We start from the raw sequence: 72,089 nt of genomic DNA on the forward strand, positions 1-72,089 counted from the left end.
ACGATCATCATAGAAATAACAAAGGTATCACTTCCTAACTACGAAAACAAATTTGTCATCTACAGATTTAAGTATTATAACTTTCCAAACTATCATAGATAAAACTGAGCATGGGTGTTTAGTAAACACTTAAGTGGTGACTATCAACGTCGAGAACATATTGAATTTTGAAACCATCCTACAAGAGCCATAAGACGGAGCAAAGCCTGCATCATCGAAAGCGTAACGTGGTGGAGGCAATGGACAGTAATTTTCACGACAGTTTGAGTCCTAATTCCCGGTTTCAGTTTCAAACTTCACGTATAAAATGGTTTGCTTTGGCCGCAGAAACAACTTAATTAGGTGTTTCCCAACAATGGCCCAGGGCGAAAAATTCCGATCGCTAATGCTTAAATTATCGTGCAGTGATGGGCCAGGACGCTGTTGCTGTGTGTACGCCACGAGATTATAGGGTTGTCCGACGACTGCCCGCGGCATTACATTTCTCTTCCTGCGAGCTTCGCGGTGGTCATCTAGACGTGCGAAGATGAGCTGCCGCCCCACCTGACGCAGGCTACGACACATCCCGAGCGCAGGCTACGACACATCCCGAGCGCAGGCTACGACACATCCCGAGCGCAGGCTAAGACACAGCCCGAGCGCTGGCTACGACACAGCCCGAGCGCTGGCTACGACACAGCCCAGCGCAGGCTACGACACAGCCCGAGCGCTGGCTATGACACAGCCCGAGCGCTGGCTACGACACAGCCCAGCGCAGGCTACGACACAGCCCGAGCGCTGGCTATGACACAGCCCGAGCGCTGGCTACGACACAGCCCAGCGCTGGCTACGACACAGCCCGAGCGCTGGCTACGACACAGCCCAGCGCAGGCTACGACACAGCCCGAGCGCTGGCTATGACACAGCCCAGCGCAGGCTAAGACACAGCCCGAGCGCTGGCTACGACACAGCCCGAGCGCTGTCTACGACACAGCCCAGCGCAGGCTAAGACACAGCCCGAGCGCTGGCTACGACATGGCTAAGGCACAGGCTACGACACAGCCCAGGCGCAGGCTACGACACATCCTGAGCGCAGGCTACGACACAGGCGTTGCAGGTGCCGTTTCCGAGTCGTCATGGTTACTCGATGTATAACTCCAAACTACCTGTCAATTAGTATTATTTCTTAATAGCCTCTGGGGAAAAGAGAAACTGGAGCGCGTGTGTGTATATATATATATATATATATATATATATATATATATATATATATACTGTTACGAACGTGTGTGGCCAGGGCGCGACGCACCAGGCGCCTGGCGGCCCCGCACGGCCACTGACGTCACGCGTGCATTCCTTCGGGGATTATAGCGGCCCGGTCAGGCGGCTCCTCCCTCCCGTTGCCATAGCAACCTTCTTCCTCGGCGCTGCTATGCATCCCATGGTGGCCTGGGAATTCCGCGTGGAGTGGCGTGAACAATCGACGTTATTCTGGATGCTTCGAGCGTCGAGTCGGTCCTAGATGACGCGATACGTCACAACCACTCATGTCAGTTTCCGAATGACTGCCAAGGGTAAAAAAAAAAAAAAAGCTGCGTCCCGACCTCCGCGAGAGTTTCGAGAGTTCCGAGAATGGAGTGAAGTGAAGTGCGAGTTCGGCTAGGACTAAAGAAACACCCCCCCCCCCCCCCAACACCATTTAGCGAGTGGCGCGACGCGGAACGACGGGACCGTGCGTTTTGACCGAGTGGCGCGAGGCTGTGTGTATATGGACAGGCGCGAGTTGAGGGGCGAACCACTGTTGAGCCTAGCTCCAGCGAGGAGTGCGAACTGTGGACTGGACAGATACTTAGTGATATGGAACATACATTAAGTTTGGTGATTTAGTTAGTAATGTAAATATTAGTAGTAAATAAAACTGTATAAAAATTAATTGGGCTATCCTTACGAACCCGTTTCCCCCACTCGTAACAATCCGTTATATTTGTTAAATTAATTAACAAGAATTTAATTCCTCATTAATTTTGGGATCAATAGAAATTGTTGAATTCATTAAATACCTTATTTAATAAATTTCTACGACATTTTACTACGCGTAAAATGTATAGGTTGAATACAAGACATTATTCGGACTTTTATCATTTTCACCAAATAAACGTGAAATTATTATTGTGTGCCTTTATCGACCTATGTACATTATTTTGACGATAGATGGAATGGAAACTTTTTGTATTGTCTCTTTCTGTTAGTGCACTGACTCTACTACAGACATTTCTAACCATTCGTCACGGTTGTATGCGTTTGATCGTCTCTCTCCTGCGCTTGTCACCCGCGAAGCAGGTTATCCCGCGGCGTCGGGCACCAGGTGAGCGAGTAACGGCCCGAGCCGACCTGGCCTGGTTTTCGGGAGTGGGCTCGGTTTCCGAAAGAGTAGGTCGAAAGTTTTCTCTTGACGGGTGAGCTCTGGTGAGGTTTTTGTAAGGGCCTCTAAGGACTCAGCTACAGTGGGCGGGTTAGCTAGCGACTCGTCAGCGGATACACGGACGTGTTGTCACTGGCTCGGCGGTTTTTCTTCGCTCACGGCGAGCAAAACTCTTTAATTAGCTCTCAAGAGGTTTTTAGATCATTTTATTTGATTTTATTGTTTTTTTTTTTACAATTAATTGAAACAACACTACGTTCGTTATCTAACATATTATTTCTTTGACAGTTCATTTATAGAGTTTGTCATCCAATCGAAGCACAGCAGTCTTCGTTTGATTTATTTTATTCGCCGGTGAGTTGCAAGGAATCTTGCTCAATTATAGTGTGAAGCTAAGGCGACGGCAGTGGCAGGCTTGGATGGATTTTTTTCATTCACTGCTCACTTTTAGAGATGTCTTATAACTGGAATGTTCATAATTCCATAGCTATTTGGTTGAATTTCTTTTTTTTCATTTTTGAGAGTCCTCCACATGAACTGTTGACCAATTGCGCCAGAATTTCATAAATTTATTTTCTTTTTCTTTTTGCTTTCTTTGGGTTCAGACCACTTGGCCTGAAGACAGACCTTCAGTAATTCCTCTACCTCGAGAATGGTTGCAATATGGCGAGTCGAAACGTTGAGCATGAGCGAGTACTGCCTTGTCGATGTCTCGCTTGCAACGCCACCTTCGCAGAATCGCGAGCGTAAAGCGTTTTGTGTTCTGCAGTTTGCTAAGAGTGAATCTGTAGTTTCGGTTCAGCGTGCGTTTCGTTTAAAGTTTAATTGTCGAAGTCCCTGACCGTTGGATTGGTAGTAATGGTCGAAAAGACAGAGCTTTTTTTTAAAGCCCCGCGATTATTTTTTTTTTTTTCCTCCTTTGGGACTTCATAAATGATCGTGTCTACGTTCCGCCGCTACATAATTCTTTGCCAGAGTTGAGTCACAGAATTGAATTACTCCGGACGTGTTGTCCAGAGTGTGGGAAGAATCGGACTTTAGGTTGGAAGTGTTGCGTGTAACTAAAGGCGCACACATTAAAATTTTGTAAAAAAAATTGGTTGTCTGTAAAGTCGGTTTACGGACGATAGTTTAACGTGACAACGTCATACCAAAACATTGTTTAAATGATTGCATACTTTTATGAATAAAATTGAATCATTTTTATTTTAATAATAAAATAATAAATAGGTACTTGAAATTATACTAGTAATCAGATTTTTAAAATGCAAGAATAATTAACCTCTTTAGCCGAAATTGTTGTTGTAATAAGCAATGAAAACCACATTAACTTTTCACTTCACTTTATAACCAGTCGACGAAACAGTTCACGTGTAGATGTAAGTTGTGTGCTGCCGCTGTCTTTCTTCTGCTCGGACGCATAGGCCAATCGAGTGGAAGAGAGATAGATGCGGCGCAAGCGTACAATGAGCGTAACGGGACACAGCGTAACGGAACAATGTGCGTAACGGGACACTTTTTCGTGCGTGCAGCCGGCGTTCACCGATTTATAAGACGTTGTCAGGTCAAAAAATATATAAATAAAAAAAACTAGGTTGGTTTACCTTCAGTTTTGTGTATTATTTGTTGTAAATAGTGTAAATAATTAATAAAACTGGTGGATTCTTCCACGGACAGCCCGTGTCGCAGTTGACGTGGGCAAGTCGTGAGCCAGGCCCGGTGCGCATGCGCCGCGAGTCCGAGGCCCGGCGAGGGGAAGCCTTCTTTTCACAGACGAGAGAGCCAAAACCCGAAGTTCCCCGAAGTTCATGCTTTTTTTCCCCGTATCTTTAATGTAGCTATCCTAACCAAATCAACCGTCCACAATGTTTTAAAGAATTTATAATGTAGCTAACCTAACCTAATTGACCGTTACCGTTAGTATTCTTATATCAACACCGCCATATTTATTTACAATGAAAAAAAAAATAGGTTGTCTGTAAAGTCGGTTTACGGACGATAGTTTAATGTGACAACGTCATAACAAAACATTGATGAAATGATTGCATACTTTTATGAATAAAACTGAATCATTTTTATTGAATTATCACTATTTTGTATGGATACAAAGAAGGAGTGAAATGAAATGTACAATTTAATTGATAAATTTACTTTTATTTGCACTCATTAATTCAAATATGTTTATTACTTTAACGAACAGATTATTTTAACTATACCTTTCATACATGTTTGCTATTTAACTTCTTCCAACCTGTGTTATTCTGTTAAGGATAGGACGATGATAGGAAAAAGTATGAAACGAATGGGAGTGTTTCAAGTTTAACGTGCCTCGAAAAAGTCAAATCGATGGTTGTTCCAATCGAGTGGAAGAGAGATAGATGCGGCGCAAGCGTACGATGAGCGTAACGGGACGCAGCGTGACGGGACAATGTGCGTAACGGGACACTTTTTCGTGCGTGCAGCCGGCGTTCGTCGATTTATTAGACGTTGTCACGTCAAAAAACCGAAGATGCACGATCGGGCGTTTGGCTCTCTGGTCTGTGGAAAGAAGGCTTCCGCCCGGGCGAGCGGCGCGGACACGCCCCGCCGCGGTCTGCCGCCAGCTGATGAAGTGTCCTCCTCGTCCCGGCGAGGCCTGCGGTGCGCCGCAGCCCAGCGTCGACCCGCGCCCGGGCGTTCTCACGTCGCGGCTCTTCCCGGAAACTAATAATAACAACCCGCAAATACTTTTTGACGTGACAACGTCTAATAAATCGACGAACGCCGGCTGCACGCACGAAAAAGTGTCCCGTTACGCACATTGTCCCGTCACGCACATTGTCCCGTCACGCACATTGTCCCGTCACGCACATTGTCCCGTCACGCTCATTGTACGCTTGCGCCGCATCTATCTCTCTTCCACTCGGTTGGAACAACCATCGATTTGACTTGTTCGAGGCACATTAAACTTGAAACACTCCCATTCGTTTCCTACCTTTCCTATCATCGTCCTGTCCTTAACAGAATAACACAGATTGGAAGAAGTTAAATAGCAAACATGTATGAAAGGTATAGTTAAAATAATCTGTTCGTTAAAGTAATAAACATATTTGAAGTACCTAATGAGTGCAAATAAAAGTAAATTTATCAATTAAATTCTATATTTCATTTCACTCCTTCTTTGTATCCATACAAAATAGTAATAATTCAATAAAAATGATTCAATTTTATTCATAAAAGTATGCAATCATTTCATCAATGTTTTTTTATGACATCAGGCTAAACTATCGTCCGTAAACCGACTTTACAGACAGCCAATTTTTTTTTATAATATCAAAGGCACTTATTTATTTACCTCGTAAACAGCGTTTCTAAATTCCCACTGGTTTCTGAGAAATTACTGTTTGTAGGGTCACATTATATATAGCCTATGCAGTGAAGCGGCCCGTCACCATGCTGTGCTTTAATCGCGTTGCCGATCCCGTGCATAGTTTTTATTTGGATATTTTGACTTAATAGAACGCAAATAATATTTTAAAGCAAATTTACGTGATTCCTACTGTGCATACAAACCCAAGCATCGACCTTCAAGGCGCGAAGCGCCGACTTGTTACGTGCGATAACACGTAACCTGACTTGCAAAAAGGAATTATTACATTTGATACACGAAAATATAAAATATACATGCAGAATGTTCATTTTAATTTAATAATTTTAATTATTTATTAACGTAATAATTTTAATGCAAATAAATTATACATGCCTTCACTTATATAAATACACTTGAAAAAGTTTATAAATAGAATTTTTACCACCAATATTCATAATAAATAAATGGTCTTAATGTCTCCAAAGAAGTGAAGTGAAGAGGGCGAGTGACCCCTTGGTGAGCGATAGTGGGCGACGAGCGACGGGCTTCGTGTGCGGAAACTGGTGCATCGGGGAGCGAAGCATCCGTCGAGGCACTGTGTTGAGACAGAAGTGCGAGGTAAGAGTCAACCAGTTGGGAGATCTACTGTCGAGCCGAGCTCCATTTTCAAGCTAATCTTATTTTTTTCTAGCATCCTTAATATCAATTAGGGGTGATATCTAAGAGGGGTGCCCTCTGACATCCGAGGCTGCTACTAGGCGGGCTCAGGAAACCAACTAAGCTCGAAGAGGGCAGTACGGTGACGCGTAAAACCTTCCCCTTCTCTCTCTCTCTCTCTCTCGCTCTCTCTCTTTTCTCTCAAATTCACTCAGGTGTACTCGTTCTACGCTAGGGACTGACCCTGGCTGGAGTGCTTGCCTGGGTCGTCGTCCGTGACGTCACTCGCCATCGTCCAGGTTTCACGGTCGACTGTGCGCGGCTCCTCGACGTGGAGGTCGCAGCCTGGCCCACCCCACCCGGGTGGTGTCTCCTCTGGCTCGGTCTTCACGGGACCCTCGGCGTTTCCTGCGTCGCCCGTGAGGTTGAGACTCGATACCGGCGAGGGGTGGCGTCATAGGGTCTGGACTCCTGTCGGACCTCATCTGGGGCATCCTCCGACAGAACAGTCGGCGAAATGGCCCGCACATGTCTGTGGCAGGCGTTCACATTGTGTTGGCGTCGGTCCCTGAGGAGATTCTTAGCCCTCCGGCCACGCACACGTCCCAGTGGGGGCCGCCCCTCCGTGGTCCCAGACTGGCGCGGTAGTGGGTGGCTCCATGTTCCCTAGCTTCGGCCTGGGGGGATGATCGTCTGGGCTTTTGACGTTGGCACTGCTTCCAAATTAATTGTCACCAGTTTTCTGTGTGTAAAATCTTGGAAAGTAGCCTTAATTACTTGTAATACTTATTGCCTGATATTGGTAGGTCAAACAAGTCTTCAGGATTAGTTTAAAAAATTATTATTATTTTAATTTTCGATACACCCGTGCCCAACTTTTACCTCCTCTGGTGTTTATTTTCGTAAATATGTTTTCGGAAAACTACAACAATATAATTTTACTTTTTTTATTCTTCTTGTGGATGGTGGGCGCGGATCGCCTCCAACTTGCCGGTTCACCTCTGGTCTAGTGTCTCCCACTCTCGTGGCAGAGGCAAGTTGCGGCCCTGAAGGACCACGGCAGTCATTACGCCGTCGTGAATTGGGGGCGTGTGTCGGGTGCTGGTCCTCCCCCAGCCGAAGTTGGAGATGAACCTTCAGTTCTTGGTTCCTCCACTCGGCGGGGTTGGTACAAATATGCGATCATGCAGATGCTAGACGTGTCTTTGATAAATCCAGGCCATCTAGGTTGCGACCAAGAAGCTGTCTCACGTTGTGCGTCAGTACCGTGTGCGGGTAGACCCAACTCGAAAACAACTCCCAGGATAACAACGCTAATGTTAGGTTAGCCGTGATGCAGCCGTGGAGCAAGAATTTGGGTTTTTTTTTCTTGCATTGTTCGTAGAGATCGCTAGTGTGACTCCTCGTGTGTATTAAATAAACTAGCTACAAGAATAACATATTTTCTGTTTTGTCTGTTCCTGGTGACAATCAGTCGGCGTGCGTACATGCGTGCGTATACACGATCGACGTAGCTGCTCCGGCAGCGAATTCTAGTGGCGCGTGCGAAAACTACGTGTAATTCGCGTCCGCGAACGAAAGTTCACAAAGAGAAGGGGAAACTTAATATTATTAACTGTTCAATGAATTTTAACAAGTAATGCAGTATTTTTATTTTGTGCCGTAAATGAGGTATAAATCCGGGGTTTAGTATTTTTTTGAAGGGTTTTTTTTTTTTTTTTTTTTCGTTTTAATTGGAACCGTTTCAATGCCTTCCTTCACCATCCATGAACATTTGAATCCAAGCGTCGTGCAGAGCTCCGGGTGTTAATAACGCCATCAACAGATCGTTCGAGAGTTGTGGAAGGTGTCTCATAACGAATAGAATTCAAGCCATTGCACTTTCCCACTGTACTTCCTTTTCGTTTTAAAGATGTGTAATATTTGGACAGCAAAAAAAAAAAAAAAACTTAAACGACAGGTTTTTCCGCCGTACTTAAGTAGGATATGCACGTTATTGAACCATAAAAGCAAAGGGTCGCCGCTTGAATTCCCATAGAAGCGCTTTACCGACGCGAAGACTGCGCGTCAGTTCCGTGCCTGGCGCATAGAGGCGAAGGGGCGCGTGCTGCGTCAGCCAGCGTCGCCCTTGGCGACTGGCCGTGGGGGAATGTCTTCGCGAGCCCCACGAGGCGTCGACGGCCGCCGCCCCTGTCGGGAGTCGTTCACCTCCGGCGTCCTTGCCAAGGTCACTCTCCCGAGCTGGTCGCGTCCGCAGCGGCGCGCGTGGGGGGTTAGCTGGCGGATGGAGGGGAGGGGTGGGGCTACGACGGCGAAGAAGGAAGGGGCTGCGACCAGAAGGAAAGGAAGGAGTGGCTGCAGAAGAAGAACCGTAACCAAATTACAGGTTGGAAATGGAGCCGGCGAGGATCGCAGCCGCTGACAACGCGCGGAGAGGGGAGGAACAGTCGCCCGAGGGAAGGATTAGGGATCACGTGGTCTCCGCCAGTGGACGGAACACGAGGGCTGCGGAACGTCGTCCACCGAGCGTGTCTTGAAGGGACTCGTGTTATTTGTCCGAACGCTCACTTTTCCGCAAGTCGCTCGTATTCTTTTGGATGTTTGCATGCCGTCACATTTTTTTGGCTCTTAGTTAAGTTAATTTATGTCCGGGAGGTGGCGCGGTTTGATTAACTGGTATTATGCCTCACCGTCTTGCAATTTCAACTATTTTGATCCCTCTTGCAATAAAAAAAAAGCTTCCGTGTTAAAAGTTTTGGCACGACATGGCATAGTACTTAGCTTTGGCTACTTGTTGAAGTTCAAACTTGTGAACTGGTGTGATTATCATGATAGTTGTAGCCGCCCGTGTGAAATGATCAATTATTTCCTCGCGGCGCTCACAGAGTAGAGCCTGTTGGTGAATATGAGGTCGCAGGTCTGGGGGATATGATTTATGCCTTGACATGCCAAAAATCAAATTGGGATAAATAGTTAAAATTAGAGTTATAGCCAAAAAATGAAATAAAAAAGGATTGCGGGGCCTAATCTCCCTTGACGTATCTCTTGCTTTAAAAGTTGAAACTGCTGTGTGTGTGTTGTTACCAAAGCGGGGTGGAGGGGAGGAGGAAGCAAATGTGAGACACGGTACACCCTTCAATATTCGTAGAGATAGTCGCTCGGACAAATGGCCGTTCGGACAAAAGGCCACTCGGACAAATGGCTGCTCGTGAAATGGTCGCTCGAACAAAAAGCTCTCGGATAAATGGTATCTCGTACTTACGTATATTTGGACAAATGGTGTACACGCATCTCGCAGTGCTACTTGAATTCTCCTTCCAGCACGCTATGCAGCTTTCTTCAGTTTCAGCTCAGAATTCAAAGGCTTATCTCACAATATTGTTCGGTGAAGTGAGGATGTGTACATCTGGAATCCAGAGTGAGTTTTCACCGACTTGGGTGCTTAGTTGGTAGCTCTGGAAACTGAATTCGTGCACAGATGTTTGTAACTAATATAACACATTGCATGGTAATGGCCTTAGCATGGGAACCATACCAGACTTCCATTACATAATTTCATGGAATCAGGATGGCTTGTCACTATGCCGAGACTTGAAACCACGTCGATTTACGATGACGGTGCGTTGCTTTGTTCATGATTGGTAACACATTGCTGATTGGAAAAGTAAATTAATTCTAATTCATCAGTGTTCTGTTCTGATTAATAATTAACAGTACTTTCTGCTGATTTTCAGCGTAAAGTATCCGCTTGAAATAGCTGAATATATCATAATATCAATAGTTTGTTTTTAACTGTACTCTGATATTTATACCGCTTACAACATAATTTAACGCGATAGTGCCATTTCTACTAAAGAACTGTTAAGTGCTGTGTAATATTACACATTACTTTAAATATTTTAAGGAAAATACATGTAGTCACATTTTTTTTAAGGCTTGGTAAAAGCTTCCAGGCCAATTACTGGCCAGAACTAGAGAATATAGAAGGTTTAATTTAAAGCAATGCGCCACAACTTTCCTGGAAATGGATATGAAAACCACTTAGAGGAGATTGGAGAGGAAAATCACTCCTATTACAACCTACCAGGATTGAACCCATGTCCCAACCACCCCTCACTCTCTTCTACTCTCGCGCTGCTGCAGGACTGCTCTCTAGTGTATACGCCTTAAACGTAACTTTTAATGAGCAGAAATATTTTTTTTTTTATCTTTGCGTGGTTCCAAAGAACCTTATTATTTCTCGGCCTAAGAGAAGAAGGGATTTTCAAGAACGGCTGTAGTTGGAAACCATCCCTAATGGGACGTGCAACCAAGGAGGCTACTTCTTCTTTTTTTCGAGTTACAGTTTATGAAGTGCTCATAAATGGCCAGCGTAATAGCAGACGGGGGAACACAGAAGAGTTGAATTACTTCCCGCTTGGAGCGCCACTTCTCACAGGATAATTAAGCAATTCAGACCGTTACAACTTTAGTGATTCTGAACTTCCGGCATTTACATCCAAGATAAATTGGTGACGGTAATTTTGCAGATTTTATTTGAAGTGAATGTTAAATAATAATCTTACTCATCAATAATAGTTAGGATTATGAATTAATTTTGCTATAATCATCCAGGTAGGCTTATTTCATCCTGCGAACAATTATAAGTAGGCCTATAAGACCCAAAATACTAATGTAATAACTAGGAAAGTTATAGCATTTATATACTGCATTTTACGATTATATTGTAAATAAAACTTAAACATGCACTTATTTTTGTTCTACAATTTTTATTGAATGTGCGAAGAAACACCGAACTAGTATTCAGTGAAAAATACCTGTATGCACTTGTAATAATTTTCAAACTTACCATATATACTTCCTTTAGGCCTCTCAGTCATATCAATACGAGTAACGGTTTAGCTGCATCTCGGCAAAATAAATAAATAAACATTCAAGTGAATATTTTATTTCCCGGTGCAAAGGCTTGTTTGTACGGTACTTGACACATCCAGCCTCGGGAACTAAATAACTGAATCCAGGCACTTGAATTTCCGCGGTGGCCATTTGTATTCTGCTTTCAGGAAGCCGAGAGTGCGATACTTATCGGGGGGGCAGCGAATATGTTGCACGTCTCACGCGGGAAATACATTTTTTTCCCCCCTTCAGTTTGCGTCGGTCGTTTGTTTTTCCTCCTGACAGTAGGGACAGGATGATCGGGACACGCGGGGTCACAGACGGGAACACAAACGAACTCGTAAAGAAGACTGGACGATGAACGACCACGCACGTTTCCTTCTTATTTCCTCTCCCACCCCCTCTCGTCATCGCTCCAGTGCTGCAGGGAGACTGCAGGGTCTCCGTGCAGCTGCGGAGTTCTCGCGCGCGGGCGTTCCGTTCCACCGAACCATTTTTTTATTTAATTTTTTTTTAAGTGGCGACAGGCAGCGACTTCCACTACTACTACAAATACCATTTTCCTAAAAGTATGAAATTTTTTATTGCGTATGTCAAAAGTTTCGATATTAATATTTTCAAAATCAAATATATATTTGTTTGGTTATGGTACATTTTCGCACCACAAACACGTCTAACTGATTACTCCATTAAAATATGTCACGTTAAAACGTAATTTGATACGTTCACGCTCCCTCATCTCGTATCCAGTTTATGTACATCAAAGCTTTTTAATGTATATCTTCAAAACCAGAGTATATATTTTGGAAGTTGTACAGCTTCATAACACAAACACATTAAACTCCTTACTTTTATTTTAATATTTTAATTTTAAAATACAACTGTATACGCAATAACGAACAATTACCTCACCCTGCTGAGAACGACTAGGGTATACTTGGTTAAGCAGGACTCGCGATCCGCCCGTCTGTCACGTGACATAAAGCCAATCTGAAGGCCCGAAAAATTCCATCCGTCAGTCCGTCAAAGGTTTCCCAAGCTTCAACTTTCGACGGAAGAACGGATGAAATTATAACCTCCAAAATATTACCGAGGTATTACCGGCCACCTTTACTATCTTAACGGTTTTTAAGCTTATTTGTTTAGCTGCTTCTATTAAATGTTTTTAAAAAAATTTAATCATTTATTTTTTGGTTTCATGTTTGATTAAAAATTGACATAGACATATATGTATGTGTAATTAATTATGTATGTTTTAAACTGAAATCGTGTGAGCTGTAAGGAACCTTTTTTCTTGTTTTTTTATTCGAATAGAATTATTACAATTCAATATTGTTCCCCTCAAAATAACTTCCTTGGGAAGCCACACATCGCTGGACACGGTTATTCCAATCCTCATAGCAATGCTAGAACTCTGATATCGAAATATTCATCAGCTGATCAGTGACGGTTCGTATATTTTCTAGTCTCCCAAAATGATTTCCCTTGAGATGAGTTTTCAATCTCAGGTCAGGCGAAAAGGAGGCTGAAGAGTCTCAAGAATATTTTTACTGACATAAAAAAAAAACGGCATGTCCAAATCTGAAGCAAAACCTAATAGCACACCATAGTTCGAAATTTATGTCACTCATTTTTAGAACGCACTATAAAAAATATTTTAACCCAGGAGGAGGGAGGGGGATAGCTAAGGAACAACCAAACGACTCGAGCGAGTTCAAACTTGCACTGAAGGCGTAACTCACGTTAACCTGCCTCCCCTCCAGGTACCACGTCCCAAGTGTTTTCATATCGAACGCTAATTGCCAGTCTCATTACTTTATTTGCACGACTGGTATTTATAAATATTAGAGCGAAAAAAAATTAGTTTAATGATTTACTAGTGCTTAAATTACACTATCTTTAATATAACCTTCATACAGAACAGAAATTTTCACCACTTTTTAAGTCAGTTATAAAAATATTGGACGGACATGTGGATGATTGTGAATCGCTCGGCTTGCTGACAGACGGACGGACGGATGAACGCGATGGATCATTGAGAGTCCATCTTCATTCAGGCATGGTATTATAGTGGGGATATTATAGTGTGGATGTGGCTGTTTTTCCAACATACCCGCACTTATGGTGAACTCATTGGATGTGAACGTGTAACTTTGCGTGCATAATTATCATAATGTACTAGTCACGAACTATTAAGTATTTTTGACGTGACGTCTAATACATCGATGAACGCCGGCTGCACGCACGAAAAAGTGCCCCGTTACGCACATTGTTCCGTTACGCTGTGTCCCGTTACGCTGTGTTCCGTTACGCTCATTGTTCCGTTACGCTGTGTTCCGTTAAGCTGTGTTCCGTTACGCTGTTGGCGAGTGCAGTAATAATAGGTTATGTTACAATTGACTAAAAAATTATGGTTATTCATATAATTGATTATAGATATTTGATTACAGTTTATTTATATGAAAACTTCTTCATAATTATATTTAAACTTTATAGCTATACGCCAGTTATTTAAATTAATTACAAGTCATCTACACGTTAACTGTTTCGTCGACTGTTTATAAAGTGAAGTGAAAAGTTAATGTGGTTTTCATTTCTTAATTATTACAACAACAATTTCGGCAATAAAGGTTAATTATTCTTGCATTTTAAAACATCTGATTACTAGTATAATTTCAAGTATTTATTCTTTTATTATTAAAATAAAAATGATTCAATTTTATTCATAAAAGTATCAATATTTTGTTATGACGTCACGTTAAACTATCGTCCGTAAACCGACTTTACAGACAACCAATTTTTTTTTTTCACACACACTCGGTCACGCAAAGTGCTTCGATATCCCCCCAACAACGCGCCAATAGCGTGTGCCATGACGAATGTTTTCGACAGTTTATTTGTTACTGGAAGCCCGCGCGCGCTCAGGGTGTCTACAAATATCTGAAGAACCAATTTCAGGACTTTGTTTTAAAGAACCTTTAGACTAAAATAAATTTTGTTGCAACTGTTTTATGTATCAGCAGGTCTGTATTATTAGCAGAGTTGTTGCGCGTGGGTTTTAAACGACACAATTCATCTCTGGATGGGTGCTTCTGTATTGTATACTGCCCATATGTCGGCCTATATGCATGCAATACGCAGAAAACAGTAAAATATACAGAAAGTTTTCCATAAAACACAGCTTTGAAGTTTACGTTTATCAACCACGTTTCACAGTGACGCTTTGCAAGCGAGGGGTTGCTTAATTCCAGGCGCCCCCCCCCCCCCCCCCCCCAGGGCTCTACGCCCATGTGTATCAGGATGTACATAAAAGCAATATTAAACATGCGTTAATATAAAAAGAAGTCGATTTACTATTCGCAGGAACGTACCAATGTTTTAGTTACAGATAGCTAAAACTTTTACAGAGAAAATTTTCCTTGTGATTTTCAAGCGCGCTGTATCAAATTATTTAAATTTAACTGTGCGACCACGAAAATTAAGTTTTAAAAAAAAGTTGGCAAAGACCTTTACTGTTTATGTCGGGAGCTACTCCCCGTGAGCAGTGGCGCAACAACTAAATTTCCAAAAGGAGGGGGGGGGGAATTTACCTTTTTATAAAGAATCATCGATCCCCCCTTTTAAAGTGGGGGGTCCGGGGGTCCTCCCCCGGAAAAATTTGTATTTCAATGTGGAAAATGGTGATATTTAAGCAGTTCTATTATCTAAAAATTTATTACACAGCACTTTCTTTGCCCCCACTGCAAGGTTTCAGAAAGGGGGGGGGGGGGGGGCAAAATACCCTTCCCCCCCCCCCCTGTTGTTGCGCCCCTGTCCGTGAGCCTCGGACACCCCGGCGACTGCGCGGCACGCCCCTCCCCTTCCACCGAGGCCGCGGGCAGGTGGTTGCACGGTCGACGGCGCGGCCTTGAACTCGGCCTTGCGCGGCTGCAGCGAGGCCGACACCCGGGTGAGGTATGGCGTGATCCTCGTCTCAAGGCCGTGCGAACCCCGGCTCCGCTCGGTCCGCCGGCCTCACGGCGGGGGCCCTCTTCGCCCGGGGCCAGGGCTCGCGCTCCCGTTACTCCACGTGTCACCTTTCCAAACCACACGATAAAAAAATATATATATGAGCGAGTCTTTCAGCACTCGTGTGTGAACATCTAACCCCGGTAACGGGCAGATTCGTGTCTTCTCGTGGTGCAAATAAACTTACAATGCGATACTCGGGCACGAAATACAACATATAATTATTTTAATGATGCCGAACATGATTGATATATAAACGCAAATTGTGTTACCAACTAAATTTCTGGACGCGAATAATATGTAGTTTCCGGACCCGCCGCTAAAAAAAAAAAAAAAAAAAAAATCTCTCCCGGAGCAACCATGCGTCGACTATCGAATCATTCGATTTGCAGACCGAAATTTTTTTAACTATATATAACCAAGCGGCTCCGATAAAAGCGGACTTGAAGAAAATACCAATCCCCGGCTTTGGACATAATATTCGACAAGAAGTTTATTAAAATACTGCCAATCTTGTTCAAATTCACTAAACTGTTAAAACTATAAAGTTTCCCTTTGTTCTTGTTAACTTTGGTTCGCGCCATTCTCCACAGATGACAGCACGATGGTTGTTAAATACAAATTTACTTTCCAATTACTTCCGTCGCATTCTAGGAAATTACTCCCACCAAACGCTGTGTACCGAGAGCTAAGATGTTACACATCAAAATTATCTCAAAACTAAAAGTTACTGTGGCCAAAACTAAAAGCGATTGGAAAATATTTTTTCATAATTTGTACTGTTTACAAACACTTTTTTTTTTGGCAAAAGAATTGTAATTTATGTCGAACAAAAGCATAAAAACATTGGTTGTCTGTAAAGTCGGTTTACGGACGATAGTTTAACGTGGCGTCATAACAAAACATTGATGAAATGATTGCATACTTTTATGAATAAAATTGAATCATTTTTATTTTAATAATAAAATAATAAATACTTGGAATTATACTAGTAATCAGATTTTTAAAATGCAAGAATAATTAACCTTTATTGCCGAAATTGTTGTTGTAATAAGCAATGAAAACCACATTAACTTTTCACTTCACTTTATAAACAGTCGACGAAACAGTTCACGCGTAGATGACTTGTAATTAATTTTAAAAACTGGCGTTTAGCTATAAAGTTTAAATATAATTATGAACAAGTTTTCATATACATAAACTGTCATCAAATATATGTCATCAATTATATGAATTACCATAATTTTTTAGTCAATTGTAACATAACCTATTATTACTGCACTCGCCGACAGCGTAACGGAACAATGAGCGTAACGGGACACAGCGTAACGGAATAATGTGCGTGACGGGACACTTTTTCGTGCGTGCAGCCGGCGTTCATCGATTTATTAGACGTCACTTCAAAAAGATTTTGGAAAACAACCAGGCCCTCTTTCTCAGCGGCCCTGCTGGCTAACATAATAACCGCGTCAACTCAAAGTCGTCCACGCGGAATGCTTGCTGCGTCAACGAGCCACGGGCATGACGTCAGCGAGCCACGGGCGTGACGTCAGCGAGCCACGGCCCCCGAGGACTCGACAGCCTCGGGACACAGGGAGACACGCGCGCTGTCTTCTCTCGGTCGGCGACAGTGCTACGAACCAAGTTACCTTCCAGGTCTCGGTCATCTGTGGTTTACCGGAGTCCAGGCGAATTGAGGGACAGTCCTCGCCACAGACCACACGTCCGCTCCTTCTCCAGTACCCCTGTGCCACGTGCACTGCTATTCGTGTCTGGTGAAGCCGTATTCGAACCAACTGAGAAGTGTTGGTGAGTATAATCATATAACAACACCATAATTGAGGAAAAAAAATCAATTATTCTGCAATTTAACAAATACTAAAATTTATCATGAATGCCAAGAATAAGTTTTGGTAAATATGTAGTGTACGGATTATCGTCAAAAAAAATTAAAAATCTGAAATAACTTTTATTATATGTTCTTTTACGTCCTCTTTTCATTACAGCCTGCGGAGATAATAAATTCCAATTACTTTTGGAGATATCGCCGTTCTTATTTTGCAATAGAAGACCTATGTAATCATTCGACCGCCACGATATTTACCTAAGTGTTTTAACTAAATGTAAATGACCTTCATATTTACTACATACACACAAAATAATTTATTGAAACCTTAAATTAAAAATAAACCTTATTTCTTGTTTTATAAACATTTATTTGTTACCTCTATGTATCACTTTGTTTTAACATAATAAAGGGCTATGGCATTAAGAAGTTCCAGATTTCTAGCCCTGGAATCACGTGGGTCCGAGTTCAACCGTAAGGCAACAGATTTTTCCATCCACCAAGTCTCCCAGCATCGACGTCAGGGTATGTGTGTTGGTGAGACGGGATGATAAGGTCGGCGCTCGCTGGTGCTTCTAGCGCGTTTCGTCATCCATAGGACACCATAAGATTCAAAGGCATAGAAATGAAGATAAAGGTGTAGTGGAAGTCCTTTGAGTGCTTTCAAAAGTCTCTACTGGAAAATTCATGTCTAAAAAAATGTCTGAACTGAATTTAAGAACCAACTCGGGAACGCAACTACTCGTACGACCTCAGCGAGTATTCCGGATTTTTTTTGACGTGACGTCTAATAAATCGATGAACGCCGGCTGCACGCACGAAAAAGTGTCCCACTACGGATGTGCCACTACGGATGTGTCCTATTTGCTCATTGTACGCATGCGTGGCATCTCTCTTCATGCTCATTGTACGCATGCGTGGCATCTCTCTTCATGCTCATTGTACGCATGCGTGGCATCTCTCTTCATGCTCATTGTCGGGCCTACGCATGCGTGGCATCTCTCTTCCACTCGATTGGAACGACCATCGATTTGACTTTTCAATCATATTTTCGTCGTTTGAATTATTAATATTATGTAATTTAACGATTGTCCACCGATTTTCAGCACAATCGGTACGGTTATTTAAAAGTAATGTTGAATATTCAAATATGTTTTGAACCAACAATGGTGTTTTACAGTTACACATAATAATTCAAATTACAACCGGGATCTTTTGCACAATGTTTTAAAAAATATTGTAACACATTATAAATAAGTTTGGTGTATTTGGGATGCGTATTTATTATAAAATCGAGTAATAAAAACGAAATAATATTATTCCCCTACCGTGAACAAAATTTTTATAAATTATACATATATAACATCTGAAACTATTTAATTATTGAATATGGTCTCTTGGGTGAGCAATCAGCGGCGCTATCTTCTAATAGTAAGAAAGTCGGTTCGAATCCCGGCAGGTGCGAAATTGTTTTTGTACCTGTAATAATAAATACGGCGCACGTAACATTTCAAAAGTAATAAATATATTTGAATAATGAATGCAAATAAAAGTAAATTTATTAATTACATTGTACATTTCATTTCACTCCTTTGTATCCATACAAAATAGTGATAATTCAATAAAAATGATTCAATTTTATTCATAAAAGTATGCAGAGGTAGATTTTATCATGCAAAAGATAGAAAAATTTTAAAAAAACAATTCTTCCTCAAAGAATATAATATTTTTAATGCCTAAATGGTTTGGTTGCAAAAACCTATTACGGCTCAGTCTCAGGCCGAATATATTTCCTTTTCTTCTGGATCAATCATTTCATCAATGTTTTGTTATGACGTTGTCACGTTAAACTATCGTCCGTAAACCGACTTTACAGACAACCATTTTTTTTTTTTTTTTTTTTTTTTCGTGACCACTCCGCTCGGATATCTCGAGCAGTTTTTGAGTTGCGTGTTTTCTTCTGGAGCTCTGAAAAACCGTATACGTGGTCTGGTAGGCGGAACCCCTAACGCTGTAATCCTCCAGTGGACTGCCATGTCTCGGCGAAGCACAGGTGCGTGAAGGCAGAGAGCTGGGTGGGAAGCACTCCGAGATAAGCCCAGTCTGATGCGGAACCACTGGCCGGTTCAGCGCCACGAGCTCACTCGAGTTATTTTTAAGTGCCTCGGAAAAGCAAGCCAGGCGCAGTTATTCTCGACTCCTTATAGTCCTTTCATGCGCTCGTTACAGAACGATAATCGACAAAGAGGCACTCGACCGTGGACCGAAGACCGTTTCGATTGTATCGTTAAAAAGTCCCCGATGGCCATAACGCGTTTATGCGGCTCGGTGATGTACGCGCACTGCTTTCAGTTTGGTTTTCTAACACGTTCCCTCCCACTGCGCGCAATGATATTCTCGTATCGGAAAGACAGCAATCGATCGTAACTCAGAACGAACGGAATGGGCTGTGATTTTTATACCGCTTGGTTCGTAAAAACCTATAGCGTGCAATTAACCTGCAGGCAAGTTGCAGAATTATCCTTTACCGGGAGTAAATTAATGTTTTGGTAAACGATTTCTTTATTTAATTTGTGAAGGCTACAAAAGAATAGAAGCGCCCAATATAATTTGAAAAACTGGCTTGGCACGTCTCTTCTGTGAAGCATCAGCTTTTAACGATCTTAGATCATGCGCTAGTGTCATGATAATGGGATTGGAGACTATTAAGAGCGATTCTGAAACTGAATAATTCGCGGAAATGTCATTTTCATATTTAAGGAAGTTAACTTCATCGCATTTCGACGGTGGGGCTAACTGAGGAAGTATTGAGTCTTTTTTTTTCCCCAGTTTTTTTTGTCACGATCTTTATTTGTTAGGCACAGTTTTGTTTTCTTTCCTTTCTAATTTATTAAAAATATAATATCCTAATCTAGGTTTATATGAATATTTTTATTCCTGTTTTTTTTCCTGCTAGTTTTTACCATTCTCTAGTGTATTTGGTATGTTGTCCTGTCATTCGTTATTTTATCATCACTCAGGAACGGAAAACGTTGTGTTTTTTTTTTAATTTAACTGTTACTAATGCACTGTCATTACCATTAAACTTAAAACATAAAAATCTTGCAATTAAGTAGCCTTATGACAAATATGGAGAAGGGGAGCGGGGCTTGTTTTTCAGCCATACTAAACTGTTGTCCAGGCAGCAAGAATGCGACTGCTTTTTTTGACCACGGGGATTTGATGTTCTGAAACGATGTCATGATTGTAAAATAAAATAAAATAAAATACAAAAGCTACAGTTTTATCGTGTCACGAAGCGAGGCCGGTAGCGGGATTTATCATTCTTTATTTTTTTTGTGGCGAGCCTGAGTGGGCACAGCTACGGTACCCAGATCGTAGCGACCAGCTCGAGCCTGAACTACTCTTTCTTGTTCGTCTCATTTTATTGGCTGCGTGCGAGGCCTCGTCCATGGTCATTATGTATTATTGTTTAACGGCCGGCTCGCGTGGAGCAATGAAATGATTTCAGGTGACGGAGGGGTTTTCCTGCCGACGTCCCGACGCCAGCTATCTGCGGTCACTCCCCAACTCCGGTGAGGGGGGAAAAACAAGGTCGGGTCTTCGTTCCCGGAAACGCGGACGACTTAACCTCAATCACGCCGGGAGTGATTGTGCGGTCACGTCATTTCCAACCCGTCCACGCCTCCGAGACTGGTCTCCTCTGGCGATGGCGTCGGCGATTGCGAAGAAACACGCTCTGCACCGCGGAAGGTGTAACAAAAAATAAACGGTGTAGAAGAAAGGGGAGGGGAGTTCATCGACCTGCCACGACACACACACACAAGACGACGACCTTGGCGAACGGCCTTGACGCTAGGTCGTTGGGATTCCGACGCGCTGGTTGGAGGGGGGTGACAGAAGGAGGGGTGGGGGGTTAGAAGGAAGCAACAGCGGTGTTACGGCCGCCGCGGCAAGAACTCATCTCGGCGGCCCGTTTTTATCCCAAAACAACCAAACCAAAACCTTTCCCGACAACACCTCTTATCTCCACCACCACATATTAAGTCCACTACTCCAAATATTATAATCAACTTAGATGGAAAATAAATCGATTTGAAGTCATTTCATTTTCAATACATCACAAGATGGATACCTAGTATTTGAAAAAAAAAAATAACATTTTTAAATATGTAGTTGATATGTATATCTTTCAATTTATAAAATTCAGTAATCCCCACAATTTTTTTTGTGTTAAAGTAAATATCTATCTTCCCCCCCTCCCCCCCCCCTTTTTGTGGTGCCTGAGGCGTTAGCCCCATCTTCCCTCTAGTTACGTCACTGAAACCTGCCCATGACCAAGAACTACTGCAAAAATAAATCAGCCAGAGATTGAACACAGATAGCCTCGGTAGTGACCACTCAACAGCAGTGGCCCCAGGCTTTGCTGAGTCATATTATTTTGGGGCGGTGTCTTACCATGGAGCCTGGGAGGTATCAAATATCCCCCCCCCCCCCCAAAACCAAAAAAATTTGAAATATAAACACTTTTTAAATCAATGTTTTTAAACCAACATGCAATTTTAATTTCAACTATGATGCTGCTAATTTATGTTAAGAAATGTTGATGGTGAGTCAACTAACATGGACCCTGGGCTGTGGCTCGGCTCTGGAGCCACCCTGAGGCCCAATCACCATGGCACCCAACATACCAAAAGCAAAACTGAAAAAAATCAAAGCTTATACATTTAAATGCAAAGGAACATTTTCAAAAAGTTCCATGATAATGATGATTTAGCTTTTCTTCAAGAATATAGCTAAGCAACAGGAAACTATAAATGAGACATTTCCTGAATGCAACCTGCTCCACACATTCCAGTAGCCACATTTCTCTAATTATTTGAAATCTTACTATAGTGAATTTAATTTTTCTAAGTTTTCCATCTAACTCTTCAGAAACTCTGCACAAAATAAATAATACTAACAATAATTCTGTGCTTTGTGATACTACACTAGATTTTTTTCTAGGCAGCATGTATTTATGTAATATATTTCAATTATCATGTTAATACTTGTGGATGAATAGGTGTTACATATTTTCAAAAAGTAGAGAAGCATGGTTTTACAATAAATATTAACATAAAAATTAATCTTGCTATATAATCTTTATACTACTACAAAAAAATCCAACACGGATCAGCATTTAGGAGGGGGACTAATATGGTAAACCAGAACAAGAATATTATAAATAAAATTTTTGTAAGGATTTCAATAAATATTATATTCAATATCTGATTATCACATTTTGAAGGCAACTTCAACTGTATAATACTAATGATTCTGAAATAAGATCATGCAAAAATACTCATGTTCCTTAATATTGCTGCAAAACCTTGAGTAGTCAAACAAAAAAATTTATTTATTTTTCTGAGTTAGGATACTGCAATTTATTTTCCTTTTGTGATCATTTACACTAAATTGAAAGTTATTTGAAGGGAAAAAATGCTTCTTATTTTTTTTAGTTAAAACCCAATTTAATGTTTTCTGAAAACGGTTTCTTTGTAAATGACTTACACTATGAAGGAATTAATATGGTTGATTACTTGTGCAATTACAGCTGAAAAACTCTTTAGTAGTGTTTAGTATATAAGTACGTATCTGAAAGACGATCTGATTGTGAACTCTTTCCATAACAAAAACACTTAATGAAAACTACAAACAAATCAAACAAAATGTAAGCACCTTAAGATTGCATATCAGTTACTGTATCAATATTTTTTTTATATAAATGACCTGCTCTTGGATTCTAAATGTCAAATGTGCTTACTGCAACAAAACACTGACCAGATAAATACAATGAGACATGCACAACCTCCAAAACTGAAATCACAAAACAAAAGTTGCATTCCATGAAAAGAATAACATCACTGCTTCCTTTAAAGTCAAAAGTAAATAAAACCACAAAATATTGAGGATCAACTGACTATATTCAATATTGTCAAAAATATTCATACTGTAAGTATAATGAGTTATGTACACAATAAAATTATTTCAAATGTCTTCACCCTTGTTTGGAATAGTTTAAGTATGTGCATAGATGCTGGAACAAAATTTATGCGACAAAATGTCAACTTTGGCTTGCCACATGCATAACATACACTTGTTTGAAAACTTAGTACACTAGAAAGTTCTTATTTTCATGCAACACCAAAACTATAACCATCTGGCATTTTTAAACTTATATTTAAAAAATATTTAACAATTATTTACAGTATCACAGGTTTTTACAACTAAAGTATAATTAATTCAATGCATTTTTAACACTGATGGAGGCATAATCTATGATTATTTATTAAATAAACTATTAAAATTTAAAATCATCACCACCCAAAATCAAACATTATTATTAGTTGCACAAACTTCTTCCACAGCACAGAGATTTAAATTCCAAAATAAATCTACGGATTAATATAGCAAGAGGGTAAACTGACTTTGCCGTAACTGCAACTTAATACAAGAAATTGAAAGTTATATAACAAGAAGTGTTCAAAATTGTACAAACTAGTACATAATAAAATTGTACATTAGTGCTGGCTAACCACAGGTTTACATCTTCAAACCCAACCTAACAGAACCAAAGTAAAAGTTCCAATAAACATAACAAAATGTTCTGTTTCCAACCAATGTGACGATCATGTGGTGATCGCCACATTTGTTTCGTGTTAAGAGGTGCTCCGCGTGGATTTGTTTTCGGAACACGCCTGGTCTCACACAGGTCTGGTAGTTGAGCTAAATGCCGCGAGGTGAGCCACGTGATGGTGTGCAAGTTTTTCTGGTAGTATTCCTGTCGGTCGCTAGAGCGCTCTGTGTCTTGGCACGCGCCTGATGTGCTTTGATGCGTCCAGTTGCGGGAGTGTGAAGTGGTTTGATTGTCTTTGAGTGAGCTTCAGAGGAAGCGCTTTGCTTCGGCGCAGGGACTGGATGGCTATGACTTGACGAGTGCACAATATTGCAATATTGTCATATTGCAATTTTACTGGAAGTTGTGCGTGACATACTGTAGAAGCTTGTTAAGACATACAAAGGAGTGTTGTGTGGTAAAAAATGTGAGTTGGGCGTGGCAACGATGTTCAAAATTCAACGTTGGTGATAGCTACTGCGTCCAGGATTAATACAGAATGGGCTAAATTAATATCGTTCACTGGTTATTTGTCGCTGTGATTTTACACCGACATCTTGGGAGTTTTCGTCGAAAGGGAATGTTGCATTGTGGTGTGCAACAGCTGGCCACGTTGGTCCTGAAATGAAATGGCAAGGTGCAGTGTCCGCCATTTCATGTTCATTAGCTACATTATGTGAGCATGATTTTATCTCATGAGAGTTTCTTTGTCCAGCGATTCAAACCGCACTTTTCACTCCCCAAGTACTTATGTGAGTTTCGCAAAACTGTTTTGGTGGTTAGTACATTGAGTTTTACAATCAAAAGAAACTATCACATTTTGTTTGCAAAAAATAATGTCTGCCATGGATATTGTGTCAAACAAAGTTAAATGCCTGCTGGCACTAATATTTAAATCTGCACTATCATGAAAAGTTGGATTCAAAATTATATTCAATAATAAAAAGGTTAGTTAAATCAATATTTTGTATTCTGATAGTTGGTTATAAAATACAAGATAATGATAAAGTGTTGTAAACAACAGGTTCAAAGTTAAGTCATAGCAAAGAATCAATTTTCAGAGTGGAAATTACCCAGTAGTAGGTGCTCACAAACAAGACTTTAGGCTTTAAAATGATTTGTTTGAAAGACATTACAGTGAGATTTTCTAATTTCTTGAACTCATTAATATTTATTGTAATAAAGTATTAATTTGTTTGAAAGACATTATTATGATAATGTATTATATTTTGGGTCTCTCTAATATTTCTTGTGATAAAGTAAAAGTTTATTGGAAAGTCATTATAGTGAGATTTGCCTATATCATGAGCTCATTAATATTTATGGTGATAAAGTAAAAAAGAGGCCTAAGAGAGAAATGTTTGGTACAAGGGCTCACAATTGAGTGTGTTATTATTCATTTTAATATTTTATTTTTAATCAATTCTTGTTTTGATGTATTTATTTTTATACATGAGATTATTTATATTTACATAATGTTATATGGGTAAAGCATGAGTTGGCCAAGCAATAGCGTTTCATACAGTGGCTTCATGCTTGAAAGTAAATTTTGTCAACAATAATATACCAATTACTTGCAAGTAATGGTTATTGAGGGTACGAATAAACTGTGCAGTGTATTAAATGTGCTGCACAGTGATGCAGAAAAATGACCTGTATATGCCAAGTGCTTATAGAGTGTCCTGTTTTATTTGATAAATTATCTGAGTTATTTTATAGCACATTTGCATTTGGTGAGTTTAATTATTTTGCTTGAAAGTCAATGTTAATGATTTCATTAAGTGTTTCATTTTATTTGTTTTAGATATATTAAGACTTTGAGAAAAACACCAATAAAGGTAACTGGTCTTTACACTAATTTTTTATTTGGTATTACTACTTTGCCCACCCTTCCCTTTGCTTTAAATTATAAGGTCCAAAGCAAGGTAGTATATACCACAAAAAAATCACAAAAATGTTCTGGCATTACAGACCAACCGCAGACAAAGTACACAGCATATGATGCAAAAAAAAAACCAAACTATTACATTGTTATAAATCCTAACTTTTTTTTTACAAATATATCATTTTAACAATAAATTAGTAGTAATTATCATTAGTAATTAAAGGAAACAGCATTTATTATTTAAATTTTGTTAAGTATTACTTAAAGAAATTAATTTTCTCTATGCATTTTTGATCATTTTATATTAATTTTTTTGTATAATAAATAGCAACAAATCTACATATTACGAAAGTCTGTCTACAACTAAAAAAAATATATTGTTCGCCGACACTCATAAGTGTAGAATTATTAAATATATGACTGAAAATTGTCATAAGAATTTGGTCTCAATAAACTTGTGTATTAAATGTTTGGCCCACTGCACAGCTAATGAATTACTGCCTGGTGTTTACTATTACAACTTTGGGTACAGGAGCCTGATTTCACAAAATACTTATATTAAAATTAAAAGCTGGTTGACCAAAAAGTTATGTAATGTTACTGAAACAAAAATTTAAAAAAGTCAACAAAAATGTGTACTCAAAAGAATATGCACATACGTATACATGAGGACGATCTCACAAGTACATATTACCTGCTTATGAGCATTGATAGGTGCAGGTAGTCAATATTCTCAATAAGTTCAAATCATAAATGAATACAGTTACCACAAGTAACTTTTTAAAATCTTAGATTGTTTTAATGCTTTTGAGTTCTCCAAAATGTCATTTCAAAACAACCTAGAAAAATTCGGACAGGACAATTAACTCACAAAATCAACAACCAACATTCCATTATCAAACAAAATCTTATCTCTCTGCGTACTTACAGCAAAACGAACAAGAACACCAGGAACAACAAACCTTAATTGTGTAGTAAAGTTAACAGGAATGTCGAACAACTAATACTGGCAGACAGTTAAAATGTCAACCTCAAACCAATAATATGACATGTGGAAGACAAAAAAATCATAATGTCGATAAATTTCATCCCAACCTTCAGAATGGACAGACAATATCTTACAAGGACTGTGGGCAGCAGCATTAATTAAATACAAATGCCTATTAGCATCAACAGCATGTTGGCTACTCGGGTGGTGTTCTTCAGTCGTGAAAGAATATGCTCTTCAACTGCGCTTCACATACCCTTCTCACCTCATCTGCAAAAGAAATAAATTGTGATTTTGACATTTAAAATTGTTCTGAAAGACTTTTGGACGTAATATAAAAAAAACGCAAAATGTCCATCAGGTACATCACTTTATTGCAGGAAAAAAATAAATCAATGATTCCACTACTGAATAAATTTAGAGGAGATACTTTGAAAGGTGCGTAAGTTTATTCACTTGTTTTATCTTTATTGCAAGCAAGCACTTTGCTTTACATATTGAAAATAAATTTTGTAAAACCTTCTTAAGAATATCCCACGTAAAAAAATTTCCTTCATAATAAGTGTACAAAATTTAGTACTTGACCTATAAATACATAGAATTGTAAATAACATAGATTATAAATAACAGGGTTTTCACTGTATCATGCACATGTATCATCACCCTTACAATGCATTCCACAATAGCCAGAAAAACAATTCATGTGTGTGAAAAATAAATATAGTAATATACAGCAAAACCCCTTATTTGCACTTTTCATGGGGACAAAGTAAAAAAGTGTAAATAAAGGGAAAATAAATAAATATGTTTAAGTTAATTAAAATACAGTCGCATCCTGCAGCGTTCAGAACAAATACGGGCTACATTACACATACGCATTGCACCACAGTAAAAAAATTAAAAAAAAAAGGTCGCTAATTGATGGAAATTTACCGTCAATAGCGCGCAGTGCGCGGAGAAAGGTCATTGTACTCGGTCAGCTGTTGTTACAGCGCGGCGTAGCCGCCGGCTGGCTCTCTCTGTTCGCTGAGTTGCGCATGCGCAGTATAACTCACTCAACGCTCCGCCCAGACTCGTGACCTTCCATCAGCAGCCAGCCAATAGATGCGAGCTTAGCGGAAAAAAATATAAGCTCCACCTCCCGTGTACCAGTTTTGTCCTGTTCTAATACCAGTTTATTGGTATACGCACCAGTTTTCTCGCTGCCGTGACATGTTCAAGTTTACGTTCATCTTGATGACTTGATACCAATAATTAATTATTTACGATCACCAGAAATAAATGGTTAGTTTAAAAAATATGCGTCAACTGTACAATACTTCCGAAATTATAAAATACGTATAAAACAGTTACCAAGACTCCGCTCATTTTATCTTGTGAAGTTTATGTCTCGTACCAGTATTTCGGCTAAGTTGTGACATAAATACAGTATCAGAACTTACAAGCAGCCACGTAATATTCCCGACATTCCCGTTACATTTATACATTCATGAGTTTACGTTTTTCCCTAGTACATTTTAGATTTTCACCTGCAAAAATTACTCGGACTTTTACACGCCTAGGATTAAATTATTAAATGTTTATAAATAAAAGCAACTTTTAATGTTATAAAATATGTATATTTTGCGATTGAAAATGTTCATTGTCGACTATAAACGTTACGTTTTTAGGCCTACTAGCTAATCTTATCAACACTTAAAGTACCCACGGTATTTTTTTTATTTGAACAAACATATTGTGTATTAATTATTATTTTATTGATATAAAATATAAAAAAATGTAAACACGGAGCTTACAACACTGCCTTCAGTGCCGATATTTTTTATTTTTTTTTTTTTTTAAACGTTTGATTAGGTCAAGTGTTGTTTCTGCACGAATAGGATATAATTTTGATTGAAAATACATCAGCATAATATATAGTCACGGCAGGTCATTTCCCGTGGCAGCAGGACACGGCAACGGCAATTCATTTTCCGCGGCAGCGGTGGGAAAATGGTGTTGGGGGAGGGGGGGGGGGGGGGGGGGGTTGCCACAAATGGACGTAATTTGGCCTCGCTGGTTCGTACGTACAACTCGGTTGTAAGGACAAATTTTGGAAAACTGTGAGTGTACGTAGAATCGAGGTTTCACTGTATGTGATTAAAATATCGTCCAGAAACTCGACAGCGCTCGCAGCGCAAATAGAGCCAGCACAACTTCATCGCCATCTTGTAATGTGTTTGTTGTGGTTTTCGATATGAACGCAATCTTTGACGCGTTTCACATGTTTATTCTCGGACAATTCTTTTACAGTTTCATCATCTGTGGCAATTGCACCAAGTTGTTTATGGTTGTTACGTGACGTAAATAGCGGGATGGATTCGATTTTTGAGACGTAATTCGCGTGAAAGTATTGTATTGGACTAAATGGGAACTAAACGGGACCTGAATAATATAGTGCAAATAACGGGAAAACGTAAATAACGGTAACGCAAATAAGGGGTTTCACTGTAGCTGACTCACCGTTGATCTCAATGAGATTGGCGTTCTTCTGATGTATGACAACGTAAAATTCCCGAAGATTGGACAACTTGCCCACCACCCAGTAGTCAGTCATAGTTTTGAGTATCACTTCTCCTGTGCTAGACATTCTGAAAGGAATCAGGACCTATTGTAAATCCAAGCCATTTAACACAGTTTGCAATCAGTAGCTAACTTAAATTCAATACATATGTTAAACACGTACTCTTCTGCAAACTTATTTGTATCACATGCACAGAAATACAAAAATGACAGGAAAATTATGCTTATTCTGTGAAGCATGCTGTGAAGGAACTTTACTAGAATAGAAACTATAAAAACAACTAATCCTTAGGGACACTATTTTATGTTTGAGTTTTAGGAAAAAAAAAATTTTTTAAAGGAGATTTTAGTGTTATTGTTATAGTTTCAATTTTTTATATATTAACTTTAATCATTAAAAAAAGAGTATTATTCAACAAATATGAAACTAAATTATTTCACCAAAATATTCTCAATTTGTCTGACATCTGGTGAAGTAAGTAAAAAAATTATTAACAAGCCCGTCTAGAACAGAACTACACAAGAAAAAATAGGGAATTTTTTTTTGTTTTTCAAAAAGTCCCATCGGCCATCATTAATTAAAAAATGTGTTACTTATGATTAAACAATAAAATATTAATTTTTTAAAACTACTTACATTCTGGTACAAAATTCATGATAAATAAATTATATTCTATGAATTTAACATTATAAAAGATATTAAGTTACATTTAGATACATTAGTTACATTTCTATGCTAAATGGTGTATTAACACTGAAAGTGTTATATGTTGTATTGATATGCTTTGTGGTGTTTTGCGGTTTTATCACAATTCACCACATAATTGTGTCCCTATTAATACTACCGTATTTACTCGCATATAGGTCGCACCCATAATTTGAGGTCTTGTATTTGGTATTTAAGATTCCCCCCATATAGGTCGCACCGGTAATTCATTACACATACACATTGCACCACAGTAAAAAAAATAAAAAAAAGGGCCGCAAATTGATGGAAATTGACTGTCAATAGCGCGCCGTGCGCGGAGAAAGGTCATTGTACTCGATCAGCTGTTGTTACGACGCGGCATAGCCGCCGGCTGGCTCTCTCTGTTCTCTGAGTTGCGCATGCGCAGTATAACTCACTCAACGCTCCGCCCAGACTCTTGACCTTCCATCAGCAGCCAGCCAATAGATGCGAGCTTAGCGGAAAAAAATATAAGCTCCACCTCCCGTGTACCAGTTTTGTCCAGTTCTAACACCAGTTTATTGGTATATACACCCGTTTTCTCGCTGCCGTGACATGTTCAAGTTTACGTTCATCTTGATGTCTTGATACCAATAATTAATTATTTACGATCCCCAGAAATAAATTGCTAGTTTAAAAAATATGCGTCAACTGTACAATACTTCCAAAATTATAAAATACGTATTAAACAATTACCAAGACTCTGCTCATTTTATCTTGTGAAGTTTGTCTCGTACCAGTATTTCAGCTAAGTTGTGACATGAATACAGTATCAGAACTTAACAATCAGCCACGTTTATACATTCGTGAGTTTACGTTTTTCCCTCGTGCATTTTAGATTGTCTCCTGCTATAATTACTCGGACTTTTACACGCCTAGGCTTAAAATATTACATGTTTAGAAATAAAAGCAACTTTTCATGTTATAAAATATGTATATTTTGTGATTTAAAATGTTCATTGCCGACTATAAACGTTACGTTTTTCAGGATGTTTTTAGGCCTACTAGCTAATCTTATCTACTCTTAAAGTACCCACGGTATTTTCTGGTTGTTTATGGTTGTTACGTGACGTAAATAGCGGGATGGATTTGATTTTTGAGACATAATTCGCGTGAAAGTATTGTATTGGACTAAATTGTAACTAAACGGGACCTGAAGAATATAGTGCAAATAACGGGAAAACATAAATAACGGTAACGTAAATAAGGGGTTTTGCTGTATGTGTACATTGTAAATAAATTTGCCTATACCTATATAAACTTTTTCGCATTTTAAAGCAAAATATTGCAAAAAAAAATTCCTCAAAAATTTAAAAAAATTTTTCTTCACATATAGGTCGCACTTCATTTTTTCCCCATCAAATCTGGTAAAATTGCCGCGACCTATATGCGAGTAAATACGGTATATAGTATATACAATAAAATTAATATTTGAGGGTGTGATGATGTAATAAACAATTATTTAATAAATATGAAATAAATGTTCTGATTGGAAACAAATATATTATTCTCTAAAAAAAAAAGCTCTATATCTAAACTATCAGTTTCAATTCTTAAATATTGAACATCAACAAACGACATTAGGGTGACCCTAACACAGAACAACCTAGAACATAGTCTGTCGAACTTATGATGGCTTCAAACGCAAGACAGCTATGAACATAAGACTAACTCAAATGGAATATTAATTAATACAGATAACCTTATGTGTAAGACACTAAAATATAAGACAACCTCAACTGTAACCAAAAGGATTGGCATGACTGTCATGTCACTGACTAGGAGCCATTTTCTAAAAGATTCCATAACTGGGGAACACCTACATATAGTTATTATACTGTCCAATTCTTAAATATTTTTTTTTCATTAAAAACTGGAATTTGCAAATATATATATATATATATATATAATTTCAATATGACTGGTGAACCTACATGAGGAACTCTCATTTTTGTTTCGTTTGTATGACCATCCTCTAACTACAATCGGTGAACTAAAATCCGGCATTGTTCAGATTTTTTTTACAGTTGATTTTTTTTTTTTGCAGGTTACGTATTACATTTGCACAATACTGATTATCACCACGTACATAATAGAGCAGTTTATAACAACTTGTTTTAAATAGCACTGTACTGTATTATAATACTTTTTGGTATTCCTGTTAAAATTATACTGACATTTCATAATTCAGCCAAATATCTATACAGCACAGCCTTTTTCCCGAGTTAAATATTTTACTACAGCTTAAAGAACACCCAGCAACCTGCTCTTGTCGGAGTTGATGTCCGCGAGCAGGCGCAGGACTTCGAGGCACACGCCCACGTTGCCGCTGCGCCGGGCGTCCAGGTGCACCGTGCTCTTCTGCGCCAGGTTCAGCTGGTTGAAGTACACGAAGCGGGGGCCCGGGTCCGTGGGGCTGGCCCCGGAGCCCGCCTGCTTGCCGCACTGCTCCGCCACCTCCGACACCAGAGCCGTCAGCTGGGGCCCCACGAACACGTCCATGCGCTTGAACATCTCCATGCAGAGCGGAGACGTCCCTGCCGACAGCACTCGCTTCAGACGCCCTTCCGGCTCACGCGACGAACATCACAGTTCCAGCAGACCCGGACAATCTCGACACCGCATCCAAGCAGTTTCCTGCTGGAACGCTGGGTTATAATTTATGATGCAGAGCCATCAGGATAATTAGCACATCACCCTAACTAAATTTTCTCCTTCCCATTTTGAACTACATTGGGCACTATCCCTGTTGCTAGGGGTCTGATAGTATGCAAAAAATATTAGGTATTCGTGAATAATTTGAATTTTTATTTTTATTTTATTCAAACATGGATTTGCAGAAGCCTAGATGTTGCCTGAAGGAACCCCCCCCTTACACACAAACACACACACACACTGAAGCCTTCCCCACACACAATCAGTCTTGTGGTTGCTGTTGCTGTGGATGTATCGTTTCATCGAAACGATACATACAGATACAGAAACTTTGGATTTTGCAAGTGAAGTTGCACTTTCAGTTAGAAAACAAAAAAAAATAGTAAAACCACCAAAGAGTATAAACAAAGATGTCTGTCAGGACACCCAGCAGATGGACTGATGGACTGACGGTTTGGACTGGCAAGACGCTGTTTCCACAATCAACAGTTTGGACTGATGGTGCTCAAACCAAGAGTCTGATTTGATTGAAAAACCTTCAGTTCGTCAGTTCCACCTGATCAGGCCATCGTCCTTGCACACACACTGCAGTTCCGACTGAACAGTTCCAACTGATAAGACCGAACTGATCATGTGTGGTGGCCGTTAAGTTCTCCAACTGTGAATGTTCGGCTTACCAAATACCATTGTCGTGAGCCTAGTGACTAGACTTGCTTCGCGTAAGGTGAAACGGTTACATTGTCAGAAAGTGTTCCCATCAAGCTAAATCTTAGTAAACTGTACATAAACAAAAATAAATTGCTTCAATGGAAACTCATTTCAAAAACATAACTTCTTGTAAAACACAAAGTCAAATAAATACGTCTCTTGATGTGCTAAGTTGAAGGCCCATGCAAGTATTCTAAATTTCAAATATCAAAATCAAAACCTATTATTCACACTCAATTTAATACACTTATACTTTGAAATAACAAATATTTGATTGTGTACATATCACCTTGTGTGAGTATCCACATTGTGGTTACGAAACATTTTTGTAGAACATGAGTGTGAACATATTAACATAAAATCTAGGTATTAATACACCTTAATAAATTATAAAATTCAGATGATGGAAAAATGTGTGAACTTGAAATTTTTTGACGAGTTGAAACCAGTGAGGACTATGAATTTTTACAATGCTGCAAAAAATTTAAAAGCATACCACTTTCATAATTTTTTTTTAACTATTAAGTAATAACTATTAACCTGAAATTTCTAATGTCCCTGAATGAAAGCAAGTACAAATTGTGCTTAATATAATTTTAAATAATATCATAAAAAAATTTTATAAAATGTTTTTCCACATTCTTGCTATTTACACCCAAGTTTGTCCACCTACTTTCTATTCAGTTTCCACAGTAAATTTCAAAAGTGTTTAGATAAGTCTGAATGGTCTGAGCATACACATACAAAATACAAATGAGACAACACACTTCTTTAAACACATAGAATTAGGAATGTCCAAAAAAATTTGCTTATACTTTGATGACAGTAACTGCCCATTTGCAAACATGAAACAAAGAGTTGTTCTTACTTGTTCAGGTACTTTAATTTACTGTATTGAATGGTGAGAGTGAATATAAATTTTTTTGGCCATGCTGTGGCACTGACACTTTTAAGTTAAAATATTGTGAAGAGTTAAAAACCAATATTGCAGTAATACAGCCAAATTCAACGGCTTCCTTTCTTCGGGAAAGTTGAAAACTTAACATTTAATAAACTGAAATGATTATAAAAAAATTTCACCTCTATTTTTAATTTTTGATGAGAGGTTTCATAGTAAAAAAGGATCAACTTGACCCAACAATATTCAAACACAGTCTTTCCTGAAAATAAAAATTATCATGCAATGTCAGTCTTTTTTTTTTTTACTCAATGAAAAATATAGGTAATTTATCTTGTACTTCTTGATTCTATATTTAATTCTTTGTTCCATTTTAATTTGTTTGAGTAGTTGAACACTATATATAAATGATGTCATAATTGATAAGTTTCCAGGCAGTGAACAGAAGGAAAAAAACATAAAAAAAACCTCCAACCCCACCACAGAGATGGCATGCAGAATCAAATGAGATTGTGGCTTATTACTACAAATGCATATAAAATGACTGGACATGTTGATTCTTAGATCTTACAAACGTTCTACTATTTGCATTATATATCCTTTGCTTATTTCAAAATTTGTATAATGTAATCCAGATAGGTGGTTCACAGAATATTTATGTTAAAAAAAGAATTACTAATTCAAGATATATCATGCACACAAATTTTATTTTGTTTATATATATATGTATATAAAAATAAAAGTAATTTTGATAGTTTAGACAAAGGTTCAGAGTTCCCTACCATCCACAAACATGCAGAGCGTAGCACTAAGGGCTCGATAAACTATCAAATGATACATCTCCGGGCCGGTGGAGTTGTTCACGTAGACCTTGGGTATCTTCCCCATGCTTCCCGCGCTGTCCTGCAGGTTGGACGGTCCAGACACAAACCTGAAACAAGGCAACTGGGCCCCGTCATTTGTGTGGCAGAAACGGGCACATACACACCCAATACAAGGTACAGAACTAAACTTGATGCTGATGGCTGTAGTACTTCGCCGCAGAGCAGAGACAATACAACAAAATAATAAAGTTCATCAGATAGCTTATTACTGTTTCCACAGAAAATAAATGGTAATGCCAATAAAGATTTATGGGTTTACTTTTTTTTTTAAATCTGTGTAAAAATTTAAAAAAAAATTAATTTACAAAAAAAGATTTAAACATTATCAAAGTATTGTGTGGCAAAAAAATAAGTATAAATTATGATATAGGTGTACGAGATTTGGCTACAAAAAAATAACCGTACTGATTTTTTAACAGACCAACAGCACGGGCCTCAAGGTGAAATGACACAATGAGTCATCATCCCCTCTCTCCATTCCCGTCACCCAACCAACACGTCGTGGTCTTCCTTTGTATCAGACCATGTATTATCTGTCACGTTGTTGAAAAAATGCTTTCCATTTTGAAAGAGCAATGGATTAATGTGAAATTTTTTAGTGAAACTTAAAAAGTCCGTCACAGAGGCCCATTCTTTGTTGTAACAATTGTATGGTGATGAACCACTAAATTTAAAGTGGTTTACTTTAAACAGTTCAAAGAGGGACAAGAAGATGTCCAGGGCAACCCTCAACATCAACAACAGATGAAAAGAATAAAAAAAATTGGTGATTTAATCAGAAAATACTGACAGCTGAGTGCTGTTGAGATTGTAAGAACTGATGAAGAAACAGTTAGGCTGATTTTACATGAACATTTTCATATGAGGAAAGATTGTTCAAAAATGGTACTCAAGAACCTTATGCCTGAACAAAAAGACCCTCAAATGAAAATTTGTGCTGACACACTGGAAACCATAAAAAATAACCTTCAATTTCTTGAAAAAGTAATAATGTAATGAATCATGATTTTTCACTTTGATTCGGAAACAAAGCACCAATAAATGCACTGGAAAAGCTCCAATTCATCGAGACTGAAGAAAGCTCAAATGTTAAAATCAAAATTTGAAGCAATGATGATTGTATTTTAAGACATACACGGGACTGTGCGTGTGAATTGAGTGCCTGAAGGTCGAATTGTGAATAAGGAATATTATCTTTAAGTCCTATCCACGCTCCAAGAACAGAGTAAAAAGAAAGTGTCATGGGTTGTGAAAAAACAGGTCATGGAGTCTTCATCAGGACAATGTCTCGGTCCATACTGCATTGGTTGTCAAGTTGTTTTTTGCTAAGCACAGGATCCCAATGTTGGATCATCCACCCTACTCACAAGTTCTTGCTCCGTCTGATTTTTTTTTTGTTTACAAAAGTTTAATCTGCACTGAAAGGAACCAGATTTGAGACGTTTGAAGCTGTAAAAGAAAAAGTGACAAGAGACCATGAACATGCTTTCAGAAGATGACTTCAAACACTGCTTTGACCAGTGGAAAATTCGCTAGGAGGGGTGTAAAGATCGGGGAGAGGAGAATATTGAAGGGGATAATATTACAATTGTGAAGATGTAAAAATAAAGAATGTTATAGCCCTTATCTGGTTTTATTAGCCAAATCTCGTATAATCTGAAATGACACAACTTGCCTAAACTTAGTTGCAATGAAAAAGTGTACTTCAAACACGAACACCAACATCACAGAGAAGAAGTGCTCATAAAAACAATTTACATACCTATTATTTGTATCTGTTGAGTGAACAATAAGTATGTTGATACTAACATTATCTGTGTACTGAATGTGGTTACATGCAATCGCCACAAATATATGATATAGAAATTCAAGGAAATTTCAAGAATTTCAAGAACCAAAATTATGTAATTGAGGTTCGGTAAATGAAAGAAAAGTAATGAAAATAAATCAGAGCATAAACATTATTTACTAGGAGTGTATTCTATGCATGATATCAACATTTCTGATATACAGTTCTTCACATCACCACCCACACAGGGTGGTTGAGATTTATGGTCAATTTTTCTGAAGCTGGTAAACTACACTCCATACACCAATCCCTCACTTGCATGACTAATGCGTTCCTAAAAATGTTTGTGTTATCCGAAATCACTTTTTCTGAAGCACTGGTATCCATAAATAGCAAGGCTAATTTACTTAATGTGTTCCAAAATATGAAGGGAAATATTATTTACACAATATAAATGCGTACAATAACTCTCAACAATAAATGTCACACCATTTATCTTTATAAACCTACCATCGAATTCTTTGTATGACAAATATGACACAATGTAAAGGGAGATAGGTGGTTATGTACCTACCGTCAGTCGGCTGTTTGGCTTGCCCATCCGGGTGTGAACTTCAACTCACGTTGCGTACCTTTCCACGAACTTTTCAAACCATCCTTCACTGGCAGTGTAACCGATATTACTGTCTGGATATTTACATTTTAATTTTTAAAAAATTAAAGTTTTTATTTGTGTCTCACCGCTTGGTTCACACCAGTCCTGTCAGCCTGTGATTTTTTTTCATTGCACCATTCATTTAAAAACCTTTTCCATGTGAATCATCTGTTTATTTCTGTTCCGGTATCTAATGTCAAATATGTTCCCGCTAGTAAACCAACAGCATCAGACTTATATAAACATTTGATAGAGCCCTTATTTAGTACGATTGTGCTCACAGTTGACTTGCTTAAAACTAAAGTGTGACCAACATAAGTGTGGCCTTCATGAGATTCTGCATGCCGTAATACTTCTAGTTTGTCTCACTTGGAAGCCATGATTCCACTATGATTCCAACTGCAGGTGCTTGTGCACATACAGTTACTGGCAGACGAATGGGCAGATGTTGCTTGTGTTTAAGCTGTGCGAGTTACCTGCTACTGGCTAGACTGAAGTTCATCACGGCCCAGTCTGTGGCCGGGTGACAACAGTAGGGCACAGCAACATATGCACAGACGTAAAAACATTTGGTCCTTTACATAGCTGATGTTTGTACAATAGCCGATAGCGTAGTCAGATCTGCACGTACATTTTTTCCCCCCTTGTATGACTAACTGTATGCCATGGTACATCTGTTGTTTACCGAGTTGAAGCAGACTGTGGCGTCATCCCCAATTTTTATTTTCCTGTGGTGATTTCATGGTAACTGAAATTTACAGATGTACTATTCAAGACTGGGGAAGTAAAAGTAGCATCGTGCTAAATTAATTCGTGCAATCTGATGACATGCTAAGTGAGGGATTGGTGTGTTGAGTGGGGTAAGAGGGTGGGGCAAAGAGTTGAAAGGGAAAGCCTAGAAACAGAAGGGAGAACTCTAGGGAAGTTTTCAAGGAGAGAAGGAGAACGGAAAGGGGAAATAACTTGACGGTAGTGAAAACGATAGTGGAATGGAATGTCTTGGTTGGAGAGTGTGTAATGGCAAGGAGGGTGGCTCAATTCAGGAGAAGAGTGACGAATTTAGGGTGAATGCCTGCCACCGGACTTGTGCCCAAATTCAGCAGCCTTTTAATCAACAAGAAAGGGAAAAATAACCATGTGCTGTTTTGTTGGAATTTACAAAAATAGATAATATGGTAAATATATACATGTACCTAAATTTAGATATTACCACAACAGATAAAAATATTAACAGCCACTAAATGTTTTAAAATAAATGATTAACCTAAAAAATAGTTGTGAACACAGCAATATAGAGATGCATGTGTTTTGATTCTTTAACAAAGAAACTCACATAGAACACACATCAGTACCTCAATTCGTGCTTATTATGAAGGTGTGGTTCAGACCAAAACAAAGATTGAGAATAATATTTATTTGTTCTACAGATCAAAAATATTTTATGACACAAAATTCAAGGGCTCATGCCAAAATTCAAGCACATTTCTGATTTTCCAAACACAGAAACTAAACAAGGGCATCTGTAGATTGATGACATGAACAACGATAATTCTGTGTAAATCTGAAGTTTGACACGCTACTGTGTTAAGTTCAGTATTTTTTTTTTAAATGCTTGTTGTTTTACAAATATTTGCTTCCAAGCTAATGTAACATTTGATCCCCTACTACTTTATTTTTAAAAATTCAAAAATACTACGTTTTAAAGGTAACTTTCAGAATATATAAAGTACTTTCATTACTAATTATAAAAGTTGAGGCTTTATTGATGTACTTTATAACAAGATTCTACAGTATTCAACACTGCACGAGTCTAGACCAGAATCTCAAATTGCACTTGAGCAGGCCTGCTACTTCTCCCCAGGCGGGGGACCATGCGGGCCACGCTCACCTGCCGTAGTGCGTGGTGGTGAAAGGGGAGGCGGGGTGGCGGGGCATGGACCCTCCCTGCAGCTCTGTCTCCAGGTGGGTGGGCAGCAGGCTGGTGACCAGGTACCTGTACACCACCTGCATGTCGTCTGGCTCCAGACCGCTCCTGCCGACACACCAGGGCCCCGGGCGGGGCGTGACGCACCGGCAAGCAGCCAGCACACGGCACCAGTCACAAGTAAACAACTTCTTCGTGTACCACGTTAATTGAATAAAAACATTCACATTATTATCCATATTAGAATGTGTAAATATAAAGATATTACACATTGTTCCACGTGATCAACACACAGACACAAGTCACTATGCACTTGGTCCTGTTAATTTTCATATAGTTCATAATAAATATTTATATTGTATTTTTTTTCAAGAACTTTTTCTAAAATTATCAGCAACTTAATAAAATTTATGACTTTACAGTCTCACAAAGTATTCAAGGGAGTAAATTAAAATAAGTTCACCTAAAAAAAATATTTTTTCCACCGGTCCTATTTGAGAATACACCAATCCCTCGCATAGCACGTCTTCAATTAATGCGAATTCAGTTAGCACGATGTAAATTTTACTGCCCTAGTCTCGAATAGCACGTCTGTAAATTTCAGTTAGCACTAAATCGCCACAGGCTAAAAAAAATCTCGGAAACGACGCGACGTCAGGTATGGAACTCGAGGGGGGAAGAGTGGTTTGGAATGAGAGGGGAAAGAGATGCGCACGCAGATAAACAAACACCGGGCCGTACTGTTGATGCCCGGCCACAGACCAGGCCCTACCGTTGATGCCCGGCTGCAGACCAGGCCGTACCGTACAGAAACCAAAGCAGATGAAATTGGACACGTTTTTTTAAAAAAAAAAGCAAGATGATAGTGTTAATTTCACCCCAGAAAATATTTAACTAACTTTTATGTTTTGTATATGTACATATTGTACATACAGTAAACTCCCGGTATATCGCGCCCCGATTGATCGCAGAATCGGGTATATCGCGGGTCAAACCATGTCCCCCAGTCAGAAATGAATAATAATAATGGAATAAAAGGTTGACAGCCGATTAGGATAATTTTGCGTTGTAACTAACAAACTAAGCATCGGGCAGAAAAAAGCCTAGGCGTAGAAAATGTCCGCAGTAAAATTCTAAACAAGATATCTCCGTACATCATTCCTCTATCTTTTAGGGTTTTCAAATTATGGTCCAATCCAGCCCAGTGATATTTTCTGAAACTCTAGTTCTTAACGTCGCTTTATCTCACAAATGAAGCATCGGACAGGGGACCTGATAAAGCCCACCATCCAGCGACATTGTCCAGCGTGACTCGGCTGGGGATTGATGTTGGATAGGCTTGGTTGTCGGCAAGCGCTGGGTAGGGAGAGACGAGCCGAGAATATGGAGAGGTAGAGATTAGAGCGGGCAGAAACACCAGGGGGAGTGGGGGAGGGAATGTGTTCACGCAGCACACAGGCAGAGCATGAGTCACTTGACTGAGCAGCGTCGCTGCGTACAAGGCAAAATCAGGTAGTCCGGTGTTTAAAATTCCACTCCAGAATCTTAATTGGTACTTTACTGGACATCTGTATATAAATGTTTTGTTACAACTTAAACCTACAGACGTAATATTATTGGGTAATTCATTGTATTATACAAGTTCATCTTTTTACTTTGGTATAATGTTTTAACATTAAATAGTAAAGTAAATCGGCTAGCGTATTTTTAATCTTTGCCCAGGAATTCCCAGTGGTCCAATATTTACGTGAACCATACTGTACCACTTTTGCCGTGAGGTAGTAAACAAGTCCCGGAAATGTTTATGTGTAGCGGTCTCCCGACCTTTAAACAGAGGCTGGGGAATATAACACTTGCCGATCCGAGCCACACACACTCAGCAACTCGACACAGCGTTTGGTGAAATAAGTAAAGACAAAGTTTAACACGGTTTTTAATACAGCGTCACTGATTGCGCTAAAATTAAATTGGCGCAATTTTTGTTTCCCACATGTGACCATTTATAATTTACTGTAAGCATGGATAATAAAGTTTAACCACTTGACACGATAGACGATTCTTTATTTTTTATTGTACGAATGCTAGAATCGTTTTTTTCCTGTATCTGCGGCCTGCTTCTACAAAAGACAAGCTATCTGTAAGTAAATCTAGAATTTTTATTTTGTCAATCAAACTCGGTACTTTGCGATTCATATTCGGTTTGAAGTATCACTACGGCCTTTCTTTTTAGAAGACTTTGACCACAGAATCGTGTGTAACCGCACACACTGCACTTACTTTGTTACGGACACTGACGAAGCAGATACTGTGGCTAACACCACGAGACTGGCAGCAGCAGCTTGTGTGCCGCACATGTGTATGGCGGCGTGTGGCGCGCTCGTAGGCCGTGCGACAAACTGTGCGCGGCACGCGGAAAAATAAAAACAATTCAACATTTAATATTTATCTTTAAAATTTATTATTTTTATTTTTTCACCCGTGTTTAGTGGAAACTGCGGATGCAAAGTCCGCACAAAGGCGGGCCGTCTATACTGTGCGTGCTTGCCGACCTATTAGAACACAGGCGGTGTTTTATGCCTTTTGACCTTGGTCACATCGAAACATCGCGGTTATGCAACAACGCGGGTAAAAGTTATGTCCCCCGACAACTGCGTTAAATAGGGAGTGTACCCGTATTTTAATGTTATGTTTGTGCTCTAGGGAAAATCTAAATCTGTTTATCTGTTAACTGATTTGTTTACATAGCCGCTTTTACAAGAGGTGTGCATAACAAATTAAATGTTTACATATGGCTGTGTGTTTTAAAGTTATATAAAACCGGTTCTTAATTTCATAAAAGTGTTTTAATTTTGTTAAGTTTTAAACGTAATAACAAAGGATCCAGCTGCTTGCAACAGCAGGCAGACAGACGCGCGCGCGTGTTGAAGGTCACGCCTGGGCGGGCAAGCCAACCTGCTGACTGACGGTAAATATGTTACCACTTATCTCCCGTTACACTGTGCCATGTTTTCTTTATCTAACGTATTCGGTGGTAGGCTTAAAAAGATAAATGATATGACATATGCATTTTCAAGTATTATTCTACGCATTTATATTATGTAAAGATTACTTCCCTACACATCTTGGAACACATTAAATAATTTAGCCTTATATTTATGGGGACTAATGCTTCAGAATACGCGATTTCGATTAACACGAACATTTTTAGGAACGAATTAGTCGTGCTAAGTGAGGGATTGGTGTACATAATATGTATTCTCAAATAGGACCGGTGGAAAAAATATTAAATATATTATATATAATTCATTAGACAGTGACAGAACATAGCATCATTTTCCGAGGTAAAAATACAACCTGTTCCTATTGTTCACATAAATAAATATGTTATTAAGGGATTATTAAAATTTTAAAACATTGAAATTCCAAGGATATCTCGCTTGTTCATTGATGTAACATGACCCGATAAAAATTGTCTCTTACTATACATAACTTATCTGATGGTAAAGTGGTCAACTTCTTGCCTTCCATTTTGAGTTACAGAATCTCGATCTTTTACAGATGGGAAAACAACTACGTATGTATTAAGTTTCTTCAGGGGACACTTGGTTCGGCTTACTACCTTGTATTCTTTCACTGCTCCATCCTGGTGTTACATTTTAGGTCAGGTATATGTATTTTGAATTCTTTAGGGACCCTCCTCAAAACCCAGAACTCTGGTGGGTGCTGAAACTCTCCTTGGGTGCACAACCCAAACATCAGTTATTTTATTTGTCACCACAACACATGATTGAACATAGGTACATAGTTTAACTGGCTGGTTAAGCAAAAATTCCATAATCCTACCAGAACTACAAATTCACCTACGGACTGCCTTAGAAATTTTAAATTGATATTGCATGATTCAGGACCATGGATGCCTTCACAACTACTTGCATATTGAATTTCCACCAGAAATCATGCAGACACCTCCAAATATTCATTAGTGGAGAGATGTAGATATTTGGTGTGAACAAGGTCATTAGAGAAGGATATAAAGATTTCAAATCGGGGAAAAATAAGAAAGGAATGGGACATGCCGTATAATAAGGACCAACCCATAATTTTCCTGAAATGATTATGAGGAAAATGGAAAATGGAAACCACAATGGCACGACTAGATTTGGACGTAGGTTCTCTCGCATGCCCGGCCTACGTCTTGCTCGATATAGCTTTTCTCATCCTTATATTGCAGTGTGTATTTTAATGGACATTTACCGTCTCTTTCCAATGCACAATAGCAGATATTAGTGCTGTCCTTGTTTCTGTGTGCTCTGTTGCCAGATATACCAAACAAAAGTTATACACACAACTTTATAATATAACGAGAAACATTTTAAATTACCCAAAAAAACTAACTTAAAAAGGAACATTTTAAATGAGAATTTAGGAAAAAGTACATTTTCTTGTTGTATTTCATTAATAGAATTATCTGATAATATTCAATTCATACTTTTAAGAAATCATAACAACAGTTTTTGCCATTAAATTTTTTTATATTATATTATAAATTTTGGCCCTGTTTGATCACAATACATAATTAATGGAAAAAAAATTTGTTATACTTTTATTAATAATGACGATTGGTACTAGGTAGTTTATTCTGTGAAAAAAATAATTGGTGTTTAGAATCAAATCAAAGTTTTTTTCCTTACAGAATGTATTCAACTGTAATAATACTCTCAAAACACTATTTTATGGTGTTTGAAAAATATAGTTAAATTGAAGGGAAAAAGAATTTTATTATGATTAAAGCTTATATACAAAATAATAATTGAATGTCCACAAGTCAGGTATGCAGGGATGTAGCTAGGAAAATGTGAGTGTGGGTTGCCTGCAAAAAAATGGCGAAACAGCAAATTAAATACCACAACTTTAACGTCAATTGTTTTAGGAAAAACAACACCCCCGTTTAAATTTAACCAAATTTTCTCAACCATCGTTAACGTTCACTTCTATTTCAAGCGAATTCTTCTGTTCTTCTGTGCTGCCCAATGCTGAACTGCAGTTTTAAATGGGTAGTCTTGGACATCTGGACCTTCCAGCGAAATGCGAAGCAGGGAATCAAGCGTGAACTCACTCAGTCTGTTTCTCAAGTCAGTTTTTATGAGCTTCATTTGAGAGAAATCTCTCTCACAGTCAGCTGTGTGAAGTGGAATGACTCTGTACACTTGTGCGAGTTTGGCTATATTTGGAAACAAACTGCCAATTGTTTTGTCAGTGCAAAGAAAGTGGACCACTTCTGTACAAGTCTTTTTCCTGTGGTTATCAGCCATGTATTGCTTGATTTTACACCATTCTTGTAGGCAAAGTCTTGATTCTAATCCAAATCTTGCAGACAATAGTTTTATAGCTTCTGTTCCATACACATCAAAGCGATGGTCATGAGGAGATGGAAGATGTGTAGGGTTAAAAATGGAAAAACATAGAGATGGACGAGTTGAGGTTTTTTGGCTTCGAGTCGAGTCGAGTCGAGCTTAGCAATTCATATTTCGAGTCGAGTCGAGTTCGAGTCACAAAATTTTTGAAGAGGTCGAGTCAGTTCGAGTTTCATAATTTTATAATTTTTTGCGTCGAATATGATAAATAAAATATTACTACACCCATTGATATAAAAATTGTGTATCCAAGATGTATCTGCATTATTTAAATATTTTAAATGATTAATTAGCAAATCATTATGTTATTTAAATATTTTAAATGATTAATTCAAATCATTATGTTATTTAAATATAAAAAACTAAGCTTTATTTCAGCATGATTTCACAGTATCTTTAATGTAGCTATCCTAACCATATCAACCGTCCACAATGTTTTAAAGTATTTATAATGTAGCTAACCTAACCTAATTGACCATAGTTATCATGAGTTGTCCAAAATAAACATTCTCGGACACACTGCAAACGAAAAATATGGCGGCGTACAAATAAATACCGTTGCCTTGTTTATGGTATTTCCTTTTATCAACACCGCCATATTTATTTACAATGAACAAAAAAAAAACGAAGATTTACGATCGTGAGTTTGGCTCTTTCGTCTGTGAAAAGAAGGCTTTCCGAGTTACGTAACTTTTTTTTTCCGATCCACCGGCAGATCCCTACATGAACAAACAGCTCAAGGGATATAGGCCTTGTCACATTGTCACATTCTCAATGTAAATACACTTTCCGCGGCAAGATTATTCGCCCGGAACTTGTTACAACTACAAGAATATCAATATGTTTTTAAATAAATATTTCATGCATTTGATTTGGCGATCAGTAACTGATTGCCAAATAAAATGCATGAGCGTTGTTATTATTATATTTTATTCAAACAAAAAGAAAGTAATTTTATCCTAAACGTTATTGACACGCAGCGCTGCGTAGCGGAGCACAGCCAAATTTAGTTCCAAAATGCAACGCTGGCTGGCCGGCCTAACACGCAGCCATTTTCACGCATCACGGCTTGGTGTTATTTACTAAATATTACAATATAATTATATGTTTTTATTTTTAGGTTACGGAAATCTCTTGTTTATACGAGTTATTATAAACGGGGCACGATAAACGTGATGATTTTTAATATATGTGCGTTTTGCAACAAATTTTTCTTCAATGAAAATCCATTTACGTATTTTGTAAACAAATGCGGTACCGTATTTGAAGTAAACACAGGATGGAAAACAAAATGAAAACAGTGCACGCTGTTTTCCAAGCATTTTTTTTATATAAAATGGTCATGTGACACAATTTTGTCCTATAAACTGTCGCCACTATCTACAAAATCACGTTACGACGTCACGTTCATAAATGAAGGTAGGCCTAGGTCTGGTTGCACTTGTACCTATTATAGCGCCGTAGCACGGTAGCGGGCAAGGTTAGGTTTGCACGGGATTTGTTTTGTTTAGAGGTCATTATCATTTCTTGCTGTATTAATGACTTGGCGAAAACGTTAAGACAACCTATAATAAAGTGCTATAATGTCACGATGCTGGTACTTAACTCGAAACGTGTTTCGAGTCTCGAACTTGATAAAATATGTGACTCGGTTTTCGAGTCGAGTCAATCTGACCCAACTCGGCTCGGCTCGACTCGATAAACCAAGACTCGACCCATCTCTAGAAAAACATGTTAGAATGTCACAATCGGTAAATCTGACTTGAATGTTTTCAATTAGTGTTTGGAGGTACTGTAATTTAATGTTCTTGAAATGAGCAGCATTTGTTGGCTTGGTGTGAACTGAGACACCTTTACTTGCACACATTTCCAAATATGATGCAATTTCCCTCTCATTTAATCCTTCAAAATCTTTCAGTCTCTGAAGTTTGTTGATGGTTGAATCTACAAAAGACTTCACAATACTCAAATCAGCATTTTCCTGTTGAAATATTTTAGAAAGACGGTTCATGTTGGGTAATACGTCACACATTAACAACAGTGTTGCAATGAATGAGAATTCAGTCACATAAGAACACAGACCCCGAGCCCTTGCATCATTTCTTTCTTCACATTCCCTTTCAAGACTAAGTACAACACTTGGATAAATATCTTTCATCCGAAGTACACATTCTCCATAGCTCAACCACCTTGTATGACTAGGCTGCTTGACCTTGCCTTGTGGATCTTGAGGAAATAGACACTGTAATTCATGCAGGCCAGCACTTCTGACAGAGCTGTTTTGGTAAAAGTCAAATACCTGCCTCATAATGTCACAGAATTTTTTTATTCCAAGGGTCTTTTCAGCAGCTTGCGATACAGCCAGATTCAACCTGTGGCCTGCACAGTGTACACCAACAGCTTCACATACATTTTCTACACCTAGCTGTTGCTGAATTTCTACCTGTTTCTCTCTTATCTTTTTAACTGCCCCATTATGTTTACCTGTAAGAACAGGTGCACCATCTGTTCCAATACCACACAGCTTTGAGAAACATAGATCACTATCATGCAAATATGATATAACAGCATTTGAAATGTTAACAGAGTTCAGGGCAACACCTTGCAAATTTGAGGTACAATTTTTTGTACCACTAAGGCCACTATTTCCTAAGTCACTGAGAATGTCAATAATTTTCAGGAAACTGCTTTGCAGGACACCTTCACTGTCAACATAACGTGCATGAATGACTAATTGTTCAACTACAGCTGAATCTGTAGTCTCATCAATTTCAATTGAGAAGAATGGTGCATTTTGTAACTTGCCCAAGATCTCATTTTCTATCACATTGGATAAACTAATTACCATATCTTGAATGGATGTTCTACTACAGTAATTAGCATTTTTTGCTACACGAATTGTGTCTTTGATGGGAACACCAAGAAAGCATGCCAAGTCCAAAATAGGCTCAAAGTTTGTTGTATGAGGAATTTTCTTTTTGCACAAGAAGTATAGACATGCAAACGCTTTCATGAGATCTTCCTCACACATGCTTGGCTGAATTTTGTCACTGATGGGACCATGAAGGCTGGCTTGCAATTCAAGTTCAAGTGAATCAATATGTGCAGCACAATTTTCGTATCAAACAACACTTTCCAATCGCAAACGAGTGCATGGGGATTTTGTCCAAGTATCTCTATCAAAAGGAGTTTTGTTAAATTTTTGACACAGCAAGCAGAACATACCTTTAGCATCTGTGTTGTAAACCAACCATGCTCTGTTAGTTTTCCACTCTCGCCTAAATGTGACTGCTTGTTTTCGTCCCACTGCAACTGCAGAACTAGTTGAGGGTGTTAGTGTGCTTGCTGGTAGCTGGTCTTCTGTAGATACACCCACAACACTTGATGAGCTAGTTGATGGCACTGGTGGCTGGTCTTCAATAGGCGCAGTGTTTGTCACAAGGCACTTGTTTTCTAACTCTGATACTTTACAATTTGATTTGGTAGTCTCTTCAGAATGAACATTCTCACTGTCCAGAAAAATTTCCCGTTTTTTTCTTGGTTGTGAAACGAAAAACTTTGTAATTGTCTGTTTTCTTTTCCCATTGTTAGACATGTTTACACTACTGTAAAAGAAAGCCCTTTGTGAATATCTTAAAATAAATACAGAACCGACAATGTTATTACTAAAACTAATGGCTTATTTATGTTAGTTTTCTCTCAAAAGTTTTATTAGTATACCATTTGTCACAAATTCTTCACTCACTCCTTTGGCACTCTAGAAATAGGCCATTGGAAGTAACAAGTAAATATACTCATCACCTCATAATACACAAGCCTTCTCTCAATAACAAAGAAAAACTTTCACAAGTCCAACTGACCTATCCACTCTGACACTCATACAACAGATTAATGTTTTAGTATAGGCCTACATGTCACTTTTGATGGTGCAGTAGAGTGGTTTGCTTGTCACTTAACACGGAAGATAGGAAGGTCCTTTGTTGACGCCTGGCGGCACTGTTATCTCTAAATCATCAGACGCGCGGCGGCAAACGAGCCAGGCTAGGCGGCACGGAGTGTTTGACCTTGTCTTTGTCCCTCCAACGTAAGGAAAGAGGGGGAGGAATGGTTGCCTAGCAACGTAGAGACTTGGGGTGGGAAGGAAGTAGCAGAGAGCTTCTCTGCAGCGGCACATCACACGCAGCAAGACTGTCTAAAAATAGCTCATCCCCCTTCCATATTCACTCCTCCAGCTCCGGCCAGGCGGCAAAAACTGCTTAGCGCAACAAGGAGATATTCCTTGCCATACATCCAGGAATAGAGATATGGTTTTTAGATAAAATTAGTGTGGGTCGGCGATTTCCGAGTGTGGGTTTCACGGCCCCATGCCGCCCCATGTGGCTACATCCCTGGGTATGGCAACTGTGGCTGTGCTGTGACAGTGGAGGCCGCTCACCAGACGAGCTGGTCGTTGTAGAGGAAGGCGGTGTGCCGAACCCGGGGGAACATGGCCTCCACCAGGTTCACGAAGCACTGCACCCGGAGGAACGTCTGCTTGTCGAGCGGCAGGAACTGAATGCCTTGGAACACGTCCAGGATGTCGCAGTGGTTCAGCTTCAGCGTCGTCAGGTACTGTCCCGACACCACACATCGAAAAACATGCGGACCACGGCAAAGTTCATGCTGGAGCAACCAAATAGTATCATTAAAAACCACATTCATTTACCTACCAGTCATTAGATAGTCACACAGATACAATGAAGTGTCACGAAATGTCACAATCTGTTGTTTGCACAATAACACAACGTATGTTAAGGTCTGAAATCATTATTTCAAAGCTGTTACAATAGACCTCATCACATAAATTAAACAGATGAATAAAAAATACTGAGACCTCGGAGGGCTTACCAAACCTTCTCCAGGGACCTCATGCTGGATCACACCTCTGAAGGAGAAAGGTCTGGAGGTGACTCGCCCGGCTTTCTTTCCCTCCAGCTTCTCATTAAAGATGAACGAAAAATAATTCTGAGATTGACATTCAGCTTCGGGTAAAAAAGTTTCAGTGCATTCAGAAGTCAAACAGATGCTATTTCAATTATGTAATTTGGAATAAAACTACAAAAATTAATGTTGTTGTTTTAGGTCTTTCTGGGAATGCTGTTTGGTGGGCTTTAAGGGCTCCATGTCACTAAACTGGCCGGTCTCTGAACAGCATTGGTACAGTCAGTGATGAACGATTCTGGAAACAACCACGTGACTGTGTTCGGTCTTCGAAGGGCCAGCACTTGTTTGATTTTATTTAAATAGACCATTGTCCGGTGGTCACCAATAAGTACATACATTATCTGAGAGACATCTACCAAGGAACTGCAGATATAAAACTATCAATTTTTGAGGGAGGAGGGTAAATGGGTGGCCATACAATAATACACAATAACAAAAGAGAAATTATTATTTATTTAAATAATTGTTTTGAAGAATAGTTTGAGAGGATTAGTTCCAAATGTTATCTAACTACAGGGCCTTTCTTCTTTTTTTAGTTCTCCCATTTACTCCCATTAGATAACCCATGTTGTGGGTACTCATAAAAGAAAACTGATTCTTATTTAACTCTAATGTCCGCTCAACAAGTCTCTACAAAGTTTGTCCTGAACTAAACCAACATAAGATCGCTGAAAACTTGTATTTGTATCCAATACTATAAAATGATCAAAGGAGAAGGATGCAAAAATTTGTTGTGATGTAATACTTATGTTTAAAAACCTCTAAATAACAATATGTGACATGTTCAAATATTTCATTCATACATGACCATAAAATAGGGATACTGCATACTGTGCCTCACGAACATGAACAATATCAGTATTCATGGAAATTAAAATTGGTGCCCTTATACGTTGTAACTAGGGATGGGGCGAATCCTGATTTCCTCGAATCCGAATCCTAACTCGAATCCTCGACTGGAATTGCCGAATCTCAAACCCAAACCCGAATCTTTTAATAGATGATGTCCACATATCTAATGTAAGTGAGATGTATTCTGCTTGCACTAAAAGTCCCTTGACTTTATCACATGTAGTTTGGTACATTTCTGGTATAAGTGTATATAAAGACAACAATTTTTTCTTGAGAAATTTCAGTTTTAGTACAGATTAGCGGTTAGGATTTTTTCTATAAATAAGCTAGAGGTCTGCGAGCCTAAGAATTTTACTTCGAGCCGAGCTCGAGCTTTTGTGGTACAGTTACACTTTTGGGAAATTATTTTTATCTTAAACTTAGTATCATGTTTGAATAAAGTATTAAAATGAAGTGGGCTTATTAATTTTGGGTAACTATTTACAGAGTGTGTTTACATTTTGCACTGCTAGAAAACTAACATAACCAAGTACATATATGTTTGTGTAAATGTAACATATGTTTGGAAAAATTTCACCCTTGTCAATTTTTCTGGAGATCTTACTGAACTTCAACAAACTTAGCACCAAAAATCATGTTGTTTGAAAAGTACATTCACATTGTTTCAACATTTCCACTTTTCAGCACAATAATTCTGAGAGAGATTGTCACAGAGTATTAAATTCTGTTCTTTAATCTATCATTCAGAACAATAATTTGTTCTGCACGTTCAGGAGTTAAATTAGCTCTACGATTGGAGATAGTGTTTCCAGCAAAAGAGAAGCGTCTCTCGCTGGCAACCTGCTTGGCTGGAATGCTTTAGTAAAATTGCTTAACCTCAAAATTAGTGTCATAAATATCTGTAACTGGTCATTAAAGTTTAATCAATTGAAAGTAATAAAAATAAAAACATTTTACTTCATTCAATTTACACTTGCAAAAAAAACATACACACAATAAACCTACATGGAAATTAAAGTCTTTTTCAATATCCTGAAGTCTGAAATATGTTTACTCATGTCATTAAATGTAGAGCTGTGCTGTATTGAAGAAGCCGATTTTGCCAATATTTAGTTGAATTGGCATTTCTGCCGACTTCCGATACAGTACGCTCGTTAATTTTCGGCCGATATTACTGAAAAACGAAAGAGACTGCCATAACCTAAAAATCCACGAGAACCATTTTCACTTTTCGTAGTAGTACTGCATTCTTTCAGATCGCATTATTTCTTAGCAACATGTGCCAACCATACATATCAAAGTTTAACATCCTTTTTTTTTTTTTAACAATGTTTTTTAATTTAATATGTCATAAATAAATAATACATTACTATCACGGTAAATATACATCTCAGTTGTTACGGTAACTATAGTGCAAATATGGTAGCTATCATGCTTCTGTAGTAATTATGGTATTCTACAAAGAATCTTTAGTTCTTTTTATGGTAATTATAAATAACTATTGGGTTTGTACTGTAGTTATGGTACATCATCCATATTTCTTCGTATGTTGTTGTTCATTTGTCTTTTCTACATATTTACGTGTGCCGCCATTATTTGAGACAGGAAGTTTCAGAAAAAATTTTAACGGACATTATATCACACATTTAATGGCGTAAATGACGAGACCTCGGGCAATTTAAACGCTTTATACGGAAAAACCTACCATGCGGGACCTCGTAAGCGAGTTTTACTGTATTTTTTCCCCGTAATTAGTAAAAACCGAATCCTTTGACGAATCCTATATCAGACCCGCCGAACCTTCGAATCCCTAGGATTCGGCGGATTCGGCGGATATTGGAATCGGTCGCCCCATCCCTAGTTGTAACTCATTTTGATGACTAAAATCTATGCTTTTAGATTCAAGTGTACAGTTACATCAATCACTGGTAAACATAGTTCATATTTATTTCTGAATCATTCCATTTTTGTACCAGAAAAAATACAGTACATAAATAAAATGGCTAAGAGAAATTTAGTATTTTTTTTAAGATTTAACACTGGAATTAGATGTTAAAAGTTATTCCAAAACAAAATAATTTTTACGATCTTGTTATAATATAAACTATTGTGAATTTGTAATAAATTTATTATAAGATAAATACAGATATTATATATATGTACCTATATATAAATGCAAAGAAACTAACGGGTCATTAAATAAGGACATTCAGATGCTGGCACTCACAAAACAATGACTCACACGTGAGAAGAAGTGTTCCAGTTTGAGCCGCAAGAGCTCCACGTCCCCGGCATGCGACGACAGTATGTGACCGAACGACCCCTTGAATAAGCGAAACATGCGGTACGACTGGCACAGCACCGAACGAAAAACATTGTCTTGGACGTCATCGCTCTGGTACTCCACGTACTCCACGCCGTCTTTGGTCTTTGTAACAGCTGGCACGTTCACTGTCTGAACACAAAAATAAATAAATAAATCCTTCTGCAATTCACTGACAAAACAGATTTTTTAGAAGAAGAAAAAAAATGCTAAACTTATGTTAGAAACAAGGCTGGCTATACATGAATAATTTACCGTTTTCCTCACAGATCCAAATGATGCACATATTTGAACGGCTAAAATATAAACTCATTTTTAAAAATTTCAAAGACTTAACTCACATTAGCTACCAACAAAAATTCTTAGAAACCAATATACAAACCCAACTATGATCAAGTGATGCTCTATGATTGGGAAGATCTAATGGTTCATAAATCATTTAGCTTTCAACTTTCAAGCCAAGAGACAGATATTACGAATCTGCCTTGCCATGGTCCAACAAGTTCATTTCTTCTGAAAACGAGCAACGAATCCTTAGCCACTGATAATGCACTAATTACTTTTTTTTCCTTCCAAATTTGAGTGTGTACAACTTGTTATGGATGGTTGAAAAAGAAATAAATATGAATTACTGTTCAAAAGAGATTCCTGGCATCATTTTATTTTATTCAATTTTATAAAATCTATACAATCCAACAGTGGCCATTTTATTTGAAGAACTCAACCACCACTCACCATAACCATCCAGAACCCCGGCTCTGGTTGGTACAGAAGTTGCCTGGACTTCTGTGTGTGGAGTGATTCGCAAGGCTGGTCCGGACTGAATGTGCTTCAAAACAAACATGAACAAAATTACACAGTAATATTGAACTCTGAAGTATAGATTACCGCCAGACTCAATGTTTTATATTCTAACAAAAAAAAAACTAAAAAGAAAGTTCTAAAAAATTAAACAAATAACATGGTATATATTCTTAAAAAAATGTACAGCTAGAGTTATATGCAAAATACTGGACATTCAGACATACAGAGGGAGTTCGTATCTGTTGTTAGCAGGGGTTCAAACTTTTAGAAGAATAAAAAAAATAAATGTAAAATGTTTAAAGAGATGTCAGTACATTATTACAATGATTACATGTATAATATACTGCTTGCATATGGTTTACTTCATTGATTCATAAAATCTTTCAAAATCTTTGCAATGTTTGTTGTGAAAGTTTTTAAAGGTATAAAGACTTTTCAACAGCTAGAGTTTTTGTGAGTTTTATGTCTAGCCTACTATTATTCTTGTCCATCCACTTGGTCTAGTGGCTACCGTGCCTGGCTGGTCGGCCAAAGGGTCTGGGTTCAATTCCCGGCCACAGGGACGTAGCCAGAGTGGAGGTCATGGGGGTCCACAGCCCTCCCTTCCAGAATTTAAAACAAAAAAAATGCAAAAACAGATTTAGAAAACAACAGCAATTCAACTACATAAGGTTACAAGATATCATTTTGGAAATATTATTGTAATCCTTAGTGGACAACATTTGTGTATTTCCTCCATATTACAGCTCTCATACACAAACGGCAGGAATTGTTTTTCCAAGTACAGTCTATATTTCATGCCAGTTAACACATGTGTAAGAATACCTTTCGTACAAACTTGACATGTGGGTTTCATGCATTTATTAATACATAAAAATAAGTTAATATTCTGAAAATAATATTTTTTCAGTACTGCTAATTAGTTCAATGACTCTGTAAATTCACAGCATTGGATTGTACAGAATTATTTATTACTTGACAAAGAAAAGATAATTTTTTTGCAAACAGCAGTTAGGGAAAACCAATTCTGTGCTCTCTTCACACCCACAGATACTCAAGTTTTCTTTTACATAAATATTCATGCTGGAACTCTGCTCTAAATAATTTCCTTATTGTTTTTATTCTGTTTGCATTATGCTAAGATCAGTAAGATCACGTAAACGGAGACGGATATCCCTGAATACCATATAAAAAAATGGCTACCAACGCAGCCAAGTACTCTGCTTCTATTGGTCGCATGGAGCAACATAAATGTAAGACCTCATCATTGCTGAGCTAATCCAAATGGGTCCGTTTCCATCTGCATGCTAATGTAGAAACTCTGTCCCCATGAAATCCCTCTCCGTTTACACAATTTGTCTCCGTTTCCATGTCAATGTAGAATGGGCCTTATTAAAATAATAACACATCTAAATGAGAGCAGTCAACACACAAATGAGCTAGTGGTAATGGAACAAACTAAAATAAAGGCGCAAGGTGCTAGGAGAATAACTGCAAGTCAAACATTTGCAAAAAAAAATAGCTGGCATAAATTTTTCTTTTTGAATTTTCATTAACTTTTTCTGCTCGATACGTTAATTGATTATTGCACATTTACTTCAGTATTGGGGGTTCACGTGCAATTGTTCTCCTATGCAGTAACCACTATTGCTGACAAGTTAAAAAAATTAAAATAGGTATTTACAACATAACCACCCGAAAATCAGCCACCTCTTCCTAAATGCTCTCATCTCCCTAATTTCAACATGCACTCTACTTAACAAATTCCAAACTCCTTTTCCTCATTAGGGAAAAGTGCATTACCCTCCTCCTCCCAACCTATTAAACTTTTCCATGTGGTCATCTCTTCCCTTCCCCTAACAACTGCACTATGTTCACAATACCAAGAGACCCTCAGTAAAAAAGTAATGGAATAGGGGCAGTACTGGCATAAAGTTAAAAAGACCAATACTAACGACTACACTAAGTACTTACTCTGTAAACTTAATGATGGCTTCACTGAGTCCAACATTTTTCATTTGTGTGTCAACTTCAGTCTTTGGTGGAAAATAATACAGAATGTTTTTCAGTTCCTGAAAATCGTAAAATGTGCAAATAAAAATACAAATATTCTACATAAAGCCACGTTACAATTATTAACAAATAACAACAAAGTTAAGACAATTACTAACCTCCCCTTCCCTTTGACTATAAGATGAATTGAAAACATAGAAATGTTGCAGATTTATATCAGATTTTGATGACATCATTCCATGTTTAAAAAGAAGCAAGTTACTAATTTAACTTTACTGTAAGGAGGCATTTATGTATAATACGTCCCCTGTAACTTCTTCACCACAAAACTATATTTTTTTTGTCACACGACTCTTCAAGTAAATTACGTTCGATATTGTTGGCAATGCTGAAATACATATCAGCAACTTAAAAAAGGTGGATGAAACAGCGCTAAATTTCTCAAAAAGTACAGAAGTAATTTTCTAGATCATGATATAATTTTATACATAAATATTATATAGGTTTGTTTTTAATCAATTTAAGAGATAAAATAAAATTTTCTCTTCTTAGAAGGTTTTCTTATCTTGAACTTTCCGTAATGTCGTCAAGTTTAAATTAGCCTTTATTTAATATCTAAATAAAGTCAAATACAGAAACTGTCAACCTGTGTCCTTATCACAGCTTATCATAAACAATCCGTAAAAGCGAACCAACAAAGAAGTGAACTGTGGTTGCAAATTATGTTTAGCGACACGCCGTACTGCCCTGGGCAATCCTAGTACTGTCCGCCTTGTAACATGCTAGAGGAAGGTGCCTGCGAGCAACACCACAGACGTCTAAAGCTGTCGTCGCCTGGCCAACTAGCCCCTGAATGATAGTATTTAGCCGGCTACTCAGTGTTCGGTAGAGAGGGTTCGGGCCGCGTGGCCAAGGGACCAAGTCACCAGGATACCAATTAATACACTCAAAGCCGGTTTCCAGGTTCTTTATATACGGAAAATCAAACCCTTTACAAGGGGCTGCCGCGTTCCCGCCTGTGACCGATCCTGTAGGGCGGAGCCCGGTTCCGCGCACTGTTACTGTATGGGAAAATACGTGATGTTCCGTTCGTGAGGAGCAAGACCCGAAAATTACCGTGCAAACGAAGGCGAAAATCCAGCCCGCAAAAGAACTCCGCGACTCGTAAACTGCCGGAGAAAACACGCACGCGAGAGAAGTGCACGCTACGACTGAATGACACGATGACACACCTAAATGACCACACGACTGTGACAGAGGAATCACTTTCTCTCGGCAATGCATGAACTGCAGCGAGACACCGCGCCCGTTCTCACCGTCTCGGAGAGCTCTCGTAGACACGTCTGTCGCCTCCTGAGTCCAGCTGCCGACTGCCTACCTCCCCCCTTCGCGCGACCCAGCGCCCGCGTCCCACCCCTCCTCGCGAGCCCGCGGAACACGCTGATTGGTCACAGGCGGAAGCCACGGCCTTGGCGCCCGGTGAACACGTGAGAACTAATTTTACATAACATTTCATCCAATATAATAAACTATTTATAATAAAGAAAACACGACCCTTCAAATAATAATATAAACAATTTACAAATAAGAATGTTTCTTATGTATTTTACATTAAACTACCCCTAGCGTGCGAATCTCCCCCCCCCCCCCCCCTGCCCAGCCGCACTGCACATCGGCGCACACGCAACACAGGGCAGGAGAAGGCGTTGGCGTGGCATAACGGGCTGTGAGAGCTGGGTCGGCACTTGGGTCGACGTCAAAGCTAAAGTTGTAATGTTCTAGTGTGTTTATTTGTTTATGATCATTTTTCGAAGGAAGATGGATGGCGTAACTAACTGAGGTATATTATGTATTTGTAAACAAAAGCAAGACAAGACTGGAAGTGAGATATTTTTAATTCGATTTGCCGTCACCGCGGTCTCGTGTTCGAGATCGGGCACAGGTCCTAGCGGGGTGGCTGGCTTTCTTAGCGTTTTCTGTTCCGGGAGGGCGCCAGGCTAGCTCGGTGTCTAACCGTGTGATGGTCGTGGGTTCGTTGCCCCAGCGTGGTCCGCTAGAACCGTCGGCGGTGGTGAAATTCGCTTCCTGACTGGGTTGGGTTGTTTAGGTTAATTTACATACACTGTTCTGGTTGTTCTACGGGTCGCACGTCGCGCACGGGGGGTGCGGGATAAACTTTTTATTGTTCACGATTGACACTGGTTCATTACATTGGGCGCGAGATTTACTCGGCGGTACATGACTGCCAATGGGGCGTCGGAACACGTAGAAGTTTTGATTACACTATGATTGCAATTACACTTGATAAAACGGCACTCTGTGGTGCTTTTAAGTACACGACTACACTGCACATGTTATATGAGAGGGACACCTGCGTGCCTCTACGTGTGTTTACCTATTAAATCCTCACGCCAGTAGCAGTTGAGGGAGAGCGTTCAATTAGCGTCGGCTAATTTCGTAATCTGTAATTTGCGACGCGCGGGCCCACCTGTGCGGACCGCGGCTCGCTACTAAATTAAAACACGTTTAATCTTGAGGGTAGCCTGTGCCTGTGCACTAGGCGATTAAATACAGTTCTGGGGTGGCGGGAGACGGCCCGTACCGTATGCTGCACGGCCCCACGTAATGCTTTGTGTGGGGCGTGTTAAAATGACGCGGCTGGGTTAGTCCCTACACCGGAAAAGGACCGGGCGCACACGGGGAGTATTAAAGAAAAAGGTTTTGGTTGTGACTATAATTACCAGATGGACGTTCGGTGAAACAAAGAGATGCTGGCTCCCCGTGGGACGTGCGTCCGTCCCGGTCCGCTAGTCGCGCTGTACTGGCGTGCAGCCCTGGCGCGAGGGGAGGGGTGAGCTCCCTGTCGCGCCAGAGTTTCTAAAGTTCCGTTATTCGTAAAAATCTATATAATTAACTAAATTTAAGTGGCTCTAAATTCACATAATAAAACATAATGATTAATTTAATATCTATATATGTTATAGAATTGAAATTTAATAAGTTTGCTTAAAATAAGTTTGAATGTTAGAGTCAAGCTGGAGACTGTCTGTCTCTTGAAAACTACTCCAGTGGCGAATGCTAATGCTAATTTGGGGTAGTTTGAATTACGTCACACGTTTCACCAATGAAGTTAGGCTGAAGGCCGCAAGGGTTGCACTCACAGCTGTTTTAGTAGCAAGCTACACGTGAGTGACCCGGGCACTCCCACGTCGCACTCTATTAATTAGGGTTTTTTGTTTGTTTCTGCTTACTGTATTATTATGTGGGGGATTTTGTAGGCACGGGGATTGCGTTGCATGCGTAATTAAAAATGGTTCGCTATTTTCTACCTTGGGCTGCGGTCCGCTCACTTGACTCAGGTGGGCCATGGCTAGGGGTGCTTTCCGTTAGCGGAGCCGAGTCTTGGCGGGTGCAGGTCGGGCTTTGGGGTGGCCTTCGGCCGTACGATGTCAGATTGTTGTGTGTGACGACACTTCCCACCTTACACACGGAAGAGGTGTCCTTAGAGCACCTGCTTCAGTCCGTCTCGGGCCACTGTTTCAGATGGACTCTGTCCCAGAGAGCTCCAGAATTTATTTTGTATTCACTGATCGTTAATTTCAAATAGTTAATATTCCTTTGTAAAACCATTTATTTCGAGTTCCATTAGTGCCCCAGCAAATTTGAGTGGAGAACCTAATCCATTTTGTGCAAGTCTTACGTCACATGGCAAACTGCTGGGGTGGTTATGTATGGTACCGACCGACTCCGGATTTTCTTTTCGTCCTAGACCACGATTTTGCATTACCAGGTTTTTTTTTTTTTTTTTTTTTACTGAAGTATGGTGTCAGTTAAGCAACTCTAAAACTCTCAGTATCGTTGTGGGTGGTTTAAGCGCACACAGTGCACTGCAGCAGCAATAAAACCACAACTCTTCCTTCGAAACTGAGAGTAGGTAGTCTTTTAGTTGATTCCTTTCCCAGTATTGATTAGGGGGAGACAGTTGCAGTGTTCAGCAGATGTAGGGGTGTGCTCGCGGTCCCAAGTACGTGAGCTTTCGAGTCGTTTCCTCCATTTCTTGTCATCCGCATTTTCGGTGTGAAGGCATCTTTAATGATGAGCATATGATGAATGGTTCACGTACCCGCTTTCACCAAGGAAGCTGCTCTAATAGGACTTGCGCAGGGCAAAGCTAACAACGACCATGATCCATCTGGAGAAATCCACCATGTCTCAATGAGCGCTGGAGACATAGTCACATCAAGCTGGAACAGTGTATCATAAATTCTTTATTGGCATACCATGAAATTGTTTATATAATTTTGCTTTATAATTGGCATGATTAATATTATTTTCCTGTTTTCATAATACCAAAAAACAAATTACTTAAATGTAATATGTTGACTCAAACCGTCGGTGCTCCATCTCTTCGCACAGGCTATTATTCTTCATCGACACCTCGACCATGCGTGTGCGACGAAGGCGCCCTTGAGCACAGGGAAGTGTAGTGCACTGCAACATGACGAACGGACGCACTGCCGATACATCGATAACTACCCATGTGGCTATTAGTGAGTGTCTATATTGTCCTTGGTCTTGTGTCTATCCACAGAATACAGAGTGTGTGTATCCTTTTACCAATCGTTCCATGTATATGTGTTCTTCTGCCAACAACAGATTCAGAATAAATGACAGATGTATTTAAAAGACAGTTTATGACAGAATTGTATAAGTCCAAATGATAAGCATTATTCATGTGCGAAACGATTCTATATTCTAGCCTGATTCTTCTTCCGCTCTTTGTGCAATAATGCGCGAACGCGACTCCGGGCGGCGCGGCACTTACCGAGGCCATGGCATTCGTTCTTTACAAGGATGTGTCCAGTCGAAGCTGTTCACACACCACAGAGCTTTATTCATCTTGCCATCTCTGAATTAGCTGAAATGGTTTAAGTTTTCCGAATCATTTTCAATCCGCTCCGTGGGTGGCCTCTTTCGGCTTGGTCCAAAATTTCCAGCTGCTTAATTTCATAATCATCGCTCTGTTGAAACACATTTTCGTTCGTTTCCAGATAGGACACGAGACATGGACCCATTCTCTGGTAGATTAAACTCGCCACAGGATACTTCTAGCTTCGCCCATACAGGGCTGCATATGGGTTGAAAGTGTAAAACAGTTTTGACGTAATAACGTCTTATAAATCGATGAACGCCGGCTGCACGCACGAAAAATTGTCACGTTCTGCCTGGGCCCAGCGTGCAAGAACCGGCCAACCACCGTGCGAGAAAATCTTCTATAATACCTATCAAACAGGTTAAGGTGGGCTTTTTAACTTATTGTTCGTGATTACATTTTGACGCCAACCGCCGGTGCTCCCTCTGGTTCGCACAGGCTGTTATGTCACAACAACACTTACTCTTAAGTGCATCGAACACGCCCGAGCGTGATGTCCGCCGAGTGAGTGAAAGTGCACCGCGATGAACACCAAGGCGATGACAGCGCCCGCCGGGCGAGCATGGTTCTCTTTTTCGCCCGTCATAGGGATAACGCGTCATCGGTATGACGCTCTGCTACTAAAAGCGAGCATGGATCTTTTTTCGCCTTCTGGAAGACGCCTTAGCTACGACATGCCCGTCATACGTAAGGCGCAATGTAGGGATGGGAAATATAGTTCTTTGGAAAGAACTAGTTCGTTCGGAACTAGTCACTTCAAAGACTAGTTCTTTAGGAACCGTTCTATTGAACTACATCGGTCGCGGACTGTATCGCGGTTTCCAATGTTTAAACAAAATATTCCATACATGACACCAACACATTCGTTACAGACTTTTTGTTTTATGGGCATTTCTTTTTCTATAAATAAAAGAGGCACACAGTAATCCGATGCTTGTAAACAATATCTCCCATTACAAATGAGCGACTATCATATTGTTTTTCTTTCACACACTTCTTAAATTTTTGAATGTGTATTAATTTATTTTCTGCAAGTAAAGTCCTTATTTTCACATGTGTACAAAACAAAATAATAGTATAGTGTTTTCTCATCTGTGACAACCTAAGCTGATTTTTTTCGTATTAGGTAAGTTTTATTATGTTTCTTTAAATTTTAGTGTAGTTTTGTAATGTGTGGTCTATGTGTAATTAAAGTTTAATTTCAGATTGTATAGGCTATCTGAAATTTAACGTAATTACACTTATTTACGTGACACGTTTTTTAATGCCAATATATTAGATAAAAATTAAGAGTTCACGATCGTCAAACGATACATCATTGCGCAAGAAAGAACGAAACGAAAATAATGACCGACAGCCTAACTACACAATTAAATAAACTTACTGTGTGAACTATCTATGTCTTTGAACTAGCTAGTTCAGTGTGTATATGTACTCCCTTTCTCTACGGTCTTCGTAGTTCAGATCAGTACTTGGAACGTCTCTGCTTGGAACTGACGAAGCGAGACCAAATAAAGAACAAACGTAAGAGAGGGTAGAAAGCAAGAAAGAAAGACGTGGCATATTGGGTGACAGTGGTTTGAGGGGGGGGGGGGGGGGTGTTTATCTTTCGCGCATGCGCAGTAAGGACCAAACAGAGTAGGAGACGAGAAACACGCAAAGAACGAAAGAACGATTGTTTTTGGTAACAGCGAACTAGTAGAGGTGGGTTGTTACAGCAATTTTCGGTTTCTGTTCCAACCTGATACTGATACAGTAATGTACCTAGTTACAAGTATCTGATACGTTTGTATCAGAGCAGTAGCGGTCCAAGGAATATAAGTCGCCGCACGGTAAGTTCGTACTTTTGGGAAGAACTGTTGAAAAATGGAACTAAGAATATTTGGTTTACTATTGTGCAATTTGTTTGACAAATAAATAAACAAAATAGGACGACATAATTTATCAAGCTATTACGTTTCCGTACGTGTGTATGAATACTGAAATAATTTGTATTTGTTAATTTTATATGTAAGTTTTTAAACACGCGTGGCAACGATATTTATCGGTATGTTGGCTACACACTTGAAGAAATAGTTCCTTAGTATGTAATTTTGAACAGCTGAAATAACGATAAATATTGCTGAAAATGTTTCACATATGTTTACTTCCAGATCCTGGAGTAATATTGTTTAATATATACGAAAGTTAAGTTATTTTGTTTACAGATGACGTTGCAAGCTGTTGCGGATGAATCACCTACGTAACTGTGTGTCGGCCCGAGCCATGTTGAACGCTTGTTTTTGTTTGCTCAAAACGACTTCTGATTTTCCGAAAACATCCAGTGTATTTGTGTACGAATTAATTTTCTAATTTTAAAGGGTTGTCTTAATTGTAACTTGTAGTGAACTATTGCTTTTACAGTGTAACTTTGTGTTAGTTATTACGGTTTGTTAGGTTATTAAAATGAATGTAAAGAAGAAGGAGACAGCACGATATTATCGATGTGGCACGAAGAGTTACGATGTTAATAAATACAGGTCAACTGGAACTGGGTGATGTCGCAGAAATGACAGCATTTCTTCTAGATCTGGGCGTCACGACCGTGAAAAAGTTAGTTACTAATTAACACGTTATGAAAGTATGTGCGTGAAAACGTTCCGTTAGTGTGGGGCGTGTTTGTAAAATAGTGTAAAAGTACCTTCCTCGCAGCTTTCTTGTTTTGAATGTCGGGCAAATTACAAACAGACACGTTCTTATATTTTCGTTTATATATTAGGTAATGTCCCACAAGCTAAACATATTAAATGTAAGGGCATGTACACAGATACTAACCTAACATAACCTATCCTCAACCAACATAATGTAACCTAACCCAACCCAAATGAGGTTTATTTACATGAAATTAGGTTTGGTAAATAGGTTAGGAAACATAATTGTCAATAATTAGAATGCATTTTAAAAAACTTGAGTAGAAATTCAACTCTACGTAGGTTGTTGTCATGACTTTTTGTTAACACCTGTAACCATAAAAAAATACAGCATTTGAATATATGCTCAGGGTAAATGTGCTAATGTATGCTTTTTAATTACAGGTGTTCTGGATAACGTGTTTAGTGATATGTAATTTCTCTGCTGTGTTTATATGTGATTCTTAAACATTAGTTTCATTACAGGATATAACATAATATTGATGGTAGTGATAATTTATTGCTGAGTTACGATTTATTTAATACATTTATTTTATTACAGATTCTTAAGTTAAGTTTTTTATGGCAACAATTTCTTTTCTGCATTGTACATACTTAAGTGATATAGTTTTTATATGAGACAAACCACATACACATAAAAATACACACTTACAGAAATGTTTAATGTATAACTTAGAATTTGAATTTAAAATTTATTCTGCTTGATAGAAAATAATGCCTCTAATTACAAAACACATGTTGGTTAGCCATAACCTTTAACCGATACTTGACTCGGTTCGTAGCAGGGTATGTTGATTTTAATCAGCATGATTTAAATCGTGATTTTAATCATGATTTAAATCGTGATTTTAATCATGATTTAAATCATGTGATTTTTTTTTAAATCTCATGATTTAAATCATGTGATTTTTTTTTAAATCAGTGAATAAAATAAATTTATAATATGATAATATGAACGTTAATATTTCCTATACTGTATTGTTTAAACCAAGTAATCATGCCTACTTACATAAAAATTGATTGCTGCAAAGATAGAATGAAAATTGAATAGTACTTAATTTCTTCTACAATGTATTTATGGTTATTTTGAAACACATTAAATATAGGTTGGTGGAATGTAACTTTAAATGCCATCTCATTTTCTCTCTTCTCTCCTCTACCTCATGTGTTTGTGTTGTGTGTGTGTGTCAGTCATATCTCTTTGGCAACAGGTTTGTCTTCCAACAATGTCAAATGCTAATTTTAGAACTGTAGGAAGGAAATTTTCAGTTCTTTGGTATGTCTGGTTTGGTTCAGTCAACATTAAGAAATCGAATGGGTACAGAAAAAGCTGCAAAACTTGTATTTTTGTTTAAAATTTTTAATAAGTAATATTTTATGTAGAAGTATTACTTTGAATACTCTCGAATGTGTGCAATTCTGAGAAGAACAAAAGGAAATTGTGGTTTTGATTTAAATTACTTTATTTAGAACAATTGTACTATAAGACTATAAGCGATGACAGAAGTGACAAAGTTACATTAAAATATTATATATTTTCAATGATGTAGTTATTTTCTATAAGACATTTTTTTTTTACTAATGTTAACTATGTTACTGTACTAAAAATTTTCATAAAGTGACATCATTAATGTTTCCTTAAAACATTATGCAATGTAAAATGTGGTTATTTCAAAGAAAGAAAATTATGCTAGTTGTCTTTACAAAATGAATTAATCTGTTATTAATTGTACTGTAGAGCAAAGTCAAGTCATGAAAACAGTCATGAAAATGTACTGTATATTACACAGATTACAATTTTTTAACTTTTAATAAAAAAAATCTGATTTTAATCAAAAAAACCCGATTTTAATCAAAAAAATCTGATTTTTTTGATTTTTTAAAAAAAATCAGGATTTTTTCATACCCTGGTTCGTAGTGCCAGAAAAGTGTTACTAACTTGGGTAAATATGTAGTTGGGCGGTATTTGCGAAAAAAAATGTTAAAAATCCGAAAATACTTTTATTTTATGCTCTTCAACGTCCTCTTTTCATTAAAAGTGGCGGAGATAAGAAATTCCAAATACTTTAGGAGATATAGAATTTTTTAATTTTGCAATACAAGACCTGTGGAACCATTCGAGCGACGCCATTTTTGTTATTTTGCTGTGTGTTCGTGAATACGCGAATCGTCAATGCGTAATTAATAAAATGGTTGATTAGGTCAGGTCAGTTACATTATTTATACTTTCAAACTAAGCCGACATTAAAAATAATGTGAATTAATTTTAATTATTCTTTAGTTTTAAATTATTTATAATGTAACTGACCTTACATAACAAACTCGTAACAAAGGATGCACAGTAATAACTCACGTATTTTTTTTGTTACTTATTACTTGCGCAACAATATCAAAATAACAAATAAGACTTTAAAATTAGAACGTTAAAAACTCACCTAAGTTGGAGGCGGTAATTAAACACCGTTTTAAACAATAAATGAACTAAATAATCACGTATTGGTTCGTTTGAATTCTGGCCTATCACGAACAATCACGTGACATCATTATCCAATAAAAAAAGTAGATACTCGTACGTAAACAAGAAACAATGATAATCGCCACATTAATGCACTGGTATTGTGATGAAATTTAAAAATTCGATATCTTCTAAAGTATTTGGAATTTCTTAACTCCGCCGCTTTTAATGAAAAGAGGAAGTTGAAGAGCATACAATAAAGGTATTTTCGGATTTTTAACATTTTTTTTCGCAAATACCGCCCAACTACATATTTACCCTTATTTGTTATTTTCTATTCACAAATGACCTCTCGATGTAATGACAGTGATGTGCCTGGCACTCACGGCTTTAGGAAACTAACAGTTTACATAGCTACCTCATACTGAATAATTTCTTAAAGTTAAATTCTTCATAAATGATACTGACATAATTTTCATGCTTTCAACCATAGCACTTTGTGATATAGTAATCTCGAAGCAGCAAAATTTCTTTTGTAAAACTTAACATCAATTTTTATAGATATTATGTGAAGACACAGCACCACGCTGGGTTTAAACTATAAAAATTTGCTTAGATTTTTTTATATTTAATATTTGAATTATTAAACATGGTGTTATGACATTTTCTACTGACATTTAACCAATTATAAAAATTGCAGTGTAATTTTATTATCCATTAATTACATCCCTATTTGACAGTTACCCAACCAAAACATTGCCATGTGGTAGTCACATGGTTTTCCACATGGCAATGTTATTGTTGATATTTGGCGGAAGGATACATAGTCACCTTGAAAATAGATCCCAGCTTGAAGCAGGGCTTCCTAAAAGTATGAACTTATCGTGCGGCGACTTATAGAGGTGGGTTGTTACAGCAATTTTCGGTATCTGTTCCAACCTGATACTGATACAGTAATGTACCTAGTTACAAGTATCCGATATTTTTGTATCAGAGCAGTAGCGGTCCCAGGATGAACTAGTCACCTAGGGATCTTTCGCGCATGCGCAGTAAGGACCAAACTTAGTAGGAGAAGAGAAACACGCAAAGAACGAAAGAACGATTGTTTTTGGTAACAACGAACTAGTCACCTAGTTCGCTCGTCAGAACAGTTCCAAATGAACTGGTAGTTCGCGAACTACCCATCCCTAGCGCAATGGCTTGCCAGTCATAACCTCGTCATACAGCCGACTACGTGTGTAACTTTCATTTAATACTGGGAAATAATTCTTTCAAATGAGTTAAATAATATATTTTCGTGAAATTTAAGGTTTTGCCTTAATTATATTTACTCAGAAATTACGTATGTGAGTTATACGATGTATCTAAAAAAAGGGTTATGTTTTTCTCTGTCTGAACAAACTTCGAAACAACTTGTTTCCGATAATAATCACGCCGCATAAATAAATACTTAGTTTCTATGTTTCGTGTGAATAAGAAACATTGATTCTTTTTTCTCGTTATTTTTAACTGCACAATACTCAGTTAACCAAAAATATATCATACTAAGAAAACTGCCAATCTGCCTACTTTTGTCATATCACTTAATAAAAAAATAAAGGTCAGGACAAAATAACGTAATATTTCAACTAGATAGAAGATAACATCACATTAGTTAATTATTCTGTATAAAAGTTAAGTGTAAAACACCTATACGCGTGTGGCTTATTAAACTTCTAAAAACAACTCATTTCTCCTTCAGCTTCCATACGTGTAGTAAAAAAATCACTTGTAAAAATAAAATACATGCATTAATAAGGTTGAAAATACACAAGAATGCTGCTGATAAATACACAGTAGTCTGACGGTTATTTTAAACCTTCGTTTTATCGCATTTTAAACACAAAGCATTTCCTCCAAACATTTAGTGACTTTTAGGTTAGGCCTACTCCCCACCCTCGTTGGTGGCTAGGTTTGCTCCTGCTGTATCGCATATTGAAACGTATTTTATTCACCTAAGATTCGCTCAAATACTTTCAGTATGATAAAATGGTAACAATGTAGGAATAATAGTGTTTCACGTAGAGTTGAGAGGTTTCGTGTTTATAGTTCATACGAAAATTGTAATTTGTGAGAGGAGCGGCTTATGTGAAAAGAAAGTAATTAATTCCGTTAAAGGGTATTTTTAGTTCCTATACTCTTCTGGTAGTTATAAAATGCAGACACAATATTGTCAACTACAGTTTACGTAATAAATTATATTCAGGCATTTAATTAACAACACCGACTTCGTGTTATATTGTTTCAAGCTTGCAAGATGCTAAATAAATATTATCAGCGTATTCACCCAATACATATGCTACGGTACAAAATAGTGTGAATAAAACTTGTAGTGCACTAGAAAATATGCTATAAACAAGTCTAAGGATAATGTAATTAAATATAACAGTAGTATTTTTTGAACTGTGGGACGTATAGCACACCGAGTTGTTTCGGTACCTTCAAATCGGCAAATTAACTTTAACGGTGACGAAAATTACCAAATAATGATTAAATCAGGTCTAGTATTGTAATGTTTCACGTCGAATCACAAAAGTGTTTTGAAATTCTTTTTTCATCATATGATTTAAAGTAATAATAACTGACCATTGAAAACAAAATTAATAATAACGGGCAACACATTTCACAAGATCGCTAAATAATATTTTCATATTAAAAACTACAAACTTTCACAGTTTCTAATGCACTCCTTAACCTTATTATATACTATTTAATAATTATAACCGACTTTGCTATGTAAAATGATTTTATTATATTTTGAGACTGAAACGTGACAGATGTTTTACTGAGCAAAAAATAGTCTGTAAAACTTATATTTACGGAACGCCAACAGGCGTACAATGAAAAATGATATAAATATTGAATATAGTTGTGAAAAATATATAATTCGATAGTCACATCATGTCTAAGTTTTACGAATGTCCACAATCTTGTTTTCGTGTAGGTAGTTTTCTATTGGCTGTAAATTGCTAGCAGATACACCAACTGCCAAATAAAACACATCCTTTCTGTAAATTCACTGCCAACCTCTGCATATTATCGATTGCCAAGCCGTCGTAGGTAAGGCGCCTTAGCGATGACGGCCGGTGGGTCGAGCATGGTTCTTTTCCTCGCCACCGTTATAGCGTCGCCGCGTCGCCGGTATGACGGCGGAGTTATGACGGCCGCGTGAAAATGCGAGCACGGATCCCATCGTCATATCTCTCCCGTCATCTAGCCGGGCCTACGTACATTTCGGAACATCCGCATCTTGTAGCAGGTTAGATTGCAAATATCGTTAGAACATTCAATTACATCCTGCGGTTTTACAACGTTATTCACTGCATAAGCCGTTGCAGCATATCAGCTCCGCGATAATTTGCTGCATCCTTCACGTCGATAACGCCCACAGTATAAGTCCGCACATACAATTTGCCATCTATCCTGGTCGCGCACATCGTCTACGTATTAGAGGTGGGTTGTTACAGCAATTTTCGGTATCTGTTCCAACCTGATACTGATACAGTAATGTACCTAGTTACAAGTCTCTGATACTTCTGTATCAGACGGTCCCAGGAAGCAACAAAGCTCCGCGTACGCAGACCGTGCGACCGGAAGGAGAATCTGATACATTATTTATCACGCCCGGTAATTCTCTACCTCTGTTACTCTCATGCCCGCCTGATACAGCCAGTATCAATCAGTTCAACATTCACTGCAGTTCGTCCTGGCCGTGTATTATTAATAACCACCATGTACATTGTTGCGGGCTGTCATGCTTTGTAGTTAGTATCTTTATAGTGAAATAAGGAATGGATAAGTGCAGGAAAAAGACTTCATTTGTGTGGAATTTTTTTACGGAAAATAATGAGTTTGCTAATTGTAATTTGTGTAAACAAAAACTGAGTTATAAATCATCATCGACTAATCTGAAGAAACATTTGAAACGTAAACATTGATATAGTATGCTCACTAATGTACGTATGTTTTTTTTTTTTAATTTTTGATAAAATCGTAATCTTTTAATGTATGAAAACACTAGTTACTAATTGTTTTCGGAAAAAAAAGTCCATCTGTTGATTACATCTGTTATTAGTGTCAACTGAGAATTTATTTGCATTTTCATAGCTGTTACGTGCACAAATATAAATATTATATCTTGTATTAATGTACTTTTTAATATTAAAATTTCATTAGTTTTATTATTGAACGAGTCTGTGCACGCACTGCGCTCTGAGCGTACTTTGATGTGGGACAATAACCAAACGACTCGTAACAATTTCACTTTGCGCCTCTCCTTCAACGCCTTCCCCTGCGCTTCCTCCCCTACATTATTTCCCTTCTTTATCCCTTATTCGTCGTTCCTGCTCCCTCCCCTTTCACAAGCTCCACCCAAGTGACCGTCATCTGCGATCGGGTTCTGCGCACATTGGCCGTGGTGTTGTTCCAGGCGAATTCTGAGCTGATACTAAAGTACCTGATATTTTTCAAGTGTACTCGTTTGCCGTTCCTGATACAGGCGCGTATCTGTGCCAAAGTATCAGGTTGATACTATTCGACCCACCTCTACTACGTATAGAGACTCGTGCAGCGATGGTCAGACAACAGACGCGGCCAGTCCTTGGACAAGCATGTGTAACGGTTTTTAATAAAATGCAGTGTCGTGTCAATCAGTTTACCATTTATTTCTAAGGCCTCCTAGGTGGCCTGAACAGCCCGGGTAGTTTTCAAACCGCGACGCACTCCTGCCTGCAGCCACGAGGTCGAATCCCCATTTTTGCCCCCTGATATCCTTTTCAGATTATTAATTACTCAAAAAACTTTAACAGGCAGCGGGAGTGGCGTCAATTTAAACAAATTATTTTATTAAATTTGCAAAAACTGTAAATAATATTTGAAAATTAAAAAGTATGCAATTTTTCATCAATGTATTCTTATGACGTTATCACGTAAAATGATCGTCCGTAAACCGACTTTACAAACAACCCCTTTTTTTTTTAACAGAATATTTAACCTGGGATGTTGCAGTTGGGCCTATATTATCCATGCGGGATGCATGCCTACAGGCGCTCTTTGCCCATGTTTCAACCAGGTCGCTGAACCCTCAGACTTACTTCCCCGCCAAGCATTGAGTGCGCCGCTATTTTGCTATTTCTTATCGTATATTTTATGTATTTTGTTTTATGACATGTCACAGTGTGACCCCGGCTTCTTGAGGTGTTCCCGTGTGTCCGTAGCTTTGTTATGCCAGTAAGTCTCCGAGCAGTGATATGAGCAGGGGCGGACCGAGGATTGACTTCTGGGTGGAGCACTGGTAGTCTGGACCTAGTATAATACATGTTTATTACTTCAGAAGACGTATTATCCTTCTGGGGGGAGGGAGGTACGTGTCTCCACCACTGGATATGAGCAGCTATTAACTGGCGAAACTCGGTGCACAGGGACGAGCCCTCGGCTCTCTCACGACTCCCGGCTAGGAATCAGAACAGCATCTTGTGCAGTGTGTGTGGCATGCAATAAAACCAACATCACATCTACCAGTTTTGTACTCATTTCATAAGGCATTCTAAGTTGCTGACAACTTAGAGAGTTCTTTCTGACAGATCTGCTGCCTCCAGCCATATGGCCAAAACCCACCCCTGAGGGCTCTCGTGTACTAGCGCATGTATTTCACTAGTTGGTGCTCATTCTATCTATCAAATGCACCAGTGAGGCAGATGGACCTGCATTACTATAGTGTACCCAAAGAAAATGTTATTTTATTGGTCTTGCTTTAAAATATGAGGACTATAGTACTTAAAACCATGAAAGATCACACCCCGAGACGAGTCTCGCTCTGCCTGCGAACTAGCCCGCAGGATCGCTAATCTTGGCTTATTGCCCTCAGTGTTCATCACCCAATCACCAACTCCAGTAGGATGACATGCATATTAACGCAGTAGCCAGATCAGCATGGTGTAAGCTTAATCCTTCACCATCCTGCTCATACCCTTCAGGATCCTCCCAGCAGTTCCCCAATGCCCTTTTCATACCATCCACCAAACTTGCTTACCTCATCCCAGAGCTTTGTGCAACAAAAACCCCAGATTTATTATAACCTTACGCCTTCCATAT

General features: G+C 38.6%; 1 protein-coding gene across 2 annotated transcripts; it reads right to left on the minus strand.

Annotated features, from left to right (window-relative positions):
* Positions 1-23,104: 23,104 nt before the first annotated feature.
* LOC134530513 (vacuolar fusion protein CCZ1 homolog) lies at positions 23,105-56,247 on the minus strand. 2 transcript variants are annotated; one of them, XM_063365392.1, is made up of 10 exons: positions 56,038-56,247; positions 55,841-55,938; positions 53,798-53,891; positions 52,982-53,194; positions 49,340-49,515; positions 39,455-39,598; positions 35,021-35,169; positions 32,241-32,514; positions 29,191-29,318; positions 23,105-26,958 (listed from the first exon to the last, which is right to left on the minus strand). In XM_063365392.1, exons 1-10 carry the CDS (start codon positions 56,113-56,115, stop codon positions 26,903-26,905), a joined length of 1,410 nt encoding a protein of 469 aa, XP_063221462.1. In that variant the 5' UTR covers positions 56,116-56,247; the 3' UTR covers positions 23,105-26,902. The 2 variants fall into 2 exon arrangements, with proteins under 2 accessions (XP_063221462.1, XP_063221463.1); XM_063365393.1 differs by lacking the exon at positions 52,982-53,194 and having other exon boundaries at positions 56,038-56,235.
* Positions 56,248-72,089: the final 15,842 nt, after the last annotated feature.

This window comes from Bacillus rossius, chromosome 3, assembly GCF_032445375.1.
Source record: "Bacillus rossius redtenbacheri isolate Brsri chromosome 3, Brsri_v3, whole genome shotgun sequence".
Lineage (NCBI taxonomy): Eukaryota > Metazoa > Arthropoda > Insecta > Phasmatodea > Bacillidae > Bacillus > Bacillus rossius.

Excerpts from the sequence above, each read along its gene's own strand:
- LOC134530513 (XM_063365392.1), bottom strand. The coding sequence starts at position 56,115 with ATGATGTCATCAAAATCTGATATAAATCTGCAACATTTCTATGTTTTC. Across the intron at positions 55,939-56,037 it reads ATAGTCAAAGGGAAGGGGAG|GAACTGAAAAACATTCTGTA; the intron begins GTTAGTAATTGT and ends TACGATTTTCAG. Across the intron at positions 49,516-52,981 it reads TGGAACACTTCTTCTCACGT|TACCTGACGACGCTGAAGCT; the intron begins GTGAGTCATTGT and ends GTGTCGGGACAG.